Source organism: Taudactylus pleione, unplaced genomic scaffold, assembly GCF_031769625.1.
Source record: "Taudactylus pleione unplaced genomic scaffold, aTauple2 ptg000174l, whole genome shotgun sequence".
Classification (NCBI taxonomy): domain Eukaryota; kingdom Metazoa; phylum Chordata; class Amphibia; order Anura; family Myobatrachidae; genus Taudactylus; species Taudactylus pleione.
Window position 1 is genome coordinate 5,500,024 of NW_028284576.1, and position 72,089 is coordinate 5,572,112.

Genomic DNA, 72,089 nt, shown 5'->3' on the forward strand with positions numbered 1-72,089 from the left:
CTTATAGTCAGTTACTCACATTAAATGTGGTGTATCAGCTCTTTGAATCAACCCCAAATTCTTTGCATGTAATTTTCAAGACAACTATATGTAACTCTGCATTCCTCTGGGGCATCAGAAGAAAATAAAAACAGTGAAGAATTTTGGTAAGGAATGTTTTCTTCACTTGATATATTGCAGCAAATTTTGGTTCCCAAATATTATCTGGAGAATGCAGGCATCGATCCCACTACCTCTCGCATGCTAAGCAAGCACTCTACCATTTGAGCTAATTCCCCTTTGATGTTAAAAGCATTTACACCACTCACACCAAGAGGACTGGATTACATTTAGAGATAACATCTCAAAAACATCCATTAGCCTCAAGTTTAGTGAAATCCCATTTACGTTGGTATTTAGTACCTTAATGATTTCATAAAATGTTTCCTTCTTTATCACCATTGTGTTGGAGACTTTGTGGGGCTGAGGAAACTGTCCCACATCTGGTGGCACTGTCCCAACTTACTTCCATTGTGGACAGAGATACATTGTCTTACTTACCTTCTCATTGGAATTTTAATGCCCAACTCCCAGTCATATTCCCTTTTATCTCATTATATTTTTGATATTGTAAGAAATGATCCAAGTTAGAAACTTTTATGCAGTTTAAGTTCAGTTCTGCTGGTTTATCTTCCCTTACTGAAAATATCCTTTAGAAAGCACTTTCACGTTTACCAGGCATTTGTCTTCATTTTACCTTAATACACAAACTTACATGGAAATTAACAGCTATGACTTTACTAACTCTACATCCATGGCTTTCCAGCTAGTGTTAGATAATACTAGAAAGAACTTTACAAATTGAAAACAAGTGATCAGTCCTAAGAAGATATAGAGAATAAGCTAAAAATTCACAGTGACTTTTAGCCAGAAGAATAAGAAAAATTTATTAATATATACCCGATACTGGGATCCACTGGGTTAATTCTGAGAAGTTGATACAATTATTTAAAAAAGGGGGTAAGTTAACCTTGCAACAGTATAGTAACACCAGTTACAGCAGTTGAAATTGGACCCCTAGAACCTGATATCACTTTTTTATGCAGCATTATGGGGCTGCAACAAAATGCTGCAAGTTTGGAGCTACCATAAGTGTGGCTTAAAGTCAGAAACTCACAGCAAATGTTGTGTATCAGCTCTTTGAATCAACCCCAAATTGTTTGCATGTAATTTTCAAGATAACTATATGTAACTCAGCAGTCCTCTGGGGCATTAGAAGAAAATGATAACAGTGAAGAATTTTGGTCAGGAATGTTATTCTTCACTTGATATATTGCAGCAAATTTTGGTTCCAAAATGTTATCTGGAGAATGCAGGCATCGATCCAGCTACCTCTCGCATGCTAAGCGAGCGCTCTACCATTTGAGCTAATTCCCCTTTGATGATAATACAATTTACACCACTCACACCAAGAGGACTGGATTACATTTAGAGATAACATCTCAAAAACATCCATTAGCCTCAAGTTTAGTGAAATCCCATTTACGTTGGTATTTAGTACCTTAATGATTTCATAAAATGTTTCCTTCTATATCACCATTGTGTTGGAGACTTTGTGGGGCTGAGGAAACTGTCCCACATCTGGTGGCACTGTCCCAACTTACTTCCATTGTGGACAGATATACATTGTCTTACTTACCTTCTCATACAAATTTTAATGTCCAACTCCCTGTCATATTCCCTTTTATCTCATTATATTTCTGATTTTCCTAAGTATACCCACAAATTTATAACACATATTTTGAGTGCTACCAAATGCCATATAGCTTTATATTGAAAAAAGTCAGTTCCACCATTCTCTATCTTTATTATAAATACAATTTGGCACATCTATCATTGTGAATACATCACCAGAATTTTTCATATCACTGCAAATAAGTTCTCATATACTTGGATCCTTGGACTAACTGAAATCCCCCTATTTCAACCCTTTTATAACTGATTTGATTCGCCCCCATCATGACTAAGATATTTTGACACCCTGACAAAATTCTCAATTCACAGGGTATAATCCTGTTATTTCTTACTTTGCACAAGTTCATATTATAGTGTCCATTTGTAAGAAATGATCCAAGTTAGAAACTTTTAAGCAGTTTAAGTTCAGTTCTGCTGGTTCATCTTCCCTTACTGTTAATATCCATTAGAAAGCAATTTCACGAGTCTCTGTGCTGCAATTGGATAGTGCGTTCGGCTATTAACAAAATGGTTGGTGGTTCAAGCCCACCCAGAGACGTGTTTAGTATTTGTTATTCTGTGGCAGGAGGATTCTTTATTTGACAAAATTTACCAGGCCTTTGTCTTCATTTTACCTCAATACACAAACTTACATGGAAATTAACAGCTATGACTTTTCTAACTCTACATCCATGGCTTTCCAACTAGTGTTAGATAATACTAGAAAGAACTTTACAAATTGAAAACAAGTGATCAGTCCTAAGAAGATATAGAGAATAAGCGAAAAATTAACAGTGACTTTTAGCCAGAAGAATAAGAAAAATGTATTAATATATACCAGATACTGGGATCCACTGGGTTAATTCTGAGAAGTTGATTCAAATATTTACAAAGGGGGTAAGTTAACCATGCAACAGTATAGTAACACCAGTTACAGCAGTTGAAATTGGACCCCTAGCAACCCAATATCACTTTTTTATGCAGCATTATGGGGCTACAACAAATTGCTGCAAGTTTGGAGCTACCATAAGTGTGGCTTATAGTCAGTTACTCACAGGAAATGTGGTGTATCAGCTCTTTGAATCAACCCCAAATTGTTTGCATGTAATTTTCAAGATAACTGTATGTAACTCAGCAGTCCTCTGGGGCATCAGAAGAAAATTAAAACAGTGAAGAATTTTGGTCAGGAATGATATTCTTCACTTGATATATTGCAGCAAAATTTGGTTCCAAAATCTTATCTGGAGAATACAGGCATCGATCCTGCTACCTCTTGTATGCTAAGTGAGCGCTCTGCCATTTGAGATAATTCCCCTTTGATGATAAAACAATTTACACCACTCACACCAACAGGACTGGATTACATTTAGAGATAACATCTCAAAAACATCCATTAGCCTCAAGTTTAGTGAAATCCCATTATCGTTGGTATTTACTACCTTAATGATTTCATAAAATGTTTCCTTCTTTATCACCATTGTGTTGGAGACTTTGTGGGGCTGAGGAAACTGTCCCACATCTAGTGGCACTGTCCCAACTTACTTCCATTGAGGACAGAGATACATTGTCTTGCTTTCCTTCTCATAGGAATTTTAATGCCCAACTCCCTGTCATATTCCCTTTTATCTCATTATATTTCTGATATTCCTAAGTATACCCACAAATTTATAACACATATTTTGAGTGCTACCAAATGCCATATAGCTTTATATTGAAAAAGCTCAGTTCCACCATTCTCAATCTTTATTATAAATACAATTTGGCACATCTATCATTGTGAATACATCACCAGAATTTTTCATAACACTGCAAATAAGTTCTCATATACTTGGATCCTTGGACTAACTGAAATCCCCCTATTTCAACCCTTTTATAACTGGTTTGATTCGCCCCCATCATGACTAAGATATTTTGACACCCTAACAAAATTCTCAATTCACAGGGTATAATCCTGTTATTTCTTACTTTGCACAAGTTCATATTATAGTGTCCATTTGTAAGAAATGATCCAAGTTAGAAACTTTTAAGTAGTTTAAGTTCAGTTCTGCTGGTTCATCTTCCCTTACTGATAATATCCATTAATAAGCACATTCACGTGTCTCTTTGATGCAGTTGGTTTGCGCGTTCGGCTGTTAACTGAAAGGTTGGTGGTTCCATCCCACCCAGGGACGTGTTTAGTATTTGTTATTCTGTGGCAGGAGGATTCTGTATTTGACAAAATTTACCAGGCTTTTGTCTTCATTTTACCTCAATACACAAACTTACATGGAAATTAACAGCTATGACTTTACTAACTCTACATCCCTGGCTTTCCAGCTAGTGTTAGATAATACTAGAAAGAACTTTACAAATTGAAAACAAGTGATCAGTCCTAAGAAGATATAGAGAATAAGCTAAAAATTCACAGTGACTTTTAGCCAGAAGAATAAGAAAAATGTATTAATATAAACCAGATACTGGGATCCACTGGGTTAATTCTGAGAAGTTGATTCAATTATTTACAAAGAGGGTAAATTAACCTTGCAACAGTATAGTAACACCAGTTACAGCAGTTGAAATTGGACCCCTAGCAACCCGATATCACTTTTTTATGCAGCATTATGGGGCTACAACAAATTGCTGCAAGTTTGGAGCTACCATAAGTGAAGCTTATAGTCAGTTACTCACAGGAAATGTGGTGTATCAGCTCTTTGAATCAACCCCAAATTGTTTGCATGTAATTTTCAAGTCAACTATATGTAACTCAGCATTCCTCTGGGGCATCAGAAGAAAATGAAAACAATGAAGATTTTTGGTCAGGAATGTTATTCTTCACTTGATATATTGAAGCAAATTTTGGTTCCAAAATCTTATCTGGAGAATGCGGGCATCAATCCCGTTACCTCTCGCATGCTAAGTGAGCGCTCTACCATTTGAGCTAATTCCCCTTTGATGTTAAAACCATTTACACTGCTCACACCATGAGGACTGGATTACATTTAGAGATAACATCTCAAAAACATCCATTAGCCTCAAGATTAGTGAAATCCCATTATCGTTGTTATTTAGTACCTTAATGATTTCATAAAATGTTTCCTTCTTTATCACCATTGTGTTGGAGACTTTGTGGGGCTGAGGAAACTGTCCCACATCTGGTGGAACTGTCCCAACTTACTTCCATTGAGGACAGAGATAAATTGTCTTGCTTTCCTTCTCATAGGAATTTTAATGCCCAACTCCCTGTCATTTTCCCTTTTATCTCATTATATTTCTGATATTCCTAAGTATACCCACAAATTTATAACACATATTTTGAGTGCTACCAAATCCCATATAGCTTTATATTGAAAAAAGTCAGTTCCACCATTCTCTATCTTTATTATAAATACAATTTGGCACATCTATCATTGTGAATACATCACCAGAATTTTTCATAAAACTGCAAATAAGTTCTCTTATACTTGGATCCTTGAACTAACTGAAATCCCCCTATTTCAACCCTTTTATAACTGGATTGATTTGCCCCCATCATGACTAAGATATTTTCACACCCTGACAAAATTCTCAATTCACAGGGTATAATCCTGTTATTTCTTACTTTGCACAAGTTCATATTATAGTGTCCATTTGTAAGAAATGATCCAAGTTAGTAACTTTTAAGTAGTTTAAGTTCAGTTCTGCTGGTTCATCTTCCCTTACTGATAATATCCATTAAAAAGCACATTCACATGTCTCTGTGATGCAGTTGGTTAGTGCGTTTGGCTGTTAACCGAAAGGTTGGTGGTTCAAGCCCACCCAGGGACGTGTTTAGTATTTGTTATTCTGTGGCAGGAGGTTTCTATATTTGACAAAAATTACCAGGCATTTGTCTTCATTTTACCTCAATACAGAAACTTACATGGAAATTAACAGCTATGACTTTACTAACTCTACATCCATGGCTTTCCAGCTAGTGTTAGATAATACTAGAAAGAACTTTACAAATTGAAAACAAGTGATCAGTCCTAAGAAGATATAGAGAATAAGCTAAAAATTCAGTGACTTTTAGCCAGAAGAATAAGAAATATGTATTAATATATACCAGATACTGGGATCCACTGGGTTAATTCTGAGAAGTTGATTCAATTATTTACAAAGGGGGTAAGTTAACCTTGCAACAGTATAGTAACACCAGTTACAGCAGTTGAAATTGGACCCCTTGCAAACTGATATCACTTTATTATGCAGCATTATGGGGCTACAACAAATTGGTGCAAGTTTGGAGCTACCATAAGTGTGGCTTATAGTCAGTTACACGCAGGAAATGTGGTGTATCAGCTCTTTGAATCAACCCCATATTGTTTTCATGTAATTTTCAAGACAACTATATGTAACTCAGCATTCCTCTGGGGCATCAGAAGAAAATAAAAACAGTGAAGAATTTTGGTCAGGAATGTTATTCTTCACTTGATATATTGCAGCAAATTTTGGTTCCAAAATCTTATCTGGAGAATGCGGACTGGATTACATTTAGAAATAACATCTCAAAAACATCCATTAGCCTCAAGTTTAGTGAAATCCCATTATCGTTTGTATTTAGTACCTTAATAATTTCATAAAATGTTTCCTTCTTTATCACCATTGTGTTGCAGACTTTGTGGGGCTGAGGAAACTGTCCCACATTGGTGGCACTGTCTCAACTTACTTCCATTGTGGAGAGAGATACATTGTCTTGCTTTCCTTCTCATAGGAATTTTAATGCCCAACTCCCTGTCATATTCCCTTTTATCTCATTATATTTCTGATATTCCTAAGTATACCCACAAATTATAACAGATATTTCGAGTGCTACCAAATGTCATATAGCTTTATATTGAAGAAACTCAGTTCCACCATTCTCTATCTTTATTATAAAAACAGTTTGGCACATCTATCATTGTGAATACATCTCCAGAATTTTTCATAACACTGCAAATAAGTTCTCATATACTTGGATCCTTGGACTAACTGAGATCCCCCTATTTCAACCCTTTTATAACTGGTTTGATTCGCCCCCATCATGACTAAGATATTTTGACACACTGACAAAATTCTCAATTCACAGGGTATAATCCTGTTATTTCTTACTTTGCACAAGTTCATATTATAGTGTCCATTTGTAAGAAATGATCCAAGTTAGAAACTTTTAAGTAGTTTAAGTTCAGTTCTGCTGGTTCATCTTCCCTTACAGATAATATCCATTAATAAGCACATTCACGTGTCTAGTTGATGCAGTTGGTTTGCACATTCGGCAGTTAACTGAAAGGTTGGTGGTTCCATCCCACCCAGGGACGTGTTTAGTATTTGTTATTCTGTGGCAGGAGGATTCAGTATTTGACAAAATTTACCAGGCTTTTGTCTTCATTTTACCTGAATACACAAACTTACATGGAAATTAACAGCTATGACTTTACTAACTCTACATCCATGGCTTTCCAGCTAGTGTTAGATAATACTAGAAAGAACTTTTCAAATTGAAAACAAGTGATCAGTCCTAAGAAGATATAGAGAATAAGCTAAAAATTCACAGTGACTTTTAGCCAGAAGAATAAGAAAAATGTATTAATATATACCAGATACTGGGATCCACTGGGTTAATTCTGAGAAGTTGATTCAATTATTTACAAAGAGGGTAAATTAACCTTGCAACAGTATAGTAACACCAGTTACAGCAGTTGAAATTGGACCCCTAGCAACCCGATATCACTTTTTTATGCAGCATTATGGGGCTACAACAAATTGCTGCAAGTTTGGAGCTACCATAAGTGAAGCTTATAGTCAGGTACTCACAGGAAATGTGGTGTATCAGCTCTTTGAATCAACCCCAAATTGTTTGCATGTAATTTTCAAGACAGCTATATGTAACTCAGCATTCCTCTGGGGCATCAGAAGAAATTAAAACAATGAAGATTTTTGGTCAGGAATGTTATTCTTCACTTGATATATTGAAGCAAATTTTGGTTCCAAAATCTTATCTGGAGAATGCGGGCATCAATCCCGTTACCTCTCACATGCTAAGCGAGCGCTCTACCATTTGAGCTAATTCCCCTTTGATGTTAAAACCATTTACACTGCTCACACCATGAGGACTGGATTACATTTAGAGATAACATCTCAAAAACATCCATTAGCCTCAAGATTAGTGAAATCCCATTATCGTTGGTAAGTAGTACCTTAATGATTTCATAAAATGTTTCCTTCTTTATCACCATTGTGTTGGAGACTTTGTTGGCCTGAGGAAACTGTCCCACATCTGGTGGCACTGTCCCAACTTACATCCATTGAGGACAGAGATAAATTGTCTTGCTTTCCTTCTCATAGGAATTTTAATGCCCAACTCCCTGTCATTTTCCCTTTTATCTCATTATATTTCTGATATTCCTAAATATACCCACAAATTTATAACACATATTTTGAGTGCTACCAAATCCCATATAGCTTTATATTGAAAAAAGTCAGTTCCACCATTCTCTATCTTTATTATAAATACAATTTGGCACATCTATCATTGTGAATACATCACCAGAATTTTTCATAAAACTGCAAATAAGTTCTCATATACGTGGATCCTTGGACTAACTGAAATCCCCCTATTTCAACCCTTTTATAACTGGATTGATTCGCCCCCATCATGTCTAAGATACTTTCACACCCTGACAAAATTCTCAATTCACAGGGTATAATCCTGTTATTTCTTACTTTGCACAAGTTCATATTATAGTGTCCATTTGTAAGAAATGATCCAAGTTAGTAACTTTTAAGTAGTTTAAGTTCAGTTCTGCTAGTTCATCTTCCCTTACTGATAATATCCATTAAAAAGCACATTCACGTGTCTCTGTGATGCAGTTGGTTAGCGCGTTTGCCTGTTAACTGAAAGGTTGGTGGTTCAAGCCCACCCAGGGAGGTGTTTAGTATTTGTTATTCTGTGGCAGGAGGTTTCTATATTTGACAAAAATTACCAGGCATTTGTCTTCATTTTACCTCAATACACAAACTTACATGGAAATTAACAGCTATGACTTTACTAACTCTACATCCTTGGCTTTCCAGCTAGTGTTAGATAATACTAGAAAGAACTTTACAAATTGAAAACAAGTTATCAGTCCTAAGACGATATAGAGAATAAGCTAAAAATTCAGTGACTTTTAGCCAGAAGAATAAGAAATATGTATTAATATATACCAGATTCTGGGATCCAATGGGTTAATTCTGAGAAGTTGATTCAATTATTTACAAAGGGGGTAAGTTAACCTTGCAACAGTATAGTAACACCAGTTACAGCAGTTGAAATTGGACCCCTTGCAAACCGATATCACTTTATTATGCAGCATTATGGGGCTACAACAAATTGGTGCAAGTTTGGAGCTACCATAAGTGTGGCTTATAGTCAGTTACACACAGGAAATGTGGTGTATCAGCTCTTTGAATCAACCCCAAATTGTTTTCATGTAATTTTCAAGACAACTATATGTAACTCAGCATTCCTCTCGGGCATCAGAAGAAAATAAAAACAGTGAAGAATTTTGGTCAGGAATGTTATTCTTCACTTGATATATTGCTGCAAATTTTAGTTCCAAAATCTTATCTGGAGAATGCGGACTGGATTACATTTAGAAAAAACATCTCAAAAACTTCCATTAGCCTCAAGTTTAGTGAAATCCCATTATCGTTGGTATTTAATACCTTAATGATTTCATAAAATGTTTCCTTCTTTATCTCCATTGTGTTGCAGACTTTGTGGGGCAGAGGAAACTGTCCCACATCTGGTGGCACTGTCCCAACTTACTTCCATTGTGGACAGAGATACATTGTCTTGCTTTCCTTCTCATAGGAATTTTAATGCCCAACTCCCTGTCATATTCCCTTTTATCTCATTATATTTCTGATATTCCTAAGTATACTCACAAATTATAACACATATTTTGAGTGCTACCAAATGTCATATAGCTTTATATTGAAGAAACTCAGTTCCACCATTCTCTATCTTTATTATAAATACAATTTGGCACATCTATCATTGTGAATACATCACCAGAATTTTTCATAACACTGCAAATAAGTTCTCATATACTTGGATCCTTGGACTAACTGAAATCCCCCTATTTCAACCCTTTTATAACTGGTGTGATTCGCCCCCATCATGACTAAGATATTTTGACACCCTGACAAAATTCTCAATTCACAGGGTATAATCCTGTTATTTCTTACTTTGCACAAGTTCATATTATAGTGTCCATTTGTAAGAAATGATCCAAGTTAGAAACTTTAAAGTAGTTTAAGTTCAGTTCTGCTGGTTCATCTTCCCTTACAGATAATATCCATTAATAAGCACATTCACGTGTCTAGGTGATGCAGTTGGTTTGCGCGTTCGGCTGTTAACTGAAAGGTTGGTGGTTCCATCCCACCCAGGGACGTGTTTAGTATTTGTTATTCTGTGGCAGGAGGATTCTGTATTTGACAAAATTTACCAGGCTTTTGTCTTCATTTTACCTCAATACACAAACTTACATGGAAATTAACAGCTATGACTTTACTAACTCTACATCCATGGCTTTCCAGCTAGTGTTAGTTAATACTAGAAAGAACTTTTCAAATTGAAAACAAGTGATCAGTCCTAAGAAGATATAGAGAATAAGCTAAAAATTCACAGTGACTTTTAGCCAGAAGAATAAGAAAAATGTATTAATATATACCAGATACTGGGATCCACTGGGTTAATTCTGAGAAGTTGATTCAATTATTTACAAAGAGGGTAAATTAACCTTGCAACAGTATAGTAACACCAGTTACAGCAGTTGAAATTGGACCCCTAGCAACCCGATATCACTATTTTATGCTGCATTATGGGGCTACAACAAATTGCTGCAACTTTGGAGCTACCATAAGTGAAGCTTATAGTCAGTTACTCACAGGAAATGTGGTGTATCAGCTCTTTGAATCAACCCCAAATTGTTTGCATGTAATTTTCAAGACAACTATATGTAACTCAGCATTCCTCTGGGGCATCAGAAGAAAATGAAAACAATGAAGATTTTTGGTCAGGAATGTTATTCTTCACTTGATATATTGAAGCAAATTTTGGTTCCAAAATCTTATCTGGAGAATGCGGGCATCAATCCTGTTACCTCTCGCATGCTAAGCGAGTGCTCTACCATTTGAGCTAATTCCCCTTTGATGTTAAAACCATTTACACTGCTCACACCATGAGGACTGGATTCCATTTAGAGAAAACATCTCAAAAACATCCATTAGCCTCAAGATTAGTGAAATCCCATTATCGTTGGTATTTAGTACCTTAATGATTTCATAAAATGTTTCCTTCTTTATCACCATTGTGTTGGAGACTTTGTGGGGCTGAGGAAACTATCCCACATCTGATGACACTGTCCCAACTTACTTCCATTGAGGACAGAGATAAATTGTCTTGCTTTCCTTTCTCATAGGAATTTCAATGCCCAACTCCCTGTCATTTTCCCTTTTATCTCATTATATTTCTGATATTCCTAAGTATACCCACAAATTTATAACACATATTTTGAGTGCTACCAAATCCCATATAGCTTTATATTGAAAAAAGTCAGTTCCACCATTCTCTATCTTTATTATAAATACAATTTGGCACATCTATCATTGTGAATACATCATCAGAATTTTTCATAAAACTGCAAATAAGTTCTCATATATTTGGATCCTTGGACTAACTGAAATCCCCCTATTTCAACCATTTTATAACTGGATTGATTCGCCCCCATCATGACTAAGATATTTTGACACCCTGACAAAATTCTCAATTCACAGGCTTTAATCCTGTTATTTCTTACTTTGCACAAGTTCATATTATAGTATCCATTTGTAAGAAATGATCCAAGTTAGAAACTTTTAAGTAGTTTAAGTTCAGTTCTGCTGGTTCATCTTCCCTTACTAATAATATCTATTAAAAAGAACTTTCATGTGTCTCTGTGACACAGTTGGTTAGCGCATTCGGCTGTTAACTGAAAGGTTGGTGGTTCCATCCCACCCAGGGACGTGTTTAGTATTTGTTATTCTGTGGCAGGAGGATTCTGTATTTGACAAAATTTACCAGGCATTTGTCTTCATTTTACCTCAATACACAAACTTACATGGAAATTAACAGCTATGACTTTACTAACTCTACATCCATGGCTTTCCAGCTAGAGTTAGCTAATACTAGAAAGAACTTTACAAATTGAAAACAAGTGATCAGTCCTAAGAAGATATAGAGAATAAGCTAAAAATTCACAGTGACTTTTAGCCAGAAGAATAAGAAAAATATATTAATATATACCAGATACTGGGATCCACTGGGTTAATTCAGAGAAGTTGATTCAATTATTTACAAAGGTGGAAAGTTAACCTTGCAACAGTATAGTAACACCGGTTACAGCAGTTGAAATTGGACCCCTAGCAACCCGATATCACTTTTTTATGCAGCATTATGGGGCTACAACAAATTGCTGCAAGTTTAGAGCTACCATAAGTGTGGTTTAAAGTCAGTTACTCACAGGAAATGTGGTGTATCAGCTCTTTGAATCAACCCCAAATTGTTTGCATGTAATTTTCAAGATAACTATATGTAACTCAGCATTCCTCTGGGGCATCAGAAGAAAATAACAACAGTGAAGAATTTTGGTCAGGAATGTTATTCTTCACTTGATTTATTGCAGCAAATTTTGGTTCCAAAATCTTATCTGGAGAATGCGGGCATCGTTCCCGCTACCTCTCGAATGCTAAGCGAGTGCTCTACCATTTGAGATAATTCCCCTTTGATGATAAAACAATTTACACCACTCACACCAACAGGACAGGATTACATTTAGAGATAACATCTCAAAAACATCCATTAGCCTCAAGTTTTGAGAAATCCCGTTATCGTTGATATTTACTACCTTAATGATTTCATAAAATGTTTCCTTCTTTATCACCATTGTGTTGGAGACTTTGTGGGGCTGAGGAAAGTGTCCCACATCTGGTGGCACTGTCCCAACTTACTTCCATTGTGGACAGAGATACATTGTCTTGCTTTCCTTCTCATAGGAATTTTAATGCCCAACTCCCTGTCATATTCCCTTTTATCTCATTATATTTCTGAAATTCCTAAGTATACCCACAAATTTATAACACATATTTTGAGTGCTACCAAATGCCATATAGCTTTATATTGAAGAAACTCAGTTCCACCATTCTCTATCTTTATTATAAATACAATCTGGCACATCTATTATTGTGAATACATAACCAGAATTTTTCATAACACTGCAAATAAGTTCTCATATACTTGGATCCTTGGACTAACTGAAATCCCCCTATTTCAACCCATTTATAACTGGTTTGATTCACCGCCATCTTGACTAAGATACTTTGACACCCTGACAAAATTCTCAATTCACAGTGTTTAATCCTGTTATTTCTTACTTTGCACAAGTTCATATTATAGTATCCATTTGTAAGAAATGATCCAAGTTAGAAACTTTTAAGTAGTTTAAGTTCAGTTCTGCTGGTTCATCTTCCCTTACTAATAATATCCATTAAAAAGCAATTTCATGTGTCTCTGTGACACAGTTGGCTAGCGCGTTTGGCTGTTAACTGAAAAGGTTGGAGGTTCCATCCCACCCAGGGACGTCTTTAGTATTTGTTATTCTGTGGCAGGAGGATTCTGTATTTGACAAAATTTACCAGGCATTGCTCTTCATTTTACCTCAATACACAAACTTACATGGAAATTAACAGCTATGACTTTACTAACTCTACATCCATGGCTTTCCAGCTAGTGTTAGATAATACTAGAAAGAACTTTACAAATTGAAAACAAGTGATCAGTCCTAAGAAGATATAGAGAATAAGCTAAAAATTCACAGTGACATTTAGCCAGAAGAATAAGAAAAATGTAATAATATATACCAGATACTGGGATCCACTGGGTTAATTCTGAGAAGTTGATTCAATTATTTACAAAGGGGGTAAGTTAACCTTGCAACAATATAGTAACACCGGTTACTGCAGTTGAAATTGGACCCCTAGCAACCCGATATCACTTTTTTATGCAGCATTATGGGGCTACAACAAATTGCTGAAAGTTTGGAGCTACCATAAGTATGGCTTATAGTCAGTTACTCACAGGAAATGTGGTGTATCAGCTCTTTGAATCAACCCCAAATTGTTTGCATGTAATTTTCAAGATAACTATATGTAACTCAGCATTCCTCTGGGGCATTAGAAGAAAATAAAAACAGTGATGAATGTTGGTCAGGAATGTTATTCTTCACTTGATATATTGCAGCAAATTTTGGTTCCAAAATCTTATCTGGAGAATGCGGGCAACGATCCCGCTACCTCTCGCATGCTAAGCGAGCGCTCTACCATTTGAGATAATTCCCCTTTGATGTTAAAACCATTTACACCACTCACACCAAAAGGACTGGATTACATTTAGAGACAACATCTCAAAAACATCCATTAGCCTCAAGTTTAGTGAAATCCCATAATCGTTGGTATTTAGTACCTTAATGATTTCATAAAATGTTTCCTTCTTTATCACCATTGTGATGGAGACTTTGTGGGGCTGAGGAAACTGTCCCACATCTGGTGGCACTGTCCCAACTTACTTCCATTGAGGACAGAGATACATTGTCTTGCTTTCCTTCTCATAGGAATTTTAATGCCCAACTCCCTGTCATATTCCCTTTTATCTCATTATATTTCTGATATTCCTAAGTATACCCACAAATTATAACATATTTTGAGTGCTACCAAATGTCATATAGCTTTATATTGAAGAAACTCAGTTCCACCATTCTCTATCTTTATTATATATACAATTTGGCACATCTATCATTGTGAATACATCACCAGAATTTTTCATAACACTGCAAATAAGTTCTCATATATTTGGATCCTTGGACTAACTGAAATCCCCCTATTTCAACCCTTTTATAGCTGGTTTGATTCACCGCCATCATGACTAAGATATTTTGACACCCTGACAAAATACTCAATTCACATGCTTTAATCCTGTTATTTCTTACTTTGCACAAGTTCATATTATAGTATCCATTTGTAAGAAATGATCCAAGTTAGAAACTTTTAAGTAGTTTAAGTTCAGTTATGCTGGTTCATCTTCCCTTACTAATAATATCCATTAAAAATAACTTTCATGTGTCTCTGTGACACAGTTGGTTAGCGCATTCGGCTGTTAACTGAAAGGTTGGTGGTTCCATCCCACCCAGGGACGTGTTTAGTATTTGTTATTCTGTGGCAGGAGGATTCTGTATTTGACAAAATTTACCAGGCATTTGTCTTCATTTTACCTCAATACACAAACTTACATGGAAATTAACAGCTATGACTTTACTAACTCTACATCCATGGCTTTCCAGCTAGTGTTAGATAATACTAGAAAGAACTTTACAAATTGAAAACAAGTGATCAGTCCTAAGAAGATATAGAGAATAAGCTAAAATTTCACAGTGACTTCTAGCCAGAAGAATAAGAAAAATGTATTAATATATACCAGATACTGGGATCCACTGGGTTAATTCTGAGAAGTTGATTCAATTACTTACAAAGGGGGTAAGTTAACCTTGCAACAGTATAGTAACACCGGTTACAGCAGTTGAAATTGGACCCTAGCAACCCGATATCACTTTATTATGCAGCATTATGGGGCTACAACAAATTGGTGCAAGTTTGGAGCTACCATAAGTGTGGCTTATAGTCAGTTACACACAGGAAATGTGGTGTATCAGCTCTTTGAATCAACCCCAAATTGTTTTCATGTAATTTTCAAGACAACTATATGTAACTCAGCATTCCTCTGGGGCATCAGAAGAAAATAAAAACAGTGAAGAATTTTAGTCAGGAATGTTATTCTTCACTTGATATATTGCAGCAAATTTTGGTTCCAAAATCTTATCTGGAGAATGCGGACTGGATTACATTTAGAAATAACATCTCAAAAACATCCATTAGCCTCAAGTTTAGTGAAATCCCATTATCGTTGGTATTTAGTACCTTAATGATTTCATAAAATGTTTCCTTCTTTATCACCATTGTGTTGCAGACTTTGTGGGGCTGAGAAAACTGTCCCACATCTGGTGGCACTGTCCCAACTTACTTCCATTGTGGACAGAGATACATTGTCTTGCTTTCCTTCTCATAGGAATTTTAATGCCCAACTCCCTGTCATATTCCCTTTTATCTCATTATATTTCTGATATTCCTAAGTATACCCACAAATTATAACATATTTTGAGTGCTACCAAATGTCATATAGCTTTATATTGAAGAAACTCAGTTCCACCATTCTCTATCTTTATTATATATACAATTTGGCACATCTATCATTGTGAATACATCACCAGAATTTTTCATAACACTGCAAATAAGTTCTCATATATTTGGATCCTTGGACTAACTGAAATCCCCCTATTTCAACCCTTTTATAGCTGGTTTGATTCACCGCCATCATGACTAAGATATTTTGACACCCTGACAAAATTCTCAATTCACATGCTTTAATCCTGTTATTTCTTATTTTGCACAAGTTCATATTATAGTATCCATTTGTAAGAAATGATCCAAGTTAGAAACTTTTAAGTAGTTTAAGTTCAGTTATGCTGGTTCATCTTCCCTTACTAATAATATCCATTAAAAAGAACTTTCATGTGTCTCTGTGACACAGTTGGTTAGCGCATTCGGCTGTTAACTGAAAGGTTGGTGGTTCCATCCCACCCAGGGACGTGTTTAGTATTTGTTATTCTGTGGCAGGAGGATTCTGTATTTGACAAAATTTACCAGGCTTTTGTCTTCATTTTACCTCAATACACAAACTTACATGGAAATTAACAGCTATGACTTTACTAACTCTACATCCATGGCTTTCCAGCTAGTGTTAGCTAATACTAGAAAGAACTTTACAAATTGAAAACAAGTGATCAGTCCTAAGAAGATATAGAGAATAAGCTAAAAATTCACAGTGACTTTTAGCCAGAAGAATAAGAAAAATGTATTAATATATACCAGATACTGGGATCCACTTGGTTAATTCTGAGAAGTTGATTCAATTATTTACAAAGGGGGTAAGTTAACCTTGCAACAGTATAGTAACACCGGTTACAGCAGTTGAAATTGGACCCCTAGCAACCCGATATCACTTTTTTATGCTGCATTATGGGGCTACAACAAATTGCTGCAAGTTTGGAGCTACCATAAGTGTCGCTTATAGTCAGTTACTCACAGGAAATGTGATGTATCAGCTCTTTGAATCATCCCCAAATTTTTTGCATGTAATTTTCAAGTTAACTATATGTAACTGCATTCCTCTGGGGCATCAGAAGAAAATAAAAACAGTGATGAATTTGGGTCAGGAATGTTATTCTTCACTTGATATATTGCAGCAAATTTTGGTTCCAAAATCTTATCTGGAGAATGCGGACTGGATTACATTTAGAAATAACATCTCAAAAACCTCCATTAGCCTCAAGTTTAGTGAAATCCCATTATTGTTGGTTTTTAGTACCTTAATGATTTCATAAAATGTTTCCTTCTTTATCACCATTGTGTTGGAGACTTTGTGGGGCTGAGGAAACTGTCCCACATCTGGTGGCACTGTCCCAACTTGCTTCCATTGTGGACAGAGATACATTGTCTTGCTTTCCTTCTCATAGGAATTTTAATGCCCAACTCCCTGTCATATTCCCTTTTATCTCATTATATTTCTGATATTCCTAAGTATACCCACAAATTTATAACACATATTTTGAGTGCTACCAAATGCCATATAGCTTTATATTGAAGAAACTCAGATCCACCATTCTCTATCTTTATTATAAATACAATTTGGCACATCTATGATTGTGAATACATCACTAGAATTTTTCATAACACTGCAAATAAGTTCTCATATACTTGGATCCTTGGACTAACTGAAATCCCCCTATTTCAACCCTTTTATAACTGGTTTGATTCCCCCCCATAATTACTAAGATATTTTGACACCCTTACAAAATTCTCAATTCACAGGGTATAATCCTGTTATTTCTTACTTTGCACAAGTTCATATTATAGTGTCTATTTGTAAGAAATGATCCAAGTTAGAAACTTTTAAGCAGTTTAAGTTCAGTTCTGCTGGTTCATCTTCCCTTACTGATAATATCCATTAGAAAGCACTTTCACGTGTCTCTGTGGTGCAATTGGTTAGCGCATTCGGCTATTAACTGAAAGGTTGGTGGTTCAAGCCCACCCAAGGACGTGTTTAGTACTTGTTATTCTGTGGCAGGCGGATTCTGTATTTGACAAAATTTACCAGGCATTTGTCTTCATTTTACCTCAATACACAAACTTACATGGAAATTAACAGCTATGACTTTACTAACTCTACATCCATGGCTTTCCAGCTAGTGTTAGATAATACTAGAAAGAACTTTACAAATTGAAAACAAGTGATCTGTCCTAAGAAGATATAGAGAATAAGCTAAAAATTCACAGTGACTTTTAGCCAGAAGAATAAGAAAAATGTATTAATATATACCAGACACTGGGATCCACTGGGTTAATTCTGAGAAGTTGATTCAATTATTTACAAAGGGGGTAAGTTAACCTTGCAACAGTATAGTAACACCAGTTACAGCAGTTGAAATTGGACCCCTAGCAACCCGATATCACTTTTTTATGCTGCATTATGGGGCTACAACAAATTGCTGCAAGTTTGGAGCTACCATAAGTGAAGCTTATAGTCAGTTACTCACAGGAAATGTGGTGTATCAGCTCTTTGAATCAACCCCAAATTGTTTGCATGTAATTTTCAAGATAACTATATGTAACTCAGCATTCCTCTGTGGCATCAGAAGAAATTAAAAACATTGAAGAACTTTGGTCAGGAATGTTATTCTTCACTTGATATATTGCAGCAAATTTTGGTTCCAAAATCTTATCTGGAGATTGCGGGCATCGATCCCGCCACCTCTCGCATACTAAGCGAGCGCTCTACCATTTGAGCTAATTCCCCTTTGATGTTAAAACCATTTACACCACTTACACCAAGAGGACTGGATTACATTTAGAGATAACATCTCAAAAACATCCATTAGCCTCAAGTTTAGTGAAATCCCATTATCGTTAGTATTTAGTACCTTGATGATTTCATAAAATGTTTCCTTCTTTATCACCATTGTGTTGGAGACTTTGTGGGGCTGAGGAAACTGTCCCACATCTGGTGGCACTGTCACAACTTACTTCCATTGTGAACAGAGATACATTGTCTTACTTTCCTTCTCATAGGAATTTGAATGCCCAACTCCCTGTCATATTCCCTTTAATCTCATTATATTTCTGATAATCCTAAGTATACCCACAAAATTATAACACATATTTTGAGTGCTACCAAATGCCATATAGCTTTTTATTGAAAAAACTCAGTTCCACCATTCTCTATCTTTATTATAAATACAATTTGGCACATCTATCATTGTGAATACATCTCCAGAATTTTTCATAACACTGCAAATAAGTTCTCATATACTTGGATCCTTGGACTAACTGAAATCCCCCTATTTCAACCCTTTTACAACTGGTTTGATTCACCCCCATCATGACTAAGATACTTTCACACCCTGACAAAATTCTCAATTCACAGGGTATAATCCTGTTATTTCTTACTTTGCACAAGTTCATATTATAGTGTCCATTTGTAAGAAATGATCCAAGTTAGAAACTTTTAAGTAGTTTAAGTTCAGTTCTGCTGGTTCATCTTCCCTTACTGATAATATCCATTAGAAAGCACTTTCACGTGTCTCTGTGGCGCAATTGCTTAACACGTTCAATTGTTAACCAAAAGTTTGGTGTTTCAAGCCAACCCAGGGATATGTTTAGTATTTGTTATTCTGTGGCAGAAGGATTCTATATTTGACAAAATTTACCAGCCATTTGTTTACATTTTACCTGAATACACAAACTTACATGGAAATTAACAGCTATGACTTTACTAACTCTACATCCATGGCTTTCCAGCTAGTGTTAGATAATACTAGAAAGAACTTTACAAATTGAAAACAAGTGATCAGTCCTAAGAAGATATAGAGAATAAGCTAAAAATTCACAGTGACTTTTAGCCAGAAGAATAAGAAAAATGTATTAATATATACCAGATACTGGGATCCACTGGGTTAATTCTGAGAAGTTGATTCAATTATTTACAAAGGGGGTAAGTTAACCTTGCAACAGTATAGTAACACCAGTTACAGCAGTTGAAATTGGACCCCTAGCAACCCGATATCACTTTATTATGCAGCATTATGGGGCTACAACAAATTGGTGCAAGTTTGGAGCTACCATAAGTGTGGCTTATAGTCAGTTACACACAGGAAATGTGGTGTATCAGCTCTTTGAATCAACCCCAAATTGTTTTCATGTAATTTTCAAGACAACTATATGTAACTCAGCATTCCTCTGGGGCATCAGAAGAAAATAAAAACAGTGAAGAATTTTAGTCAGGAATGTTATTCTTCACTTGATATATTGCAGCAAATTTTGGTTCCAAAATCTTATCTGGAGAATGCGGACTGGATTACATTTAGAAATAACATCTCAAAAAACTCCATTAGCCTCAAGTTTAGTGAAATCCCATTATCGTTGGTATTTAGTACCTTAATGATTTCATAAAATGTTTCCTTCTTTATCACCATTGTGTTGCAGACTTTGTGGGGCTGAGAAAACTGTCCCACATCTGGTGGCACTGTCCCAACTTACTTCCATTGTGGACAGAGATACATTGTCTTGCTTTCCTTCTCATAGGAATTTTAATGCCCAACTCCCTGTCATATTCCCTTTTATCTCATTATATTTCTGATATTCCTAAGTATACCCACAAATTATAACATATTTTGAGTGCTACCAAATGTCATATAGCTTTATATTGAAGAAACTCAGTTCCACCATTCTCTATCTTTATTATATATACAATTTGGCACATCTATCATTGTGAATACATCACCAGAATTTTTCATAACACTGCAAATAAGTTCTCATATATTTGGATCCTTGGACTAACTGAAATCCCCCTATTTCAACCCTTTTATAGCTGGTTTGATTCACCGCCATCATGACTAAGATATTTTGACACCCTGACAAAATTCTCAATTCACATGCTTTAATCCTGTTATTTCTTACTTTGCACAAGTTCATATTATAGTATCCATTTGTAAGAAATGATCCAAGTTAGAAACTTTTAAGTAGTTTAAGTTCAGTTATGCTGGTTCATCTTCCCTTACTAATAATATCCATTAAAAAGAACTTTCATGTGTCTCTGTGACACAGTTGGTTAGCGCTTTCGGCTGTTAACTGAAAGGTTGGTGGTTCCATCCCACCCAGGGACGTGTTTAGTATTTGTTATTCTGTGGCAGGAGGATTCTGTTTTTGACAAAATTTACCAGGCATTTGTCTTCATTTTACCTCAATACACAAACTTACATGGAAATTAACAGCTATGACTTTACTAACTCTACATCCATGGCTTTCCAGCTAGTGTTAGCTAATACTAGAAAGAACTTTACAAATTGAAAACAAGTGATCAGTCCTAAGAAGATATAGAGAATAAGCTAAAAATTCACAGTGACTTTTAGCCAGAAGAATAAGAAAAATGTATTAATATATACCAGATACTGGGATCCACTTGGTTAATTCTGAGAAGTTGATTCAATTATTTACAAAGGGGGTAAGTTAACCTTGCAACAGTATAGTAACACCGGTTACAGCAGTTGAAATTGGACCCCTAGCAACCCGATATCACTTTTTTATGCTGCATTATGGGGCTACAACAAATTGCTGCAAGTTTGGAGCTACCATAAGTGTCGCTTATAGTCAGTTACTCACAGGAAATGTGATGTATCAGCTCTTTGAATCATCCCCAAATTTTTTGCATGTAATTTTCAAGTTAAGTATATGTAACTGCATTCCTCTGGGGCATCAGAAGAAAATAAAAACAGTGATGAATTTGGGTCAGGAATGTTATTCTTCACTTGATATATTGCAGCAAATTTTGGTTCCAAAATCTTATCTGGAGAATGCGGACTGGATTACATTTAGAAATAACATCTCAAAAACCTCCATTAGCCTCAAGTTTAGTGAAATCCCATTATTGTTGGTTTTTAGTACCTTAATGATTTCATAAAATGTTTCCTTCTTTATCACCATTGTGTTGGAGACTTTGTGGGGCTGAGGAAACTGTCCCACATCTGGTGGCACTGTCCCAACTTGCTTCCATTGTGGACAGAGATACATTGTCTTGCTTTCCTTCTCATAGGAATTTTAATGCCCAACTCCCTGTCATATTCCCTTTTATCTCATTATATTTCTGATATTCCTAAGTATACCCACAAATTTATAACACATATTTTGAGTGCTACCAAATGCCATATAGCTTTATATTGAAGAAACTCAGATCCACCATTCTCTATCTTTATTATAAATACAATTTGGCACATCTATGATTGTGAATACATCACTAGAATTTTTCATAACACTGCAAATAAGTTCTCATATACTTGGATCCTTGGACTAACTGAAATCCCCCTATTTCAACCCTTTTATAACTGGTTTGATTCCCCCCCATAATTACTAAGATATTTTGACACCCTTACAAAATTCTCAATTCACAGGGTATAATCCTGTTATTTCTTACTTTGCACAAGTTCATATTATAGTGTCTATTTGTAAGAAATGATCCAAGTTAGAAACTTTTAAGCAGTTTAAGTTCAGTTCTGCTGTTTCATCTTCCCTTACTGATAATATCCATTAGAAAGCACTTTCACGTGTCTCTGTGGTGCAATTGGTTAGCGCATTCGGCTATTAACTGAAAGGTTGGTGGTTCAAGCCCACCCAAGGACGTGTTTAGTACTTGTTATTCTGTGGCAGGCGGATTCTGTATTTGACAAAATTTACCAGGCATTTGTCTTCATTTTACCTCAATACACAAACTTACATGGAAATTAACAGCTATGACTTTACTAACTCTACATCCATGGCTTTCCAGCTAGTGTTAGATAATACTAGAAAGAACTTTACAAATTGAAAACAAGTGATCTGTCCTAAGAAGATATAGAGAATAAGCTAAAAATTCACAGTGACTTTTAGCCAGAAGAATAAGAAAAATGTATTAATATATACCAGATACTGGGATCCACTGGGTTAATTCTGAGAAGTTGATTCAATTATTTACAAAGGGGGTAAGTTAACCTTGCAACAGTATAGTAACACCAGTTACAGCAGTTGAAATTGGACCCCTAGCAACCCGATATCACTTTTTTATGCTGCATTATGGGGCTACAACAAATTGCTGCAAGTTTGGAGCTACCATAAGTGAAGCTTATAGTCAGTTACTCACAGGAAATGTGGTGTATCAGCTCTTTGAATCAACCCCAAATTGTTTGCATGTAATTTTCAAGATAACTATATGTAACTCAGCATTCCTCTGTGGCATCAGAAGAAATTAAAAACATTGAAGAACTTTGGTCAGGAATGTTATTCTTCACTTGATATATTGCAGCAAATTTTGGTTCCAAAATCTTATCTGGAGATTGCGGGCATCGATCCCGCCACCTCTCGCATACTAAGCGAGCGCTCTACCATTTGAGCTAATTCCCCTTTGATGTTGAAACCATTTACACCACTTACACCAAGAGGACTGGATTACATTTAGAGATAACATCTCAAAAACATCCATTAGCCTCAAGTTTAGTGAAATCCCATTATCGTTAGTATTTAGTACCTTGATGATTTCATAAAATGTTTCCTTCTTTATCACCATTGTGTTGGAGACTTTGTGGGGCTGAGGAAACTGTCCCACATCTGGTGGCACTGTCACAACTTACTTCCATTGTGAACAGAGATACATTGTCTTACTTTCCTTCTCATAGGAATTTGAATGCCCAACTCCCTGTCATATTCCCTTTAATCTCATTATATTTCTGATAATCCTAAGTATACCCACAAAATTATAACACATATTTTGAGTGCTACCAAATGCCATATAGCTTTTTATTGAAAAAACTCAGTTCCACCATTCTCTATCTTTATTATAAATACAATTTGGCACATCTATCATTGTGAATACATCTCCAGAATTTTTCATAACACTGCAAATAAGTTCTCATATACTTGGATCCTTGGACTAACTGAAATCCCCCTATTTCAACCCTTTTACAACTGGTTTGATTCACCCCCATCATGACTAAGATATTTTACACCCTGACAAAATTCTCAATTCACAGGGTATAATCCTGTTATTTCTTACTTTGCACAAGTTCATATTATAGTGTCCATTTGTAAGAAATGATCCAAGTTAGAAACTTTTAAGTAGTTTAAGTTCAGTTCTGCTGGTTCATCTTCCCTTACTGATAATATCCATTAGAAAGCACTTTCACGTGTCTCTGTGGCGCAATTGCTTAACACGTTCAATTGTTAACCAAAAGTTTGGTGGTTCAAGCCAACCCAGGGATATGTTTAGTATTTGTTATTCTGTGGCAGAAGGATTCTATATTTGACAAAATTTACCAGCCATTTGTTTACATTTTACCTGAATACACAAACTTACATGGAAATTAACAGCTATGACTTTACTAACTCTACATCCATGGCTTTCCAGCTAGTGTTAGATAATACTAGAAAGAACTTTACAAATTGAAAACAAGTGATCAGTCCTAAGAAGATATAGAGAATAAGCTAAAAATTCACAGTGACTTTTAGCCAGAAGAATAAGAAAAATGTATTAATATATACCAGATACTGGGATCCACTGGGTTAATTCTGAGAAGTTGATTCAATTATTTACAAAGGGGGTAAGTTAACCTTGCAACAGTATAGTAACACCAGTTACAGCAGTTGAAATTGGACCCCTAGCAACCCGATATCACTTTTTTATGCAGCATTATGGGGCTACAACAAATTGCTGCAAGTTTGGAGCTACCATAAGTGAAGCTTATAGTCAGTTACTCACAGGAAATGTGGTGTATCAGCTCTTTGAATCAACCCCAAATTGTTTGCATGTCAATTTCAAGACAACTATATGTAACTCAGCAATCCTCTGGGGCATCAGAAGAAAATAAAAACAGTTAAGAATTTTGGTCAGGAATGTTTATCTTCACTTGATATATTGAATCAAATTTTGGTTCCAAAATCTTATCTGGAGAATGCGGGCATCAATCCTGTTACCTCTCGCATGCTAAGTGAGCGCTCTACCATTTGAGCTAATTCCCCTTTGATGTTAAAACCATTTACACCACTCACACCAAAAGGACTGGATTACATTTAGAGATAACATCTCAAAAACATCCATTAGCCTCAAGTTTAGTGAAATCCCATTATCGTTGGTATTTAGTACCTTAATGATTTCATAAAATGTTTCCTTCTTTATCACCATTGTGTTGGAGACTTTGTGGGGCTGAGGAAACTGTCCCACATCTGGTGGCACTGTCCCAACTTACTTCCATTGAGGACAGAGATACATTGTCTTGCTTTCCTTCTCATAGGAATATTAATGCCAAGCTCCCTGTCATATTCCCTTTTATCTCATTATATTTCTGATATTCCTAAGTATACCCACAAATTTATAACACATATTTTGAGTGCTACCAAATGCCATATAGCTTTTTATTGAAAAAACTCAGTTCCACCATTCTCTATCTTTATTATAAATACAATTTGGCACATCTATCATTGTGATTACATCTCCAGAATTTTTCATAACACTGCAAATAAGTTCTCATATACTTGGATCCTTGGACTAACTGAAATCCCCCTATTTCAACCCTTTTATAACTGGTTTGATTCGCCCCCATCATGACTAAGATATTTTGACACCCTGACAAAATTCTCAATTCACAGGGTAATCCTGTTATTTCTTACTTTGCACAAGTTCATATTACAGTGTCCATTTGTATGAAATGATCCAAGTTAGAAACTTTTAAGTAGTTTAAGTTCAGTTCTGCTGGTTCATCTTCCCTTACTGATAATATCCATTAAAAAGCACTTTCACGTGTCTCTGTGACGCAGTTGCTTAGCACTTTCGGCTGTTAACTGAAAGATTGGTGGTTCCATCCCACCCAGGGACGTGTTTAGTATTTGTTATTCTGTGGCAGGAGGATTCTGTATTTGACAAAATTTACCAGGCATTTGTCTTCATTTTACCTCAATACACAAACTTACATGGAAATTAACAGCTTTTACTTTACTAACTCTACATCCATGGCTTTCCAGCTAGTGTTAGATAATACTAGAAAGAAGTTTACAAATTGAAAACAAGTGATCAGTCCTAAGAAGATATAGAGAATAAGCTAAAAATTCACTGTGACTTTTAGCAGGAAGAATAAGAAAAATGTATTAATATATACCAGATACTGGGATCCACTGGGTTAATTCTGAGAAGTTGATTCAATTATTTACAAAGGGGGTAAGTTAACCTTGCAACAGTATAGTAACACCAGTTACAGCAGATGAAATTGGACCCCTAGCTACCCAATATCACTTTTTTATGCAGCATAATGGGGCTACAACAAATTGCTGCAAGTTGGAGCTACCATAAGTGTGGCTTATAGTCAGTTACTCACAGGAAATGTGATGTATCAGCTCTTTGAATCATCCCCAAATTGTTTGCATGTAATTTTCAAGATAACTATATGTAACTCTGCATTCCTCTGGGGCATCAGAAGAAAATAAAAACAGTGAAGAATTTGGGTCAGGAATGTTATTCTTCACTTGATATATTGCAGCAAATTTTGGTTCCAAAATCTTATCTGGAGAATGTGGACTGGATTACATTTAGAAATAACATCTCAAAAACATCCATTAGCCTCAAGTTTAGTGAAATCCCATTATCGTTGGTATTTAGTACCTTAATGATTTCATAAAATGTTTCCTTCTTTATCACCATTGTGTTGGAGACTTTGTGGGGCTGAGGAAACTGTCCCACATCTGGTGGCACTGTCCCAACTTACTTCCATTGTGGACAGAGATACATTGTCTTGCTTTCCTTCTCATAGGAATTTTAATGCCCAACTCCCTGTCATATTCCCTTTTATCTCATTATATTTCTGATATTCCTAAGTATACCCACAAATTTATAACACATATTTTGAGTGCTACCAAATGCCATATAGCTTTATATTGAAGAAACTCAGTTCCACCATTCTCTATCTTTATTATAAATACAATTTGGCACATCTATGATTGTGAATACATCACCAGAATTTTTTATAACACTGCAAATAAGTTCTCATATACTTGGATCCTTGGACTAACTGAAATCACCCTATTTCAACCCTTTTATAACTGGTTTGATTCCCCCCCATCATGACTAAGATATTTTGACACCCTTACAAAATTCTCAATTCAATGGGTATAATCCTGTTATTTCTTACTTTGCACAAGTTCATATTATAGTGTCCATTTGTAAGAAATGATCCAAGTTAGAAACTTTTAAGCAGTTTAAGTTCAGTTCTGCTGGTTCATCTTTTCTTACTGATAATATCCATTAGAAAACACTTCCACGTGTCTCTGTGGCGCAATTGGTTAGCGCATTTGGCTATTAACTGAAAGATTGGTGGTTCAAGCCCACCCAAGGACGTGTTTAGTATTTGTTATTCTGTGGCAGGCGGATTCTGTATTTGACAAAATTTACCAGGCATTTGTCTTCATTTTACCTCAATACACAAACTTACATGGAAATTAACAGCTATGTCTTTACTAACTCTACATCCATGGCTTTCCAGCTAGTGTTAGATAATACTATAAAGAACTTTACAAATTGAAAACAAGTGATCTGTCCTAAGAAGATATAGAGAATAAGCTAAAAATTCACAGTGACTTTTAGCCAGAAGAATAAGAAAAATGTATTAATATATACCAGATACTGGGATCCACTGGGTTAATTCTGAGAAGTTGATTCAATTATTTACAAAGGGGGTAAGTTAACCTTGCAACAGTATAGTAACACCAGTTACAGCAGTTGAAATTGGACCCCTAGCAACCCGATATCACTTTTTTTTGCTGCATTATGGGGCTACAACAAATTGCTGCAAGTTTGGAGCTACCATAAGTGAAGCTTATAGTCAGTTACTCACAGGAAATGTGGTGTATCAGCTCTTTGAATCAACCCCAAATTGTTTGCATGTAATTTTCAAGATAACTATATGTAACTCAGCATTCCTCTGGGGCATCAGAAGAAATTAAAAACATTGAAGAATTTTGGTCAGGAATGTTATTCTTCACTAGATATATTGCAGCAAATTTTGGTTCCAAAATCTTATCTGGAGAAAGCGGGCATCGATACCGCTACCTCTCGCATACTAAGCGAGCGCTCTACCATTTGAGATAATTCCCCTTTAATGTTAAAACCATTTACACCACTTACACCAAGAGGACTGGATTACATTTAGAGATAACATCTCAAAAACATCCATTAGCCTCAAGTTTAGTGAAATCCCATTATCGTTAGTATTTAGTACCTTGATGATTTCATAAAATGTTTCCTTCTTTATCACCTTTGTGTTGGAGACTTTGTGGGGCTGAGGAAACTGTCCCACATCTGGTGGCACTGTCACAACTTACTTCCATTGTGAACAGAGATACATTGTCTTACTTTCCTTCTCATAGGAATTTGAATGCCCAACTCCCTGTCATATTCCCTTTTATCTCATTATATTTCTGACATTCCTAAGTATACCCACAAATTTATAATGCATATTTTGAGTGCTACCAAATGCCATATAGCTTTATATTGAAAAAACTCAGTTCCACAATTCTCTATCTTTTTTATAAATACAATTTGGCACATCTATCATTGTGAATACATCACTAGAATTTTTCATAACACTACAAATAATTTCTCATATTCTTGGATCCTTGGACTAACTGATATCCCCCTATTTCAACCCTTTTATAACTGAATTGATTCGCCCCCATCATGACTAAGATATTTTGACACCCTGACAAAATTCTCAATTCACAGGGTATAATCCTGTTATTTCTTACTTTGCACAAGTTCATATTATAGTGTCCATTTGTAAGAAATGATCCAAGTTAGAAACTTTTAAGTAGTTTAAGTTCAGTTCTGCTGGTTCATCTTCCCTTACTGATAATATCCATTAAAAAACACATTCAAGTGTCTCTGTGATGCAGTTGGTTTGTGCATTCGGCTTTTAACTGAAAGGTTGGTGGTTCCATCCCACCCAGGGACGTGTTTAGTATTTGTTATTCTGTGGCAGGAGGATTCTGTATTTGACAAAATGTACCAGGCATTTGTCTTCATTTTACCTCAATACACAAACTTACATGGAAATTAACAGCTATGACTTTACTATCTCTACATCCATGGCTTTCCAGCTAGTGTTAGATAATACTATAAAGAACTTTACAAATTGAAAACAAGTGATCTGTCCTAAGAAGATATAGAGAATAAGCTAAAAATTCACAGTGACTTATAGCCAGAAGAATAACAAAAATGTATTAATATATACCAGATACTGTGATCCACTGGGTTAATTCTGAGAAGTTGATTCAATTATTTACAAAAGGGGTAAGTTAACGCTGCAACAGTATAGCAACACCAGTTACAGCAGTTGAAATTAGACCCCTAGCAACCCGATATCACTTTTTTATGCAGCATTATGGGGCCACAACAAATTGCTGTAAGTTTGGAGCTACCATAAGTGTGGCTTATAGCCAGTTACTCACAGGAAATGTGGTGTATCAGCTCTTTGAATCAACCCCAAATTGTTTGCATGTAATTTTCAAGACAACTATATGTAACTCAGCATTCCTCTGGGGCATCAGAAGAAAATAAAAACAGTGAAGAATTTTGGTCAGGAATGTTATTCTTCACTTGATATATTGCAGCAAATTTTGGTTCCAAAATCTTATCTGGAGAATGCGGGCATCGATGCCGCTACCTCTCGCATGCTAAGCAAGCATTCTACCATTTGAGCTAATTCCCCTTTGATGTTATAGCGATTTCCACCACTTACACCAGGAGGACTGGATTACATTTAGAGATAACATCTCAAAAACATCCATTAGCCTCAAGTTTAGTGAAATCCCATTATCGTTGGTATTTAGTACCTTAATGATTTCATAAAATGTTTCCTTCTTTATCACCATTGTGTTGGAGACTTTGTGGGGCTTAGGAAACTGTCCCACATCTGGTGGCACTGTCCCAACTTACTTCCATTGTGGACAGACATACATTGTCTTGCTTTCCTTCTCATAGGAATTGTAATGCCCAACTCCCTGTCATATTCCCTTTTATCTCATTATATTTCTGATATTCCTAAGTATACCCACAAATTTATAACACATATTTTGAGTGCTACCAAATGCCATATAGCTTTATATTGAAAAAACTCAGTTCCACCATTCTCTATCTTTATTATAAATACAATTTGGCACATTTATCATTGTGAATACATCACCAGACTTTTTCATAACACTGCAAATAAGTTCTCATATACTTGGATCCTTGGACTAACTGAAATCCCCCTATTTCAACCATTTTATAACTGGATTTATTCGCCCCCATCATGACTAAGATATTTTCACACACTGACAAAATTCTCAATTCACAGGGTATAATCCTGTTATTTCTTACTTTGCACAAGTTCATATTATAGTGTCCATTTGTAAGAAATGATCCAAGTTAGAAACTTTTAAGTAGTTTAAGTTCAGTTCTGCTGGTTCATCTTCCCTTACTGATAATATCCATTAAAAAACACATTCAAGTGTCTCTGTGATGCAGTTGGTTTGTGCATTCGGCTTTTAACTGAAAGGTTGGTGGTTCCATCCCACCCAGGGACGTGTTTAGTATTTGTTATTCTGTGGCAGGAGGATTCTGTATTTGACAAAATGTACCAGGCATTTGTCTTCATTTTACCTCAAAACACAAACTTACATGGAAATTAACAGCTATGACTTTACTAACTCTACATCCATGGCTTTCCAGCTAGTGTTAGATAATACTAGAAAGAACTTTACAAATTGAAAACTAGTAATCAGTCCTAAGAAGATATAGAGAATAAGCGAAAAATTCACAGTGACTTTTAGCCAGAAGAAAAAGAAAAATGTATTAATATATACCAGATACTGGGATCCACTGGGTTAATTCTGAGAAGTTGATTCAATTATTTACAAAGAGGGTAAGTTAACCTTGCAACAGTATAGTAACACCAGTTACAGTAGTTGAAATTGGACCCCTAGCAACCCGATATCACTTTTTTATGCGGCATTATGCGGCTACAACAAATTGCAGCAAGTTTGGAGCTACCATAAGTGAAGCTTATAGTCAGTTACTCACAGGAAATGTGGTGAATCAGCTCTTTGAATCAACCCCAAATTGTTTGCATGTTATTTTCAAGACAACTATATGTAACTCAGCATTTCTCTGGGGCATCAGAAGAAAATAAAAACAATGAAGAATTTTGGTCAGGAGTGTTCTTCTTCACTTGATACATTGAAGCAAATTTTGGTTCCAAAATCTTATCTGGAGAATGCAGGCATCAATCCCCTTACCTCTCGCATGCTAATCCAGCGATCTACCATTTGAGCTAATTCCCCTTTGATGTTAAAACCATTTACACCACTCACACCAAGAGGACTGGATTACATTTAGCGATAACATCTCAAAAACATCCATTAGCCTCAAGTATAGTGAAATCCCATTATCGTTGGTATTTAGTACCTTAATGATTTCATAAAATGTTTCCTTCTTTATCACCATTGTGTTGGAGACTTTGTGGGACTGAGGAAACTGTCCCACATCTGGTGGCACTGTCCCAACTTACTTCCATTGAGGACAGAGATACATTGTCTTGCTTTCCTTCTCATAGGAATTTTAATGTCCAACTCCCTGTCATATTCCCTTTTATCTCATTATATTTCTGATATTCCTAAGTATACCCACAAATTTATAACACATATTTTGAGTGCTACCAAATGCCATATAGCTTTATATTGAAAAAACTCAGTTCCACCATTCTCTATTTTTATTATAAATACAATTTGGCACATCTATCATTGTGAATACATCACCAGAATTTTTCATATCACTGCAAATAAGTTCTCATATACTTGGATCCTTGGACTAACTGAAATCCCCCTATTTCAACCCTTTTATAACTGGTTTGATTCCCCCCCATAATTACTAAGATATTTTGACACCCTGACAAAATTCTCAATTCACAGGGTATAATCCTGTTATTTCTTACTTTGCACAAGTTCATATTATAGTGTCCATTTGTAAGAAATGATCCAAGTTAGAAACTTTTAAGCAGTTTAAGTTCAGTTCTGCTGGTTCATCTTCCCTTACTGTTAATATCCATTAGAAAGCAATTTCACGTGTCTCTGTGGTGCAATTGGATAGCGCGTTCGGCTATTAACAAAAAGGTTGGTGGTTCAAGCCCACCCAGAGACATGTTTAGTATTTGTTATTCTGTGACAGGAGGATTCTGTATTTGACAAAATTTACCAGGCCTTTGTCTTCATTTTACCTCAATACACAAACTTACATGGAAATTAACAGCTATGACTTTACTAACTCTACATCCATGGCTTTCCAGCTAGTGTTAGATAATACTAGAAAGAACTTTACAAATTGAAAACAAGTGATCAGTCCTAAGAAGATATAGAGAATAAGCTAAAAATTCACAGTGACTTTTAGCCAGAAGAATAAGAAAAATGTATTAATATATACCAGATACTGGGATCCACTGGGTTAATTCTGAGAAGTTGATTCAATTATTTACAAAGGGGGTAAGTTAACCTTGCAACAGTATAGTAACACCAGTTACAGCAGTTGAAATTGGACCCCTAGCAACCCGATATCACTTTTTTATGCAGCATTATGGGGCTACAACAAATTGCTGAAAGTTTGGCGCTACCATAAGTGAAGCTTATAGTCAGTTACTCACAGGAAATGTGGTGTATCAGCTCTTTGAATCAACCCCAAATTGTTTGCATGTCAATTTCAAGACAACTATATGTAACTCAGCAATCCTCTGGGGCATCAGAAGAAAATAAAAACAGTGAAGAATTTTGGTCAGGAATGTTTATCTTCACTTGATATATTGAATAAAATTTTGGTTCCAAAATCTTATCGGGAGAATGCGGGCATCAATCCTGTTACCTCTCGCATGCTAAGTGAGCGCTCTACCATTTGAGCTAATTCCCCTTTGATGTTAAAACCATTTACACCACTCACACCAAAAGGACTGGATTACATTTAGAGATAACATCTCAAATACATCCATTAGCCTCAAGTTTAGTGAAATCCCATTATCGTTGGTATTTAGTACCTTAATGATTTCATAAAATGTTTCCTTCTTTATCACCATTGTGTTGGAGACTTTGAGGGGCTGAGGAAACTGTCCCACATCTGGTGGCACTGTCCCAACTTACTTCCATTGAGGACAGAGATACATTGTCTTGCTTTCCTTCTCATAGGGATATTAATGCCAAGCTCCCTGTCATATTCCCTTTTATCTCATTATATTTCTGATATTCCTAAGTATACCCACAAATTTATAACACATATTTTGAGTGCTACCAAATGCCATATAGCTTTTTATTGAAAAAACTCAGTTCCACCATTCTCTATCTTTATTATAAATAGAATTTGGCACATCTATCATTGTGAATACATCTCCAGAATTTTTCATAACATTGCAAATAAGTTCTCATATACTTGGATCCTTGGACTAACTGAAATCCCCCTATTTCAACCCTTTTATAACTGGTTTGATTCGCCCCCATCATGACTAAGATATTTTGACACCCTGACAAAATTCTCAATTCACAGGGTAATCCTGTTATTTCTTACTTTGCACAAGTTCATATTATAGTGTCCATTTGTATGAAATGATCCAAGTTAGAAACTTTTAAGTAGTTTAAGTTCAGTTCTGCTGGTTCACCTTCCCTTACTGATAATATCCATTAAAAAGCACTTTCACGTGTCTCTGTGACGCAGTTGCTTAGCACTTTCGGCTGTTAACTGAAAGATTGGTGGTTCCATCCCACCCAGGGACGTGTTTAGTATTTGTTATTCTGTGGCAGGAGGATTCTGTATTTGACAAAATTTACCAGGCATTTGTCTTCATTTTACTACAATACACAAACTTACATGGAAATTAACAGCTATGACTTTACTAACTCTACATCCATGGCTTTCCAGCTAGTGTTAGATAATACTAGAAAGAACTTTACAAATTGAAAACAAGTGATCAGTCCTAAGAAGATATAGAGAATAAGCTAAAAATTCACTGTGACTTTTAGCAAGAAGAATAAGAAAAATGTATTAATATATACCAGATACTGGGATCCACTGGGTTAATTCTGAGAAGTTGATTCAATTAATTACAAAGGGGGTAAGTTAACCTTGCAACAGTATAGTAACACCAGTTACAGCAGATGAAATTGGACCCCTAGCAACCCAATATCACTTTTTTATGCAGCATAATGGGGCTACAACAAATTGCTGCAAGTTTGGAGCTACCATAAGTGTGGCTTATAGTCAGTTACTCACAGGAAATGTGATGTATCAGCTCTTAGAATCATCCCCAAATTGTTTGCATGTAATTTTCAAGATAACTATATGTTACTCAGCATTCCTCTGGGGCATCAGAAGAAAATAAAAACAGTGAAGAATTTGGTTCAGGAATGTTATTCTTCACTTGATATATTGCAGCAAATTTTGGTTCCAAAATCTTATCTGGAGAATGCGGGCATCGATCCCGTTACCTCTCGCATGCTAAGCGAGTGCTCCACCAATTGAGCTAATTCCCCTTTGATGTTAAAACCATTTACACCACTCACACCAAGAGGACTGGATTACATTTAGCGATAACAACTCAAAAACATCCATTAGCCTCAAGTTTAGTGAAATCCCATTATCGTTGGTATTTAGTACCTTAATGATTTCATAAAATGTTTCCTTCTTTATCACCATTGTGTTGGACACTTTGTGGGGTTGAGGAAACTGTCCCACATCTGGTGGCACTGTCCCAACTTACTTCCATTGTGGACAGAGATACATTGTCTTGCTTTCCTTCTCATATGAATTTTAATGCCCAACTCCCTGTCATATTCCCTTTTATCTCATTATATTACTGATATTCCTAAGTATACCCACAAATTTATAAGACATTTTGAGTGCTACCAAATGCCATATAGCTTTTTATTGAAAAAACTCAGTTCCACCATTCTCTATCTTTATTGTAAATACAATTTGGCACATCTATCATTGTGAATACATCACCAGAATTTTTCATAACACTGCAAATAAGTTGTCATATACTTGGATCCTTGGACTAACTGAAATCCCCCTATTTCAACCCTTTTATAACTGGTTTGATTCGCCCCCATCATGACTAAGATATTTTGACACCCTGACAAAATTCTCAATTCACAGGGTATAATCCTGTTATTTCTTACTTTGCACAAGTTCATATTATAGTGTCCATTTGTAAGAAATGATCCAAGAAAGAAACTTTTAAGTAGTTTAAGTTCAGTTCTGCTGGTTCATCTTCCCTTACTGATAATATCCATTGGAAAGCACTTTCATGTGTCTCTGTGGGGCAATTGGTTAGCGTGTTTTCGGCTGTTAACTGAAATGTTGGTGGTTCAAGCCCACCCAGGGATGTTTTTGGTGTTTATTGTTCTGTGGCAGGAGGATTGGGTATTTGACAAAATTTAACAGGCATTTGTCTTCATTTTACCTCAATACACAAACTTACATGAAAATTAACAGCTATGACTTTACTAACTCTACATCCATGGCTTTCCAGCTAGTGTTAGATAATACTAGAAAGAACTTTACAAATTGAAAACAAGTGATCAGTCCTAAGAAGATATAGAGAATAAGCTAAAAATTCACAGTGACTTATAGCCAGAAGAATAACAAAAATGTATTAATATATACCAGATACTGTGATCCACTGGGTTAATTCTGAGAAGTTGATTCAATTATTTACAAAAGGGGTAAGTTAACGCTGCAACAGTATAGCAACACCAGTTACAGCAGTTGAAATTAGACCCCTAGCAACCCGATATCACTTTTTTATGCAGCATTATGGGGCCACAACAAATTGCTGTAAGTTTGGAGCTACCATAAGTGTGGCTTATAGCCAGTTACTCACAGGAAATGTGGTGTATCAGCTCTTTGAATCAACCCCAAATTGTTTGCATGTAATTTTCAAGACAACTATATGTAACTCAGCATTCCTCTGGGGCATCAGAAGAAAATAAAAACAGTGAAGAATTTTGGTCAGGAATGTTATTCTTCACTTGATATATTGCAGCAAATTTTGGTTCCAAAATCTTATCTGGAGAATGCGGGCATCGATGCCGCTACCTCTCGCATGCTAAGCAAGCATTCTACCATTTGAGCTAATTCCCCTTTGATGTTATAGCGATTTCCACCACTTACACCAGGAGGACTGGATTACATTTAGAGATAACATCTCAAAAACATCCATTAGCCTCAAGTTTAGTGAAATCCCATTATCGTTGGTATTTAGTACCTTAATGATTTCATAAAATGTTTCCTTCTTTATCACCATTGTGTTGGAGACTTTGTGGGGCTTAGGAAACTGTCCCACATCTGGTGGCACTGTCCCAACTTACTTCCATTGTGGACAGACATACATTGTCTTGCTTTCCTTCTCATAGGAATTGTAATGCCCAACTCCCTGTCATATTCCCTTTTATCTCATTATATTTCTGATATTCCTAAGTATACCCACAAATTTATAACACATATTTTGAGTGCTACCAAATGCCATATAGCTTTATATTGAAAAAACTCAGTTCCACCATTCTCTATCTTTATTATAAATACAATTTGGCACATTTATCATTGTGAATACATCACCAGACTTTTTCATAACACTGCAAATAAGTTCTCATATACTTGGATCCTTGGACTAACTGAAATCCCCCTATTTCAACCATTTTATAACTGGATTTATTCGCCCCCATCATGACTAAGATATTTTCACACACTGACAAAATTCTCAATTCACAGGGTATAATCCTGTTATTTCTTACTTTGCACAAGTTCATATTATAGTGTCCATTTGTAAGAAATGATCCAAGTTAGAAACTTTTAAGCAGTTTAAGTTCAGTTCTGCTGGTTCATCTTCCCTTACTGATAATATCCATTAGAAAGCACTTTCATGTGTCTCTGTGGGGCAATTGGTTAGCGTGTTTTTGGCTGTTAACTGAAATGTTGGTGGTTCAAGCCCACCCTTGGATGTTTTTGGTGTTTGTTATTCTGTGGCAGGCGGATTCTGTATTTGACAAAATTTACCAGGCATTTGTCTTCATTTTACCTCAATACACAAACTTACATGGAAATTAACAGCTATGACTTTACTAACTCTACATCCATGGCTTTCCAGCTAGTGTTAGATAATACTAGAAAGAACTTTACAAATTGAAAACAAGTGATCAGTCCTAAGAAGATATAGAGAATAAGCTAAAAATTCACAGTGACTTATAGCCAGAAGAATAACAAAAATGTATTAATATATACCAGATACTGGGATCCACTGGGTTAATTCTGAGAAGTTGATTCAATTATTTACAAATGGGGTTATTTAACCTTGCAACAGTATAGTAACACCAGTTACAGCAGTTGAAATTGGACCCCTAGCAACCCGATATCACTTTTTTATGCAGCATTATGGGGCTACAACAAATTGCTGCAAGTTAGGAGCTACCATAAGTGTGGCTTATAGTCAGTTACTCACAGGAAATGTGGTGTATCAGCTCTTTTAATCAACCCCAAATTGTTTGCATGTAATTTTCAAGACAACTATATGTAACTCAGCATTTCTCTGGGGCATCAGAAGAAAATAAAAACAGTGAAGAATTTTGGTCAGGAATGTTTTTCTTCACTTGATATACTGCAGCAAATTTTGGTTCCAAAATCTTATCTGGAGAATGCGGGCATCGATCCCGCTACCTCTCGCATGCTAAGCGAGCACTCTACCATTTGAGTTAATTCCCCTTTGATGTTAAAACCATTTACACCACTTACACCAAGAGGACTGGATTACATTTAGAGATAACATCTCAAAAACATCCATTAGCCTCAAGTTTAGTGAAATCCCATTATCGTTGGTATTTAGTACCTTAATGATTTCATAAAATGTTTCCTTCTTTATCACCATTGTGTTGGAGACTTTGTGGGGCGGAGGAAACTGTCCCACATCTGGTGGCACTGTCCCAACTTTTTTCCATTGTGGACAGACATACATTGTCTTGCTTTCCTTCTCATAGAAATTGTAATGCCCAACTCCCTATCATATTCCCTTTTTTCTCATTATAATTCTGATATTCCTAAGTATACCCACAAATTTATAACACATATTTTGAGTGCTACCAAATGCCATATAGCTTTATATTGAAAAAACTCAGTTCCACCATTCTCTATCTTTATTATAAATACAATTTGGCACATCTATCATTGTGAATACATCACCAGAATTTTTCATAACACTGCAAATAAGTTCTCATATACTTGGATCCTTGGACTAACTGAAATCCCCCAATTTCAACCCTTTTATAACTGGATTGATTCGCCCCCATCATGACTAAGATATTTTCACACCCTGACAAAATTCTCAATTCACAGGGTATAATCATGTTATTTCTTACTTTGCACAAGTTCATATTATAGTGTCCATTTGTAAGAAATGATCCAAGTTAGAAACTTTTAAGCAGTTTAATTTCAATTCTGCTGGTTCATCTTCCGTTACTGATAATATCCATTAAAAACCATTTTCACGTGTCTCTGTGGCGCAATTGGTTAGCGTATTCGGCTGTTAACTGAAAGGTTGGTGGTTCAAGCCCACCCAGGGGCGTGTTTGGTATTGGTTATTCTGAGACAGAAAGATTTTGTATTTGACCAAATTTACCAGGCATTTGTCTTCATTTTACCTCAATACACAAACTTACATGGAAATTAACAGCTATGACTTTACTAACTCTACATCCATGGCTTTAAGATAGTGTTAGATAATACTAGAAAGAACTTTACAAATTGAAAACAAGTGATCAGTCCTATGAAAATATAGAGAATAAGCTAAAAATTCACAGTGACTTATAGCCAGAAGAATAACAAAAATGTATTAATATATACCAGATACTGTGATCCACTGGGTTAATTCTGAGAAGTTGATTCAATTATTTACAAATGGAGTAAGTTAACCTTGCAACAGTATAGTAACACCAGTTACAGCAGTTGAAATTGGACCCCTAGCAACCCGATATCACTTTTTTATGCAGCATTATGGGGCTAAAACAAATTGGTGCAAGTTTGGAGCTACCATAAGTGTGGCTTATAGTCTGTTACTCACATGATATGTGGTGTATCAGCTCTTTGAATCAACCCCAAATTGTTTGCATGTAATCTTCAAGAAAACTATGTGTAACTCAGCATTCCTCTGGGGCATCAGAAGAAACTAAAAACAGTGAAGGATTTTGGTCAGGAATGTTATTCTTCACTTGATATACAGCAGCAAATTTTGGTTCCAAAATCTTATCTGGAGAATGCGGGCATTGATCCCACTACCTCTCGCATGCTAAGCAAGCGCTCTACCATTTGAGCTAATTCCACTTTGATGTTAAAACCATTTACACCACTTACACCAAGAGGACTGGATTACATTTAGAGATAACATTTCAAAAACATCCATTAGCCTCAAGTTTAGTGAAATCCCATTATCGTTGGTATTTAGTACCTTAATGATTTCATAAAATGTTTCCTTCTTTATCACCGTTGTGTTGGAGACTTTGTGGGGCTGAGGAAACTGTCCCACATCTAGTGGCACTGTCCCAACTTACTTCCATTGTGGACAGACATACATTGTCTTGCTCTCCTTCTCATAGGAATTGTAATGCCCAACTCCCTGTCATATTCCCTTTTATCTCATTATATTTCTGATATTCCTAAGTATACCCACAAATTTATAACACATATTTTGAGTGCTACCAAATGCCATATAGCTTTATATTGAAAAAACTCAGTTCCACCATTCTCTATCTTTATTATAAATACAATTTGGCACATTTATCATTGTGAATACATCACCAGACTTTTTCATAACACTGCAAATAAGTTCTCATATACTTGGATCCTTGGACTAACTGAAATCCCCCTATTTCAACCCTTTTATAACTGGATTGATTCGCCCCCATCATGACTAAGATATTTTCCCACACTGACAAAATTCTCAATTCACAGGGTATAATCCTGTTATTTCTTACTTTGCACAAGTTCATATTATAGTGTCCATTTGTAAGAAATGATCCAAGTTAGAAACTTTTAAGCAGTTTAAGTTCAGTTCTGCTGGTTCATCTTCCCTTACTGATAATATCCATTAGAAAGCACTTTCATGTGTCTCTGTGGGGCAATTGGTTAGCGTGTTTTTGGCTGTTAACTGAAATGTTGGTGGTTCAAGCCCACCCTTGGATGTTTTTGGTGTTTGTTATTCTGTGGCAGGCGGATTCTGTATTTGACAAAATTTACCAGGCATTTGTCTTCATTTTACCTCAATACACAAACTTACATGGAAATTAACAGCTATGACTTTACTAACTCTACATCCATGGCTTTCCAGCTAGTGTTAGATAATACTAGAAAGAACTTTACAAATTGAAAACAAGTGATCAGTCCTAAGAAGATATAGAGAATAAGCTAAAAATTCACAGTGACTTATAGCCAGAAGAATAACAAAAATGTATTAATATATACCAGATTCTGGGATCCACTGGGTTAATTCTGAGAAGTTGATTCAATTATTTACAAATGGGGTTAGTTAACCTTGCAACAGTATAGTAACACCAGTTACAGCAGTTGAAATTGGACCCCTAGCAACCTGATATCACTTTTTTATGCAGCATTATGGGGCTACAACAAATTGCTGCAAGTTAGGAGCTACCATAAGTGTGGCTTATAGTCAGTTACTCACAGGAAATGTGGTGTATCAGCTCTTTGAATCAACCCCAAATTGTTTGCATGTAATTTTCAAGACAACTATATGTAACTCAGCATTCCTCTGGGGCATCAGAAGAAAATAAAAACAGTGAAGAATTTTGGTCAGGAATGTTATTCTTCACTTGATATACTGCAGCAAATTTTGGTTCCAAAATCTTATCTGGAGAATGCGGGCATTGATCCCGCTACCTCTCGCATGCTAAGCGAGCGCTCTACCATTTGAGTTAATTCCCCTTTGATGTTAAAACCATTTACACCACTTACACCAAGAGGACTGGATTACATTTAGAGATATCATCTCAAAAACATCCATTAGCCTCAAGTTTAGTGAAATCCCATTATCGTTGGTATTTAGTACCTTAATGATTTCATAAAATGTTTCCTTCTTTATCACCATTGTGTTGGAGACTTTGTGGGGCTGAGGAAACTGTCCCACATCTGGTGGCACTGTCCCAACTTTTTTCCATTGTGGACAGACATACATTGTCTTGCTTTCCTTCTCATAGAAATTGTAATGCCCAACTCCCTATCATATTCCCTTTTTTCTCATTATAATTCTGATATTCCTAAGTATACCCACAAATTTATAACACATATTTTGAGTGCTACCAAATGCCATATAGCTTTATATTGAAAAAACTCAGTTCCACCATTCTCTATCTTTATTATAAATACAATTTGGCACATCTATCATTGTGAATACATCACCAGAATTTTTCATAACACTGCAAATAAGTTCTCATATACTTGGATCCTTGGACTAACTGAAATCCCCCAATTTCAACCCTTTTATAACTGGATTGATTCGCCCCCATCATGACTAAGATATTTTCACACCCTGACAAAATTCTCAATTCACAGGGTATAATCATGTTATTTCTTACTTTGCACAAGTTCATATTATAGTGTCCATTTGTAAGAAATGATCCAAGTTAGAAACTTTTAAGCAGTTTAATTTCAATTCTGCTGGTTCATCTTCCGTTACTGATAATATCCATTAAAAACCATTTTCACGTGTCTCTGTGGCGCAATTGGTTAGCGCATTCGGCTGTTAACTGAAAGGTTGGTGGTTCAAGCCCACCCAGGGGCGTGTTTGGTATTGGTTATTCTGAGACAGAAAGATTTTGTATTTGACCAAATTTACCAGGCATTTGTCTTCATTTTACCTCAATACACAAACTTACATGGAAATTAACAGCTATGACTTTACTAACTCTACATCCATGGCTTTAAGATAGTGTTAGATAATACTAGAAAGAACTTTACAAATTGAAAACAAGTGATCAGTCCTATGAAAATATAGAGAATAAGCTAAAAATTCACAGTGACTTATAGCCAGAAGAATAACAAAAATGTATTAATATATACCAGATACAGATACTGGGATCCACTGGGTTAATTCTGAGAAGTTGATTCATCTATTTACAAATGGGGTAAGTTAACCTTGCAACAGTATAGTAACACCAGTTACAGCAGTTGAAATTGGACCCCTAGCAACCCGATATCACTTTTTTATGCAGCATTATGGGGCTACAACAAATTGCTGCAAGTTAGGAGCTACCATAAGTGTGGCTTATAGTCAGTTACTCACAGGAAATGTGGTGTATCAGCTCTTTTAATCAACACCAAATTGTTTGCATGTAATTTTCAAGACAACTATATGTAACTCAGCATTCCTCTGGGGCATCAGAAGAAAATAAAAACAGTGAAGAATTTTGGTCAGGAATGTTATTCTTCACTTGACATACTGCAGCTAATTTTGGTTCCAAAATCTTATCTGGAGAATGCGGGCATCGATCCCGCTACCTCTCGCATGCTAAGCAAGCGCTCTACCATTTGAGCTAATTCCCCTTTGATGTTTTAGCCATTTACACCACTTACACCAGGAGGACTGGATTACATTTAGAGATAACATCTCAAAAACATCCATTAGCCTCAATTTTATTGAAATCCCATTATCGTTGGTATTTAGTACCTTAATGATTTCATAAAATGTTTCCTTCCTTATCACCATTGTGTTGGAGACTTTGTGGGGCTGAGGAAACTGTCCCACATCTGGTGGCACTGTCCCAACTTACTTCCATTGTGGACAGACATACATTGTCTTGCTTTCCTTCTCATAGGAATTGTAATGCCCAACTCCCTGTCATATTCCCTTTTATCTCATTATATTTCTGATATTCCTAAGTATACCCACAAATTTATAACACATATTTTGAGTGCTAACAAATGCCATATAGCTTTATATTGAAAAAACTCAGTTCCACCATTCTCTATCTTTATTATAAATACAATTTGGCACATCTATCATTGTGAATACATCACCAGAATTTTTCATAACACTGCAAATAAGTTCTCATATACTTGGATCCTTGGACTAACTGAAATCCCCCTATTTCAACCCTTTTATAACTGGATTGATTCACCCCCATCATGACTAAGATATTTTCACACACTGACAAAATTCTCAATTCACAGGGTATAATCCTGTTATTTCTTACTTTGCACAAGTTCATATTATAGTGTCCATTTGTAAGAAATGATAAAAGTTAGAAACTTTTAAGCAGTTTAAGTTCAATTCTGCTGGTTCATCTTCCCTTACTGATAATATCCATTAGAAAGCATTTTTACGTGTCTCTGTGGCGCAATTGGTTAGCGCGTTCGGCTGTTAACTGAAAGGATGGTGGTTCAAGCCCACCCAGGGACGAGTTTGGTATTTGTTATTCTGTGACAGGAGGATTCTGTATTTGACAAAATTTACCAGGCATTTGTCTTCATTTTAACTCAATACACAAACTTACATGGAAATTAACAGCTATGACTTTACTAACTCTACATCCATGGCTTTCCAGCTAGTGTTAGATAATACTAGAAAGAACTTTACAAATTGAAAACAAGTGATCAGTCCTAAGAAGATATAGAGAATAAGCTAAAAATTCACAGTGACTTATAGCCAGAAGAATAACAAAAATGTATTAATATATCCAAGATACTGGGATCCACTGGGTTAATTCTGAGAAGTTGATTCATTATTTACAAATGGGGTAAGTTAACGCTGCAACAGTATAGTAACACCAGTTACAGCAGTTGAAATTAGACCCCTAGCAACCCGATATCACTTTTTTATGCAGTATTATGGGGCTACAACAAATTGCTGCAAGTTTGGAGCTACCATAAGTGTGGCTTATAGTCCGTTTCTCACAGGAAATGTGGTGTATCAGCTCTTTGAATCAACCCCAAATTGTTTGCATGTAATTTTCAAGACAACTATATGTGACTCAACATTCCTCTGGGGCATCAGAAGAAAATAAAAACAGTGAAGAATTTTATCAGGAATGTTATTCTTCACTTGAAATACTGCGGCAAATTTTGGTTCCAAAATCTTATCTGGAGAATGCGGGCATCGATGCTGCTACCTCTCGCATGCTAAGCGAGCGCTCAACCATTTTAGCTAATTCCCCTTTGATGTTAAAACCATTTACACCACTTACACCAAGAGGACTGGATTACATTTAGAGATAACATTTCAAAAACATCCATTAGCCTCAAGTTTAGTGAAATCCCATTATCGTTGGTATTTAGTACCTTAATGATTTCATAAAATGTTTCCTTCTTTATCACCATTGTGTTGGAGACTTTGTGGGGCTGAGGAAACTGTCCCACATCTGGTGGCACTGTCCCAACTTACTTCCATTGTGGACAGACATACATTGTCTTGCTTTCCTTCTCATAGGAATTGTAATGCCCAACTCCCTTTCATATTCCCTTTTATCTCATTATATTTCTGATATTCCTAAGTATACCCACAAATTTATAACACATATTTTGAGTGCTACCAAATGCCATATAGCTTTATATTGAAAAAACTCAGATCCACCATTCTCTATCTTTATTATAAATACAATTTGGCACATCTATCATTGTGAATACATCACCAGAATTTTTCATACACTGCAAATAAGTTCTCATATACTTGGATCCTTGGACTAACTGAAATCCCCCTATTTCAACCCTTTTATAACTGGTTTGATTCGCCCCCATCATGACTAAGATATTTTGACACCCTGACAAAATTCTCAATTCACAGGGTATAATCCTGTTATTTCTTACTTTGCACAAGTTCATATTATAGTGTCCATTTGTAAGAAATGATCCAAGAAAGAAACTTTTAAGCAGTTTAAGTTCAATTCTGCTGGTTCATCTTCCCTTACTGATAATATCCATTAGAAAGCATTTTCACGTGTCTCTGTGTGGCAATTGGTTAGCATGTTTTTGGCTGTTAACTGAAAGGTTGGTGGTTCAAGCCCACCCAGGAACGTTTTTGGTGTTTGTTATTCTGTGGCAGGAGGATTCTGTATTTGACAAAATTTACCAGGCATTTGTCTTCATTTTACCTCAATACACAAACTTACATGGAAATTAACAGCTATGACTCTAATAACTCTACATCCTTGGCTTTCCAGCTAGTGTTAGATAATACTAGAAAGAACTTTACAAATTGAAAGCAAGTGATCAGTCCTAAGAAGATATAGAGAATAAGCTAAAAATTCACAGTGACTTATAGCCAGAAGAATAAGAAAAATGTATTAATATATACAAGATACTGGGATCCACTGGGTTAATTCTGAGAAGTTGATTCAATTATTTACAAAGGGGGTAAGTTAACACTGCAACAGTATAGTAACACCAGTTACAGCAGTTGAAATTGGTCCCCTAGCAACCTGATATCACTATTTTATGCAGCATTATGGGGCTACAACAAATTGCTGCAAGTTTGGAGCTACCATAAGTGTGGCTTATAGTCAGTTACTCACAGGAAATGTGGTGTATCAGCTCTTTGAATCAACCCCAAATTGTTTGCATGTAATTTTCAAGACAACTACATGTAACTCAGCATTTCTCTGGGGCATCAGAAGAAAATAAAAACAGTGAAGAATTTTGGTCAGGAATATTATTCTTCACTTGATATACTGCAGCAAATTTTGGTTCCAAAATCTTATCTGGAGAATGCGGGCATCGATGCTGCTACCTCTCGCATGCTAATCGAGTGCTCTACCATTTGAGCTAATTCCCCTTTGATATTAAAACCATTCACACCACTTACTCCAAGAGGACTGGATTACATTTAGAGATAACATTTCAAAAACATCCATTAGCCTCAAGTTTAGTGAAATCCCATTATCGTTGGTATTTAGTACCTTAATGATTTCATAAAATGTTTCCTTCCTTATCACCATTGTGTTGGAGACTTTGTGGGGCTGAGGAAACTGTCCCAAATCTGGTGGCACTGTCCCAACTTACTTCCATTGTGGACAGACATACATTGTCTTGCTTTCCTTCTCATAGGAATTGTAATGCCCAACTCCCTGTCATATTCCCTTTTATCTCATTTTATTTCTGATATTCCTAAGTATACCCACAAATTTATAACACATATTTTGAGTGCTACCAAATGCCATATAGCTTTATATTGAAAAAACTCAGTTACACCATTCTCTATCTTTATTATAAATACAATTTGGCACATCTATCATTGTGAATACATCAACAGAATTTTTCATAACACTGCAAATAAGTTCTCATATACTTGGATCCTTGGACTAACTGAAATCCCCCTATTTCAACCCTTTTATAACTGGATTGATTTGCCCCCATCATGACTAAGATATTTTCACACCCTGACAAAATTCTCAATTCACAGGGTATAATCCTGTTATTTCTTACTTTGCACAAGTTCATATTATAGTGTCCATTTGTAAGAAATGATCCAAGTTAGAAACTTTTAAGCAGTTTAAGTTCAATTCTGCTGGTTCATCTTCCCTTACTGATAATATCCATTAGAAAGCATTTTTACGTGTCTCTGTGGCGCAATTGGTTAGCGCGTTCGGCTGTTAACTGAAAGGTTGGTGGTTCAAGCCCACCCAGGGACGAGTTTGGTATTTGTTATTCTGTGACAGGAGGATTCTGTATTTGACAAAATTTACCAGGCATTTGTCTTCATTTTACCTCAATACACAAACTTACATGGAAATTAACAGCTATGACTTTACTAACTCTACATCCATGGCTTTCCAGCTAGTGTTAGATAATACTAGATAGAACTTTACAAATTGAAAACAAGTGATCAGTCCTAAGAAGATATAGAGAATAAGCTAAAAATTCACAGTGACTTTTAGCCAGAAGAATAAGAAAAATGTATTAATATATACCAGATACTGGGATCCACTGGGTTAATTCTGAATAGTTGATTCAATTATTTACAAATGGGGTAAGTTAACCTTGCAACAGTATAGTAACACCAGTTACAGCAGTTGAAATTGGACCCCTAGCAACCCGATATCACTTTTTTATGCAGCATTATGGGGCTACAATAAATTGCTGCAAGTTTGGAGCTACCATAAGTGTGGCTTATAGTCCGTTACTCACAGGAAATGTGGTGTATCAGCTCTTTGAATCAACCCCAAATTGTTTGCATGTAATTTTCAAGACAACTATATGTGACTCAGCATTCCTCTGGGGCATCAGAAGAAAATAAAAACAGTAAGGAATTTTATCAGGAATGTTATTCTTCACTTGAAATACTGCAGCAAATTTTGGTTCCAGAATCTTATCTGGAGAATGTGGGCATCGATGCTGCTTCCTCTCGCATGCTTAGCGAGCGCTCTACCATTTGAGCTAATTCCCCTTTGATATTAAAACCATTTACACCACTTACACCAAGAGGACTGGATTACATTTAGAGATAACATTTCAAAAACATCCATTAGCCTCAAGTTTAGTGAAATCCCATTATCGTTGGTATTTAGTACCTTAATGATTTCATAAAATGTTTCCTTCTTTATCACCATTGTGTTGGAGACTTTGTGGGGCTGAGGAAACTGTCCCACATCTGGTGGCACTGTCCCAACTTACTTCCATTGTGGACAGACATACATTGTCTTGCTTTCCTTCTCATAGGAATTGTAATGCCCAACTCCCTTTCATATTCCCTTTTATCTCATTATATTTCTGATATTCCTAAGTATACCCACAAATTTATAACACATATTTTGAGTGCTACCAAATGCCATATAGCTTTATATTGAAAAAACTCAGTTACACCATTCTCTATCTTTATTATAAATACAATTTGGCACATCTATCATTGTGAATACATCACCAGAATTTTTCATAACACTGCAAATAAGTTCTCATATACTTGGATCCTTGGACTAACTGAAATCCCCCTATTTCAACCCATTTAAAACTATTTTGATTCACCCCCATCATGACTAAGATATTTTCACACCCTGACAAAATTCTCAATTCACAGGGTCTAATCCTGTTATTTCTTACTTTGCACAAGTTCATATTATAGTGTCCATTTGTAAGAAATGATCCAAGTTAGAAACTTTTAAGCAGTTTACGTTCAATTCTGCTGGTTCATCTTCCCTTACTGATAATATCCATTAGAAAGCATTTTTATTTTTCTCTGTGGCGCAATTGGTTAGCGTGTTTGGCTGTTAACTGAAAGGTTGGTGGTTCAAGCCAACCCAGGGATGTGTTTGGTATTGTTATTCTGTGACAGGAGGATTCTGTATTTGACAAAATTTACCAGGCATTTGTCTTCATTTTACCTCAATACACAAACTTACATGGAAATTAACAGCTATGACTTTACTAACTCTACATCCATGGCTTTCCAGCTAGTGTTAGATAATACTAGAAAGAACTTTACAAATTGAAAACAAGTGATCAGTCCTAAGAAGATATAGAGAATAAGCTAAAAATTCACAGTGACTTATAGCCAGAAGAATAACAAAAATGTATTAATATATACCAGATACTGGGATCCACTGGGTTAATTCTGAGAAGTTGATTCAATTATTTACAAATGGGGTAAGTTAACGCTGCAACAGTATAGTAACACCAGTTACAGCGGTTGAAATTAGACCCCTAGCAACCCGATATCACTTTTTTATGCAGTATTATGGGGCTACAACAAATTGCTGCAAGTTTGGAGCTACCATAAGTGTGGCTTATAGTCCGTTTCTCACAGGAAATGTGGTGTATCAGCTCTTTGAATCAACCCCAAATTGTTTGCATGTAATTTTCAAGTAAACTATATGTGACTCAACATTCCTCTGGGGCATCAGAAGAAAATAAAAACAGTGAAGAATTTTATCAGGAATGCTATTCTTCACTTGAAATACTGCGGCAAATTTTGGTTCCAAAATCTTATCTGGAGAATGCGGGCATCGATGCTGCTACCTCTTGCATGCTAAGCGAGCGCTCAACCATTTTAGCTAATTCCGCTTTGATGTTAAAACCATTTACACCACTTACACCAAGAGGACTGGATTACATTTAGAGATAACATTTCAAAAACATCCATTAGCCTCAAGTTTAGTGAAATCCCATTATCGTTGGTATTTAGTGCCTTAATGATTTCATAAAATGTTTCCTTCTTTATCACCATTGTGTTGGAGACTTTGTGGGGCTGAGGAAACTGTCCCACATCTGGTGGCACTGTCCCAACTTACTTCCATTGTGGACAGACATACATTGTCTTGCTTTCCTTCTCATAGGAATTGTAATGCCCAACTCCCTTTCATATTCCCTTTTATCTCATTATATTTCTGATATTCCTAAGTATACCCACAAATTTATAACACATATTTTGAGTGCTACCAAATGCCATATAGCTTTATATTGAAAAAACTCAGATCCACCATTCTCTATCTTTATTATAAATACAATTTGGCACATCTATCATTGTGAACACATCACCAGAATTTTTCATACACTGCAAATAAGTTCTCATATACTTGGATCCTTGGACTAACTGAAATCCCCCTATTTCAACCCTTTTATAACTGGATTGATTCACCCCCATCATGACTAAGATATTTTCACACACTGGCAAAATTCTCAATTCACAGGGTATAATCCTGTTATTTCTTACTTTGCACAAGTTCATATTATAGTTTCCATTTGTAAGAAATGATCCAAGTTAGAAACTTTTAAGCAGTTTAAGTTCAATTCTGCTGGTTCATCTTCCCTTACTGATAATATCCATTAGAAAGCATTTTCACGTGTCTCTGTGGGGCTATTGGTTAGCGTGTTTTTGGCTGTTAACTGAAAGGTTGGTGGTTCAAGCCCACCCAGGAACGTTTTTGGTGTTTGTTATTCTGTGGCAGGAGGATTCTGTATTTGACAAAATTTACCAGGCATTTGTCTTCATTTTACCTCAATACACAAACTTACATGGAAATTAACAGCTATGACTCTAATAACTCTACATCCTTGGCTTTCCAGCTAGTGTTAGATAATACTAGAAAGAACTTTACAAATTGAAAGCAAGTGATCAGTCCTAAGAAGATATAGAGAATAAGCTAAAAATTCACAGTGACTTATAGCCAGAAGAATAAGAAAAATGTATTAATATATACAAGATACTGGGATCCACTGGGTTAATTCTGAGAAGTTGATTCAATTATTTACAAAGGGGGTAAGTTAACACTGCAACAGTATAGTAACACCAGTTACAGCAGTTGAAATTGGTCCCCTAGCAACCTGATATCACTTTTTTATGCAGCATTATGGGGCTACAACAAATTGCTGCAAGTTTGGAGCTACCATAAGTGTGGCTTATAGTCAGTTACTCACAGGAAATGTGGTGTATCAGCTCTTTGAATCAACCCCAAATTGTTTGCATGTAATTTTCAAGACAACTACATGTAACTCTGCATTTCTCTGGGGCATCAGAAGAAAATAAAAACAGTGAAGAATTTTGGTCAGGAATATTATTCTTCACTTGATATACTGCAGCAAATTTTGGTTCCAAAATCTTATCTGGAGAATGCGGGCATCGATGCTGCTACCTCTCGCATGCTAATCGAGCGCTCTACCATTTGAGTTAATTCCCCTTTGATGTTAAAACCATTTACACCACTTACACCAAGAGGACTGGATTACATTTAGAGATATCATCTCAAAAACATCCATTAGCCTCAAGTTTAGTGAAATCCCATTATCGTTGGTATTTAGTACCTTAATGATTTCATAAAATGTTTCCTTCTTTATCACCATTGTGTTGGAGACTTTGTGGGGCTGAGGAAACTGTCCCACATCTGGTGGCACTGTCCCAACTTTTTTCCATTGTGGACAGACATACATTGTCTTGCTTTCCTTCTCATAGAAATTGTAATGCCCAACTCCCTATCATATTCCCTTTTTTCTCATTATAATTCTGATATTCCTAAGTATACCCACAAATTTATAACACATATTTTGAGTGCTACCAAATGCCATATAGCTTTATATTGAAAAAACTCAGTTCCACCATTCTCTATCTTTATTATAAATACAATTTGGCACATCTATCATTGTGAATACATCACCAGAATTTTTCATAACACTGCAAATAAGTTCTCATATACTTGGATCCTTGGACTAACTGAAATCCCCCAATTTCAACCCTTTTATAACTGGATTGATTCGCCCCCATCATGACTAAGATATTTTCACACCCTGACAAAATTCTCAATTCACAGGGTATAATCATGTTATTTCTTACTTTGCACAAGTTCATATTATAGTGTCCATTTGTAAGAAATGATCCAAGTTAGAAACTTTTAAGCAGTTTAATTTCAATTCTGCTGGTTCATCTTCCGTTACTGATAATATCCATTAAAAACCATTTTCACGTGTCTCTGTGGCGCAATTGGTTAGCGCATTCGGCTGTTAACTGAAAGGTTGGTGGTTCAAGCCCACCCAGGGACGTGTTTGGTATTGGTTATTCTGAGACAGAAAGATTTTGTATTTGACCAAATTTACCAGGCATTTGTCTTCATTTTACCTCAATACACAAACTTACATGGAAATTAACAGCTATGACTTTACTAACTCTACATCCATGGCTTTAAGATAGTGTTAGATAATACTAGAAAGAACTTTACAAATTGAAAACAAGTGATCAGTCCTATGAAAATATAGAGAATAAGCTAAAAATTCACAGTGACTTATAGCCAGAAGAATAACAAAAATGTATTAATATATACCAGATACAGATACTGGGATCCACTGGGTTAATTCTGAGAAGTTGATTCATCTATTTACAAATGGGGTAAGTTAACCTTGCAACAGTATAGTAACACCAGTTACAGCAGTTGAAATTGGACCCCTAGCAACCCGATATCACTTTTTTATGCAGCATTATGGGGCTACAACAAATTGCTGCAAGTTAGGAGCTACCATAAGTGTGGCTTATAGTCAGTTACTCACAGGAAATGTGGTGTATCAGCTCTTTTAATAAACACCAAATTGTTTGCATGTATTTTTCAAGACAACTATATGTAACTCAGCATTCCTCTGGGGCATCAGAAGAAAATAAAAACAGTGAAGAATTTTGGTCAGGAATGTTATTCTTCACTTGACATACTGCAGCTAATTTTGGTTCCAAAATCTTATCTGGAGAATGCGGGCATCGATCCCGCTACCTCTCGCATGCTAAGCAAGCGCTCTACCATTTGAGCTAATTCCCCTTTGATGTTTTAGCCATTTACACCACTTACACCAGGAGGACTGGATTACATTTAGAGATAACATCTCAAAAACATCCATTAGCCTCAATTTTATTGAAATCCCATTATCGTTGGTATTTAGTACCTTAATGATTTCATAAAATGTTTCCTTCCTTATCACCATTGTGTTGGAGACTTTGTGGGGCTGAGGAAACTGTCCCACATCTGGTGGCACTGTCCCAACTTACTTCCATTGTGGACAGACATACATTGTCTTGCTTTCCTTCTCATAGGAATTGTAATGCCCAACTCCCTGTCATATTCCCTTTTATCTCATTATATTTCTGATATTCCTAAGTATACCCACAAATTTATAACACATATTTTGAGTGCTAACAAATGCCATATAGCTTTATATTGAAAAAACTCAGTTCCACCATTCTCTATCTTTATTATAAATACAATTTGGCACATCTATCATTGTGAATACATCACCAGAATTTTTCATAACACTGCAAATAAGTTCTCATATACTTGGATCCTTGGACTAACTGAAATCCCCCTATTTCAACCCTTTTATAACTGGATTGATTCACCCCCATCATGACTAAGATATTTTCACACACTGACAAAATTCTCAATTCACAGGGTATAATCCTGTTATTTCTTACTTTGCACAAGTTCATATTATAGTGTCCATTTGTAAGAAATGATAAAAGTTAGAAACTTTTAAGCAGTTTAAGTTCAATTCTGCTGGTTCATCTTCCCTTACTGATAATATCCATTAGAAAGCATTTTTACGTGTCTCTGTGGCGCAATTGGTTAGTGCGTTCGGCTGTTAACTGAAAGGATGGTGGTTCAAGCCCACCCAGGGACGAGTTTGGTATTTGTTATTCTGTGACAGGAGGATTCTGTATTTGACAAAATTTACCAGGCATTTGTCTTCATTTTAACTCAATACACAAACTTACATGGAAATTAACAGCTATGACTTTACTAACTCTACATCCATGGCTTTCCAGCTAGTGTTAGATAATACTAGAAAGAACTTTACAAATTGAAAACAAGTGATCAGTCCTAAGAAGATATAGAGAATAAGCTAAAAATTCACAGTGACTTATAGCCAGAAGAATAACAAAAATGTATTAATATATCCAAGATACTGGGATCCACTGGGTTAATTCTGAGAAGTTGATTCATTATTTACAAATGGGGTAAGTTAACGCTGCAACAGTATAGTAACACCAGTTACAGCAGTTGAAATTAGACCCCTAGCAACCCGATATCACTTTTTTATGCAGTATTATGGGGCTACAACAAATTGCTGCAAGTTTGGAGCTACCATAAGTGTGGCTTATAGTCCGTTTCTCACAGGAAATGTGGTGTATCAGCTCTTTGAATCAACCCCAAATTGTTTGCATGTAATTTTCAAGACAACTATATGTGACTCAACATTCCTCTGGGGCATCAGAAGAAAATAAAAACAGTGAAGAATTTTATCAGGAATGTTATTCTTCACTTGAAATACTGCGGCAAATTTTGGTTCCAAAATCTTATCTGGAGAATGCGGGCATCGATGCTGCTACCTCTCGCATGCTAAGCGAGCGCTCAACCATTTTAGCTAATTCCCCTTTGATGTTAAAACCATTTACACCACTTACACCAAGAGGACTGGATTACATTTAGAGATAACATTTCAAAAACATCCATTAGCCTCAAGTTTAGTGAAATCCCATTATCGTTGGTATTTAGTACCTTAATGATTTCATAAAATGTTTCCTTCTTTATCACCATTGTGTTGGAGACTTTGTGGGGCTGAGGAAACTGTCCCACATCTGGTGGCACTGTCCCAACTTACTTCCATTGTGGACAGACATACATTGTCTTGCTTTCCTTCTCATAGGAATTGTAATGCCCAACTCCCTTTCATATTCCCTTTTATCTCATTATATTTCTGATATTCCTAAGTATACCCACAAATTTATAACACATATTTTGAGTGCTACCAAATGCCATATAGCTTTATATTGAAAAAACTCAGATCCACCATTCTCTATCTTTATTATAAATACAATTTGGCACATCTATCATTGTGAATACATCACCAGAATTTTTCATACACTGCAAATAAGTTCTCATATACTTGGATCCTTGGACTAACTGAAATCCCCCTATTTCAACCCTTTTATAACTGGTTTGATTCGCCCCCATCATGACTAAGATATTTTGACACCCTGACAAAATTCTCAATTCACAGGGTATAATCCTGTTATTTCTTACTTTGCACAAGTTTATATTATAGTGTCCATTTGTAAGAAATGATCCAAGAAAGAAACTTTTAAGCAGTTTAAGTTCAATTCTGCTGGTTCATCTTCCCTTACTGATAATATCCATTAGAAAGCATTTTCACGTGTCTCTGTGTGGCAATTGGTTAGCGTGTTTTTGGCTGTTAACTGAAAGGTTGGTGGTTCAAGCCCACCCAGGAACATTTTTGGTGTTTGTTATTCTGTGGCAGGAGGATTCTGTATTTGACAAAATTTACCAGGCATTTGTCTTCATTTTACCTCAATACACAAACTTACATGGAAATTAACAGCTATGACTCTAATAACTCTACATCCTTGGCTTTCCAGCTAGTGTTAGATAATACTAGAAAGAACTTTACAAATTGAAAGCAAGTGATCAGTCCTAAGAAGATATAGAGAATAAGCTAAAAATTCACAGTGACTTATAGCCAGAAGAATAAGAAAAATGTATTAATATATACAAGATACTGGGATCCACTGGGTTAATTCTGAGAAGTTGATTCAATTATTTACAAAGGGGGTAAGTTAACACTGCAACAGTATAGTAACACCAGTTACAGCAGTTGAAATTGGTCCCCTAGCAACCTGATATCACTATTTTATGCAGCATTATGGGGCTACAACAAATTGCTGCAAGTTTGGAGCTACCATAAGTGTGGCTTATAGTCAGTTACTCACAGGAAATGTGGTGTATCAGCTCTTTGAGTCAACCCCAAATTGTTTGCATGTAATTTTCAAGACAACTACATGTAACTCAGCATTTCTCTGGGGCATCAGAAGAAAATAAAAACAGTGAAGAATTTTGGTCAGGAATATTATTCTTCACTTGATATACTGCAGCAAATTTTGGTTCCAAAATCTTATCTGGAGAATGCGGGCATCGATGCTGCTACCTCTCGCATGCTAATCGAGTGCTCTACCATTTGAGCTAATTCCCCTTTGATATTAAAACCATTCACACCACTTACTCCAAGAGGACTGGATTACATTTAGAGATAACATTTCAAAAACATCCATTAGCCTCAAGTTTAGTGAAATCCCTTTATCGTTGGTATTTAGTACCTTAATGATTTCATAAAATGTTTCCTTCCTTATCACCATTGTGTTGGAGACTTTGTGGGGCTGAGGAAACTGTCCCAAATCTGGTGGCACTGTCCCAACTTACTTCCATTGTGGACAGACATACATTGTCTTGCTTTCCTTCTCATAGGAATTGTAATGCACAACTCCCTGTCATATTCCCTTTTATCTCATTTTATTTCTGATATTCCTAAGTATACCCACAAATTTATAACACATATTTTGAGTGCTACCAAATGCCATATAGCTTTATATTGAAAAAACTCAGTTACACCATTCTCTATCTTTATTATAAATACAATTTGGCACATCTATCATTGTGAATACATCAACAGAATTTTTCATAACACTGCAAATAAGTTCTCATATACTTGGATCCTTGGACTAACTGAAATCCCCCTATTTCAACCCTTTTATAACTGGATTGATTCGCCCCCATCATGACTAAGATATTTTCACACCCTGACAAAATTCTCAATTCACAGGGTATAATCCTGTTATTTCTTACTTTGCACAAGTTCATATTATAGTGTCCATTTGTAAGAAATGATCCAAGTTAGAAACTTTTAAGCAGTTTAAGTTCAATTCTGCTGGTTCATCTTCCCTTACTGATAATATCCATTAGAAAGCATTTTTACGTGTCTCTGTGGCGCAATTGGTTAGCGCGTTCGGCTGTTAACTGAAAGGTTGGTGGTTCAAGCCCACCCAGGGACGAGTTTGGTATTTGTTATTCTGTGACAGGAGGATTCTGTATTTGACAAAATTTACCAGGCATTTGTCTTCATTTTACCTCAATACACAAACTTACATGGAAATTAACAGCTATGACTTTACTAACTCTACATCCATGGCTTTCCAGCTAGTGTTAGATAATACTAGATAGAACTTTACAAATTGAAAACAAGTGATCAGTCCTAAGAAGATATAGAGAATAAGCTAAAAATTCACAGTGACTTTTAGCCAGAAGAATAAGAAAAATGTATTAATATATACCAGATACTGGGATCCACTGGGTTAATTCTGAATAGTTGATTCAATTATTTACAAATGGGGTAAGTTAACCTTGCAACAGTATAGTAACACCAGTTACAGCAGTTGAAATTGGACCCCTAGCAACCCGATATCACTTTTTTATGCAGCATTATGGGGCTACAATAAATTGCTGCAAGTTTGGAGCTACCATAAGTGTGGCTTATAGTCCGTTACTCACAGGAAATGTGGTGTATCAGCTCTTTGAATCAACCCCAAATTGTTTGCATGTAATTTTCAAGACAACTATATGTGACTCAGCATTCCTCTGGGGCATCAGAAGAAAATAAAAACAGTAAGGAATTTTATCAGGAATGTTATTCTTCACTTGAAATACTGCAGCAAATTTTGGTTCCAGAATCTTATCTGGAGAATGTGGGCATCGATGCTGCTTCCTCTCGCATGCTTAGCGAGCGCTCTACCATTTGAGCTAATTCCCCTTTGATATTAAAACCATTTACACCACTTACACCAAGAGGACTGGATTACATTTAGAGATAACATTTCAAAAACATCCATTAGCCTCAAGTTTAGTGAAATCCCATTATCGTTGGTATTTAGTACCTTAATGATTTCATAAAATGTTTCCTTCTTTATCACCATTGTGTTGGAGACTTTGTGGGGCTGAGGAAACTGTCCCACATCTGGTGGCACTGTCCCAACTTACTTCCATTGTGGACAGACATACATTGTCTTGCTTTCCTTCTCATAGGAATTGTAATGCCCAACTCCCTTTCATATTCCCTTTTATCTCATTATATTTCTGATATTCCTAAGTATACCCACAAATTTATAACACATATTTTGAGTGCTACCAAATGCCATATAGCTTTATATTGAAAAAACTCAGTTACACCATTCTCTATCTTTATTATAAATACAATTTGGCACATCTATCATTGTGAATACATCACCAGACTTTTTCATAACACTGCAAATAAGTTCTCATATACTTGGATCCTTGGACTAACTGAAATCCCCCTATTTCAACCCATTTAAAACTATTTTGATTCACCCCCATCATGACTAAGATATTTTCACACCCTGACAAAATTCTCAATTCACAGGGTCTAATCCTGTTATTTCTTACTTTGCACAAGTTCATATTATAGTGTCCATTTGTAAGAAATGATCCAAGTTAGAAACTTTTAAGCAGTTTAAGTTCAATTCTGCTGGTTCATCTTCCCTTACTGATAATATCCATTAGAAAGCATTTTTATTTTTCTCTGTGGCACAATTGGTTAGCGTGTTTGGCTGTTAACTGAAAGGTTGGTGGTTCAAGCCAACCCAGGGATGTGTTTGGTATTGTTATTCTGTGACAGGAGGATTCTGTATTTGACAAAATTTACCAGGCATTTGTCTTCATTTTACCTCAATACACAAACTTACATGGAAATTAACAGCTATGACTTTACTAACTCTACATCCATGGCTTTCCAGCTAGTGTTAGATAATACTAGAAAGAACTTTACAAATTGAAAACAAGTGATCAGTCCTAAGAAGATATAGAGAATAAGCTAAAAATTCACAGTGACTTATAGCCAGAAGAATAACAAAAATGTATTAATATATACCAGATACTGGGATCCACTGGGTTAATTCTGAGAAGTTGATTCAATTATTTACAAATGGGGTAAGTTAACGCTGCAACAGTATAGTAACACCAGTTACAGCAGTTGAAATTAGACCCCTAGCAACCCGATATCACTTTTTTATGCAGTATTATGGGGCTACAACAAATTGCTGCAATTTTGGAGCTACCATAAGTGTGGCTTATAGTCCGTTTCTCACAGGAAATGTGGTGTATCAGCTCTTTGAATCAACCCCAAATTGTTTGCATGTAATTTTCAAGACAACTATATGTGACTCAACATTCCTCTGGGGCATCAGAAGAAAATAAAAACAGTGAAGAATTTTATCAGGAATGTTATTCTTCACTTGAAATACTGCGGCAAATTTTGGTTCCAAAATCTTATCTGGAGAATGCGGGCATCGATGCTGCTACCTCTCGCATGCTAAGCGAGCGCTCAACCATTTTAGCTAATTCCCCTTTGATGTTAAAACCATTTACACCACTTACACCAAGAGGACTGGATTACATTTAGAGATAACATTTCAAAAACATCCATTAGCCTCAAGTTTAGTGAAATCCCATTATCGTTGGTATTTAGTACCTTAATGATTTCTTAAAATGTTTCCTTCTTTATCACCATTGTGTTGGAGACTTTGTGGGGCTGAGGAAACTGTCCCACATCTGGTGGCACTGTCCCAACTTACTTCCATTGTGGACAGACATACATTGTCTTGCTTTCCTTCTCATAGGAATTGTAATGCCCAACTCCCTTTCATATTCCCTTTTATCTCATTATATTTCTGATATTCCTAAGTATACCCACAAATTTATAACACATATTTTGAGTGCTACCAAATGCCATATAGCTTTATATTGAAAAAACTCAGATCCACCATTCTCTATCTTTATTATAAATACAATTTGGCACATCTATCATTGTGAATACATCACCAGAATTTTTCATACACTGCAAATAAGTTCTCATATACTTGGATCCTTGGACTAACTGAAATCCCCCTATTTCAACCCTTTTATAACTGGATTGATTCACCCCCATCATGACTAAGATATTTTCACACACTGACAAAATTCTCAATTCACAGGGTATAATCCTGTTATTTCTTACTTTGCACAAGTTCATATTATAGTTTCCATTTGTAAGAAATGATCCAAGTTAGAAACTTTTAAGCAGTTTAAGTTCAATTCTGCTGGTTCATCTTCCCTTACTGATAATATCCATTAGAAAGCATTTTCACGTGTCTCTGTGTGGCAATTGGTTAGCGTGTTTTTGGCTGTTAACTGAAAGGTTGGTGGTTCAAGCCCACCCAGGGACGTTTTTGGTGTTTGTTATTCTGTGGCAGGAGGATTCTGTATTTGACAAAATTTACCAGGCATTTGTCTTCATTTTACCTCAATACACAAACTTACATGGAAATTAACAGCTATGACTTTACTAACTCTACATCCATGGCTTTCCAGCTAGTGTTAGATAATACTAGAAAGAACTTTACAAATTGAAAACAAGTGATCAGTCCAAAGAAGATATAGAGAATAAGCTAAAAATTCACAGTGACTTATAGCCAGAAGAATAACAAAAATGTATTAATATATACCAGATACTGGGATCCACTGGGTTAATTCTGAGAAGTTGATTCAATTATTTACAAATGGGGTAAGTTAACGCTGCAACAGTATAGTAACACCAGTTACAGCAGTTGAAATTAGACCCCTAGCAACCCGATATCACTTTTTTATGCAGTATTATGGGGCTACAACAAATTGCTGCAAGTTTGGAGCTACCATAAGTGTGGCTTATAGTCCGTTACTCACAGGAAATGTGGTGTATCAGCTCTTTGAATCAACCCCAAATTGTTTGCATGTAATTTTCAAGTAAACTATATGTGACTCAACATTCCTCTGGGGCATCAGAAGAAAATAAAAACAGTGAAGAATTTTATCAGGAATGCTATTCTTCACTTGAAATACTGCGGCAAATTTTGGTTCCAAAATCTTATCTGGAGAATGCGGGCATCGATGCTGCTACCTCTCGCATGCTAAGCGAGCGCTCAACCATTTTAGCTAATTCCCCTTTGATGTTAAAACCATTTACACCACTTACACCAAGAGGACTGGATTACATTTAGAGATAACATTTCAAAAACATCCATTAGCCTCAAGTTTAGTGAAATCCCATTATCGTTGGTATTTAGTACCTTAATGATTTCATAAAATGTTTCCTTCTTTATCACCATTGTGTTGGAGACTTTGTGGGGCTGAGGAAACTGTCCCACATCTGGTGGCACTGTCCCAACTTACTTCCATTGTGGACAGACATACATTGTCTTGCTTTCCTTCTCATAGGAATTGTAATGCCCAACTCCCTTTCATATTCCCTTTTATCTCATTATATTTCTGATATTCCTAAGTATACCCACAAATTTATAACACATATTTTGAGTGCTACCAAATGCCATATAGCTTTATATTGAAAAAACTCAGATCCACCATTCTCTATCTTTATTATAAATACAATTTGGCACATCTATCATTGTGAACACATCACCAGAATTTTTCATACACTGCAAATAAGTTCTCATATACTTGGATCCTTGGACTAACTGAAATCCCCCTATTTCAACCCTTTTATAACTGGATTGATTCACCCCCATCATGACTAAGATATTTTCACACACTGACAAAATTCTCAATTCACAGGGTATAATCCTGTTATTTCTTACTTTGCACAAGTTCATATTATAGTTTCCATTTGTAAGAAATGATCCAAGTTAGAAACTTTTAAGCAGTTTAAGTTCAATTCTGCTGGTTCATCTTCCCTTACTGATAATATCCATTAGAAAGCATTTTTATGTGTCTCTGTGGCGCAATTGGTTAGCGTGTTTGGCTGTTAACTGAAAGGTTGGTGGTTCAAGCCCACCCAGGGATGTGTTTGGTATTCGTTATTCTGTGACAGGAGGATTCTGTATATGACAAAATTTACCAGGCATTTGTCTTCATTTTACCTCAATACACAAACTTACATGGAAATTAACAGCTATGACTTTACTAACTCTACATCCATAGCTTTCCAGTTAGTGTTAGATAATACTAGAAAGAACTTTACAAATTGAAAACAAGTGATCAGTCCTAAGAAGATATAGAGAATAAGCTAAAAATTCACAGTGACTTATAGCCAGAAGAATAAGAAAAATGTATTATTATATACCAGATACTGGGTTTTATTGGGTTAATTCTGAGAAGTTGATTCAATTATTTACAAATGGAGTAAGTTAACCTTGCAACAGTATAGTAACACCAGTTACAGCTGTTGAAATTGGACCCCTAGCAACCCGATATCACTTTTTTATGCAGTATTATGGGGCTACAACAAATTGCTGCAAGTTTGGAGCTACCATAAGTGTGGCTTATAGTCCGTTACTCACAGGAAATGTGGTGTATCAGCTCTTTGAATCAACCCCAAATTGTTTGCATGTAATTTTCAAGACAACTATATGTGACTCAGCATTCCTCTGGGGCATCAGAAGAAAATAAAAACAGTGAAGAATTTTATCAGGAATGTTATTCTTCACTTGAAATACTGCGGCAAATTTTGGTTCCAAAATCTTATCTGGAGAATGCGGGCATCGATGCTGCTACCTCTCGCATGCTAAGCGAGCGCTCTACCATTTGAGCTAATTCCCCTTTGATGTTAAAACCATTTACACCACTTACACCAAGAGGACTGGATTACATTTAGAGATAACATTTCAAAAACATCCATTAGCCTCAAGTTTAGTGAAATCCCATTATCGTTGGTATTTAGTACTTTAATGATTTCATAAAATGTTTCCTTCTTTATCACCATTGTGTTGGAGACTTTGTGGGGCTGAGGAAACTGTCCCACATCTGGTGGCACTGTCCCAACTTACTTCCATTGTGGACAGACATACATTGTCTTGCTTTCCATCTCATAGGAATTGTAATGCCCAACTCCCTTTCATATTCCCTTTTATCTCATTATATTTCTGATATTCCTAAGTATACCCACAAATTTATAACACATATTTTGAGTGCTACCAAATACCATATAGCTTTACATTGAAAAAACTCAGTTCCACCATTCTCTATCTTTATTATAAATACAATTTGGCACATCTATCATTGTGAATACATCACCAGAATTTTTCATAACACTGCAAATAAGTTCTCATATACTTGGATCCTTGGACTAACTGAAATCCCCCTATTTCAACCCTTTTATAACTGGATTGATTCGCCCCCATCATGACTAAGATATTTTCACACCCTGACAAAATTCTCAATTCACTGGGTATAATCATGTTATTTCTTACTTTGCACAAGTTCATATTATAGTGTCCATTTGTAAGAAATGATCCAAGTTAGAAACTTTAAAGCAGTTTAAGTTCAGTTCTGCTGGTTCATCTTCCCTTACTGATAATATCCATTAGAAAGCACTTTCATGTGTCTCTGTGGGGCAATTGGTTAGCTTGTTTTCGGCTGTTAACTGAAATGTTGGTGGTTCAAGCCCACCCAGGGATGTTTTTGGTGTTTGTTATTCTGTGGCTGGAGAATTATGTATTTGACAAAATTTACCAGGCATTTGTCTTCATTTTACCTCAATACACAAACTTACATGGAAATTAACAGCTATGACTTTAATAACTCTACATCCATGGCTTTCCAGCTAGTGTTAGATAATACTAGAAAGAACTTTACAAATTGAAAACAAGTGATCAGTCCTAAGAAGATATAGAGAATAAGCTAAAAATTCACAGTGACTTATAGCCAGAAGAATAATAAAAATGTATTAATATATACCAGATACTGGGATCCACTGGGTTAATTCTGAGAAGTTGATTCAATTATTTACAAATGGGGTAAGTTAACCTTGCAACAGTATAGTAACACCAGTTACAGCAGTTGAAATTGGACCCCTAGCAACCCGATATCACTTTTTTATGCAGCATTATGGGGCTACAACAAATTGCTGCAAGTTTGGAGCTACCATAAGTGTGGCTTATAGTCAGTTACTCAAAGGAAATGTGGTGTATCAGCTCTTTGAATCAACCCCAAATTGAATGCATGTAATTTTCAAGACAACTATATGTAACTCAGCATTCCTCTGGGGCATCAGAAGAAAATAAAAACAGTGAAGAATTTTGGTCAGGAATGTTAATCTTCACTTGATATACTGCAGCAAATTTTGGTTCCAAAATCTTATCTGGAGAATGTGGGCATCGATGCTGCTACCTCTCGCATGCTAAGCGAGCGCTCAACCATTTGAGCTAATTCCCCTTTGATGTTAAAACCATTTACACCACTTACACCAAGAGGACTGGATTACATTTAGAGATAACATCTTAAAAACATCCATTAGCCTCAAGTTTAGTGAAATCCCATTATCGTTGGTATTTAGCACCTTAATGATTTCATAAAATGTTTCCTTCTTTATCACCATTGTGTTGGAGACTTTGTGGGGCTGAGGAAACTGTCCCACATCTGGTGGCACTGTCCCAACTTATTTCCATTGTGGACAGACATACATTGTCTTGCTTTCCTTCTCATAGGAATTGTAATGCCCAACTCCCTGTCATATTCCCTTTTATCTCATTATATTTCTGATATTCCTAAGTATACCCACAAAATTATAACACATATTTTGAGTGCTACCAAATGCCATATAGCTTTATATTGAAAAAACTCAGTTCCACCATTCTCTATCTTTATTATAAATTCAATTTGGCACATCTATCATTGTGAATACATCACCAGAATTTTTCATAACACTGCAAATAAGTTCTCATATACTTGGATCCTTGGACTAACTGAAATCCCCCTATTTCAACCCTTTTATAACTGGATTGATTCACCCCCATCATGACTAAGATATTTTCACACCCTGACAAAATTCTCAATTCACTGGGTATAATCCTGTTATTTCTTACTTTGCACAAGTTCATATTATAGTGTCCATTTGTAAGAAATGATCCAAGTTAGAAACTTTAAAGCAGTTTAAGTTCAGTTCTGCTGGTTCATCTTCCCTTACTGATAATATCCATTAGAAAGCACTTTCATGTGTCTCTGTGGGGCAATTGGTTAGCTTGTTTTCGGCTGTTAACTGAAATGTTGGTGGTTCAAGCCCAACCAGGGATGTTTTTGGTGTTTGTTATTCTATGGCTGGAGAATTATGTATTTGACAAAATTTACCAGGCATTTGTCTTCATTTTACCTCAATACACAAACTTACATGGAAATTAACAGCTATGACTTTAATAACTCTACATCCATGGCTTTCCAGCTAGTGTTAGATAATACTAGAAAGAACTTTACAAATTGAAAACAAGTGATCAGTCCTAAGAAGATATAGAGAATAAGCTAAAAATTCACAGTGACTTATAGCCAGAAGAATAATAAAAATGTATTAATATATACCAGATACTGGGATCCACTGGGTTAATTCTGAGAAGTTGATTCAATTATTTACAAATGGGGTAAGTTAACCTTGCAACAGTATAGTAACACCAGTTACAGCAGTTGAAATTGGACCCCTAGCAACCCGATATCACTTTTTTATGCAGCATTATGGGGCTACAACAAATTGCTGCAAGTTTGGAGCTACCATAAGTGTGGCTTATAGTCAGTTACTCAAAGGAAATGTGGTGTATCAGCTCTTTGAATCAACCCCAAATTGAATGCATGTAATTTTCAAGACAACTATATGTAACTCAGCATTCCTCTGGGGCATCAGAAGAAAATAAAAACAGTGAAGAATTTTGGTCAGGAATGTTAATCTTCACTTGATATACTGCAGCAAATTTTGGTTCCAAAATCTTATCTGGAGAATGTGGGCATCGATGCCGCTACCTCTCGCATGCTAAGCGAGCGCTCAACCATTTGAGCTAATTCCCCTTTGATGTTAAAACTATTTACACCACTTACACCAAGAGGACTGGATTACATTTAGAGATAACATCTTAAAAACATCCATTAGCCTCAAGTTTAGTGAAATCCCATTATCGTTGGTATTTAGCACCTTAATGATTTCATAAAATGTTTCCTTCTTTATCACCATTGTGTTGGAGACTTTGTGGGGCTGAGGAAACTGTCCCACATCTGGTGGCACTGTCCCAACTTATTTCCATTGTGGACAGACATACATTGTCTTGATTTCCTTCTCATAGGAATTGTAATGCCCAACTCCCTGTCATATTCCCTTTTATCTCATTATATTTCTGATATTCCTAAGTATACCCACAAAATTATAACACATATTTTGAGTGCTACCAAATGCCATATAGCTTTATATTGAAAAAACTCAGTTCCACCATTCTCTATCTTTATTATAAATTCAATTTGGCACATCTATCATTGTGAATACATCACCAGAATTTTTCATAACACTGCAAATAAGTTCTCATATACTTGGATCCTTGGACTAACTGAAATCCCCCTATTTCAACCCTTTTATAACTGGATTGATTCGCCCCCATCATGACTAAGATATTTTCACAACCTGGCAAAATTCTCAATTCACAGGGTATAATCCTGTTATTTCTTACTTTGCACAAGTTCATATTATAGTGTCCATTTGTAAGAAATGATCCAAGTTAGAAATTTTAAGCAGTTTAAGTTCAATTCTGCTGGTTCATCTTCCCTTACTGATAATATCCATTAGAAAGAATTTTCAAGTGTCTCTGTGGCGCAATTGGTTATGGTTTTTGGCTGTTAACTGAAAGGTTGGTGGTTCAAGCCCACCCAGGGATGTGTTTGGTATGTGTTATTCTGTGACAGCAGGATTCTTTATTTGACAAAATTTACCAGGCATTTGTCTTCATTTTACCTCAATACACAAACTTACATGGAAATTAACAGCTATAACTTTACTAACTCTACATCCATGGCTTTCCAGCTAGTGTTAGATAATACTTGAAAGAACTTAACAAATTGAAAACAAGTGGTCAGTCCTAAGAAGATATAGAGAATAAGCTAAAAATTCACAGTGACTTATAGCCAGAAGAATAACAAAAATGTATTAATATATACCAGATACTGGGATCCACTGGGTTAATTCTGAGAAGTTGATTCAATTATTTACAAATGGGGTAAGTTAACCTTGCAACAGTATAGTAACACCAGTTACAGCAGTTGAAATTGGACCCCTAGCAACCCGATATCACTTTTTTATGCAGCATTATGGGGCTACAACAAATTGTTGCAAGTTTGGAGCTACCATAAGTGTGGCTTATAGTCAGTTACTCACAGGAAATGTGGTGTATCAGCTCTTTGAATCAACCCCAAATTGAATGCATGTAATTTTCAAGACAACTATATGTAACTCAGCATTCCTCTGGGGCATCAGAAGAAAATAAAAACAGTGAAGAATTTTGGTCAGGAATGTTATTCTTCACATGATATACTGCAGCAAATTTTGGTTCCAAAATATTATCTGGAGAATGTGGGCATCGATGCCGCTACCTCTCGCATGCTAAGCGAGCGCTCAACCATTTGAGCTAATTCCCCTTTGATGTTAAAACCATTTACACCACTTACACCAAGAGGACTGGATTACATTTAGAGATAACATCTTAAAAACATCCATTAGCCTCAAGTTTAGTGAAATCCCATTATCGTTGGTATTTAGCACCTTAATGATTTCATAAAATGTTTCCTTCTTTATCACCATTGTGTTGGAGACTTTGTGGGGCTGAGGAAACTGTCCCACATCTGGTGGCACTGTACCAACTTATTTCCATTGTGGACAGACATACATTGTCTTGCTTTCCTTCTCATAGGAATTGTAATGCCCAACTCCCTGTCATATTCCCTTTTATCTCATTATATTTCTGATATTCCTAAGTATACCCTCAAATTTATAACACATATTTTGAGTGCTGCCAAATGCCATATAGCTTTATATTGAAAAAACTCAGTTCCACCATTCTCTATCTTTATTATAAATACAATTTGGCACATCTATCATTGTGAATACTTCACCAGAATTTTTCATAACACTGCAAATAAGTTCTCATATACTTGGATCTTTGGACTAACTGAAATCCCCCTATTTCAACCCTTTTATAACTGGATTGATTCTCCCCCATCATGACTAAGATATTTTCACACCCTGACAAAATTCTCAATTCACTGGGTATAATCCTGTTATTTCTTACTTTGCACAAGTTCATATTATAGTGTCCATTTGTAAGAAATGATCCAAGTTAGAAACTTTTAAGCAGTTTAAGTTCAGTTCTGCTGGTTCATCTTCCCTTACTGATAATATCCATTAGAAAGCACTTTCATGTGTCTCTGTGGGGCAATTGGTTAGCGTGTTTTCGGCTGTTAACTGAAATGTTGGTGGTTCAAGCCCACCCAGGGAAGTTTTTGGTGTTTGTTATTCTGTGGCAGGAGGATTCTGTATTTGACAAAATTTACCAAGCATTTGTCTTCATTTTACCTCAATACACAAACTTACATGGAAATTAACAGCTATGACTTTACTAACTCTACATCCATGGCTTTCCAGCTAGTGTTAGATAATACTAGAAAGAACTTTACAAATTGAAAACAAGTGATCAGTCCTAAGAAGATATAGAGAATAAGCTAAAAATTCACAGTGACTTATATCCAGAAGAATAACAAAAATGTATTAATATATACCAGATACTGGGATCCACTGGGTTAATTCTGAGAAGTTGATTCAATTATTTACAAATGGGGTAAGTTAACGCTGCAACAGTATAGTAACACCAGTTACAGCAGTTGAAATTAGACCCCTAGCAACCCGATATCACTTTTTTATGCAGCATTATGGGGCTACAACAAATTGCTGCAAGTTTGGAGCTACCATAAGTGTGGCTTATAGTCCGTTACTCACAGGAAATGTGGTGTATCAGCTCTTTGAATCAACCCCAAATTGTTTGCATGTAATTTTCAAGACAACTATATGTGACTCAACATTCCTCTGGGGCATCAGAAGAAAATAAAAACAGTGAAGAATTTTATCAGGAATGTTATTCTTCACTTGAAATACTGCGGCAAATTTTGGTTCCAAAATCTTATCTGGAGAATGCGGGCATCGATGCTGCTACCTCTCGCATGCTAAGCGAGTGCTCTACCATTTTAGCTAATTCCCCTTTGATGTTAAAACCATTTACACCACTTACACCAAGAGGACTGGATTACATTTAGAGATAACATTTCAAAAACATCCATTAGCCTCAAGTTTAGAGAAATCCCATTATCGTTGGTATTTAGTACCTTTATGATTTCATAAAATGTTTCCTTCTTTATCACCATTGTGTTGGAGACTATGTGGGGCTGAGGAAACTGTCCCACATCTGGTGGCACTGTCCCAACTTACTTCCATTGTGGACAGACATACATTGTCTTGCTTTCCTTCTCATAGGAATTGTAATGCCCAACTCCCTTTCATATTCCCTTTTATCTCATTATATTTCTGATATTCCTAAGTATACCCACAAATTTATAACACATATTTTGAGTGCTACCAAATGCCATATAGCTATATATTGAAAAAACTCAGTTCCACCATTCTCTATCTTTATTATAAATACAATTTGGCACATCTATCATTGTGAATACATCACCAGAATTTTTCATAACACTGCAAATAAGTTCTCATATACTTGGATCCTTGGACTAACTGAAATCCCCCTATTTCAACCCTTTTATAACTGGATTGATTCGCCCCCATCATGACTAAGATATTTTCACACCCTGACAAAATTCTCAATTCACTGGGTATAATCCTGTTATTTCTTACTTTGCACAAGTTCATATTATAGTGTCCATTTGTAAGAAATGATCCAAGTTAGAAACTTTAAAGCAGTTTAAGTTCAGTTCTGCTGGTTCATCTTCCCTTACTGATAATATCCATTAGAAAGCACTTTCATGTGTCTCTGTGGGGCAATTGGTTAGCTTGTTTTCGGCTGTTAACTGAAATGTTGGTGGTTCAAGCCCACCCAGGGATGTTTTTGGTGTTTGTTATTCTGTGGCTGGAGAATTATGTATTTGACAAAATTTACCAGGCATTTGTCTTCATTTTACCTCAATACACAAACTTACATGGAAATTAACAGCTATGACTTTAATAACTCTACATCCATGGCTTTCCAGCTAGTGTTAGATAATACTAGAAAGAACTTTACAAATTGAAAACAAGTGATCAGTCCTAAGAAGATATAGAGAATAAGCTAAAAATTCACAGTGACTTATAGCCAGAAGAATAATAAAAATGTATTAATATATACCAGATACTGGGATCCACTGGGTTAATTCTGAGAAGTTGATTCAATTATTTACAAATGGGGTAAGTTAACCTTGCAACAGTATAGTAACACCAGTTACAGCAGTTGAAATTGGACCCCTAGCAACCCGATATCACTTTTTTATGCAGCATTATGGGGCTACAACAAATTGCTGCAAGTTTGGAGCTACCATAAGTGTGGCTTATAGTCAGTTACTCAAAGGAAATGTGGTGTATCAGCTCTTTGAATCAACCCCAAATTGAATGCATGTAATTTTCAAGACAACTATATGTAACTCAGCATTCCTCTGGGGCATCAGAAGAAAATAAAAACAGTGAAGAATTTTGGTCAGGAATGTTAATCTTCACTTGATATACTGCAGCAAATTTTGGTTCCAAAATCTTATCTGGAGAATGTGGGCATCGATGCTGCTACCTCTCGCATGCTAAGCGAGCGCTCAACCATTTGAGCTAATTCCCCTTTGATGTTAAAACTATTTACACTACTTACACCAAGAGGACTGGATTACATTTAGAGATAACATCTTAAAAACATCCATTAGCCTCAAGTTTAGTGAAATCCCATTATCGTTGGTATTTAGCACCTTAATGATTTCATAAAATGTTTCCTTCTTTATCACCATTGTGTTGGAGACTTTGTGGGGCTGAGGAAACTGTCCCACATCTGGTGGCACTGTCCCAACTTATTTCCATTGTGGACAGACATACATTGTCTTGCTTTCCTTCTCATAGGAATTGTAATGCCCAACTCCCTGTCATATTCCCTTTTATCTCATTATATTTCTGATATTCCTAAGTATACCCACAAAATTATAACACATATTTTGAGTGCTACCAAATGCCATATAGCTTTATATTGAAAAAACTCAGTTCCACCATTCTCTATCTTTATTATAAATTCAATTTGGCACATCTATCATTGTGAATACATCACCAGAATTTTTCATAACACTGCAAATAAGTTCTCATATACTTGGATCCTTGGACTAACTGAAATCCCCCTATTTCAACCCTTTTATAACTGGATTGATTCACCCCCATCATGACTAAGATATTTTCACACCCTGACAAAATTCTCAATTCACTGGGTATAATCCTGTTATTTCTTACTTTGCACAAGTTCATATTATAGTGTCCATTTGTAAGAAATGATCCAAGTTAGAAACTTTAAAGCAGTTTAAGTTCAGTTCTGCTGGTTCATCTTCCCTTACTGATAATATCCATTAGAAAGCACTTTCATGTGTCTCTGTGGGGCAATTGGTTAGCTTGTTTTCGGCTGTTAACTGAAATGTTGGTGGTTCAAGCCCAACCAGGGATGTTTTTGGTGTTTGTTATTCTATGGCTGGAGAATTATGTATTTGACAAAATTTACCAGGCATTTGTCTTCATTTTACCTCAATACACAAACTTACATGGAAATTAACAGCTATGACTTTAATAACTCTACATCCATGGCTTTCCAGCTAGTGTTAGATAATACTAGAAAGAACTTTACAAATTGAAAACAAGTGATCAGTCCTAAGAAGATATAGAGAATAAGCTAAAAATTCACAGTGACTTATAGCCAGAAGAATAATAAAAATGTATTAATATATACCAGATACTGGGATCCACTGGGTTAATTCTGAGAAGTTGATTCAATTATTTACAAATGGGGTAAGTTAACCTTGCAACAGTATAGTAACACCAGTTACAGCAGTTGAAATTGGACCCCTAGCAACCCGATATCACTTTTTTATGCAGCATTATGGGGCTACAACAAATTGCTGCAAGTTTGGAGCTACCATAAGTGTGGCTTATAGTCAGTTACTCAAAGGAAATGTGGTGTATCAGCTCTTTGAATCAACCCCAAATTGAATGCATGTAATTTTCAAGACAACTATATGTAACTCAGCATTCCTCTGGGGCATCAGAAGAAAATAAAAACAGTGAAGAATTTTGGTCAGGAATGTTAATCTTCACTTGATATACTGCAGCAAATTTTGGTTCCAAAATCTTATCTGGAGAATGTGGGCATCGATGCCGCTACCTCTCGCATGCTAAGCGAGTGCTCAACCATTTGAGCTAATTCCCCTTTGATGTTAAAACTATTTACACCACTTACACCAAGAGGACTGGATTACATTTAGAGATAACATCTTAAAAACATCCATTAGCCTCAAGTTTAGTGAAATCCCATTATCGTTGGTATTTAGCACCTTAATGATTTCATAAAATGTTTCCTTCTTTATCACCATTGTGTTGGAGACTTTGTGGGGCTGAGGAAACTGTCCCACATCTGGTGGCACTGTCCCAACTTATTTCCATTGTGGACAGACATACATTGTCTTGCTTTCCTTCTCATAGGAATTGTAATGCCCAACTCCCTGTCATATTCCCTTTTATCTCATTATATTTCTGATATTCCTAAGTATACCCACAAAATTATAACACATATTTTGAGTGCTACCAAATGCCATATAGCTTTATATTGAAAAAACTCAGTTCCACCATTCTCTATCTTTATTATAAATTCAATTTGGCACATCTATTA

At 35.9% G+C, this 72,089-nt stretch overlaps 10 non-coding genes across 10 annotated transcripts; all 10 read left to right on the forward strand.

Moving 5' to 3' along the window:
- The first annotated feature begins 17,903 nt into the window (after positions 1-17,903).
- TRNAN-AUU (transfer RNA asparagine (anticodon AUU)) lies at positions 17,904-17,977 on the forward strand. Its single transcript has one exon. It is a non-coding gene; the product is annotated as a tRNA-Asn (tRNA).
- Positions 17,978-22,534: 4,557 nt separating this feature from the next.
- On the forward strand, positions 22,535-22,608 carry TRNAN-AUU (transfer RNA asparagine (anticodon AUU)). The gene has a single exon. It is a non-coding gene; the product is annotated as a tRNA-Asn (tRNA).
- A 4,658-nt stretch (positions 22,609-27,266) lies between these two features.
- Positions 27,267-27,340, forward strand: TRNAN-AUU (transfer RNA asparagine (anticodon AUU)). The gene has a single exon. It is a non-coding gene; the product is annotated as a tRNA-Asn (tRNA).
- A 4,762-nt stretch (positions 27,341-32,102) lies between these two features.
- Positions 32,103-32,176, forward strand: TRNAN-AUU (transfer RNA asparagine (anticodon AUU)). The gene has a single exon. It is a non-coding gene; the product is annotated as a tRNA-Asn (tRNA).
- Positions 32,177-41,775: 9,599 nt separating this feature from the next.
- TRNAN-GUU (transfer RNA asparagine (anticodon GUU)) lies at positions 41,776-41,849 on the forward strand. The gene has a single exon. It is a non-coding gene; the product is annotated as a tRNA-Asn (tRNA).
- A 1,543-nt stretch (positions 41,850-43,392) lies between these two features.
- On the forward strand, positions 43,393-43,466 carry TRNAN-GUU (transfer RNA asparagine (anticodon GUU)). The gene has a single exon. It is a non-coding gene; the product is annotated as a tRNA-Asn (tRNA).
- A 3,149-nt stretch (positions 43,467-46,615) lies between these two features.
- On the forward strand, positions 46,616-46,689 carry TRNAN-GUU (transfer RNA asparagine (anticodon GUU)). Its single transcript has one exon. It is a non-coding gene; the product is annotated as a tRNA-Asn (tRNA).
- A 4,760-nt stretch (positions 46,690-51,449) lies between these two features.
- On the forward strand, positions 51,450-51,523 carry TRNAN-GUU (transfer RNA asparagine (anticodon GUU)). The gene has a single exon. It is a non-coding gene; the product is annotated as a tRNA-Asn (tRNA).
- A 1,543-nt stretch (positions 51,524-53,066) lies between these two features.
- On the forward strand, positions 53,067-53,140 carry TRNAN-GUU (transfer RNA asparagine (anticodon GUU)). The gene has a single exon. It is a non-coding gene; the product is annotated as a tRNA-Asn (tRNA).
- A 3,149-nt stretch (positions 53,141-56,289) lies between these two features.
- Positions 56,290-56,363, forward strand: TRNAN-GUU (transfer RNA asparagine (anticodon GUU)). The gene has a single exon. It is a non-coding gene; the product is annotated as a tRNA-Asn (tRNA).
- The last annotated feature ends 15,726 nt before the right edge of the window (positions 56,364-72,089 follow it).